Here is a 72,089-nt window from a genome sequence, read left to right as displayed (position 1 = left end):
AAGTACCCTGGAGTGTCCCCAGGAGGAATGGGGACAGCTTCTTCGAGTAACCCTTTTCTAGTTTTGATCTGTCTTAATTTCGAAAAGAGCGGCATTTTGAGAACTGATCTGATCTGATACCTAATTTTGAACACGTTTAATACAACGAAAACACAATAATGAACAGTCATTCACACCACAATATGCAGAACATATTTAAAACATTTAACATTTAATGAACAACAATGATGGCCGTTCACTAAGCATAATACTCGATACTAACTAGATAATTCTGACTTCATATACTAGACATACTTGATATACTGCTAAACAGTACAGATACACTGCTAAAACAGTGCAGACCGGATTTGTGTACCCAAACCCGTCTTGACCGGCACAACCTATGTGCACGTCAGAACGCCTCCCCGACAATGGTACTCACCGGGTAGCTCGGAACGGAAGGCCTTGGAACTGAACTGAACTGGACTCGGACCGGACTAGACTCGACTCGATACTTCGGAACTTCGGAATTTCGGAACTGGTGGGCCTCTGTATACCTCGGATCTTGCTCTCTCAGCTAGGCTCTAGTCGGGATACTTCGCACTTCTCACCGCCTCGTCTGGGTGTTGATTGCAGCCTCAGTTACCCCCGCTCGGCAGGAGGGAGATACAGGAAATCCTGTGGGTACGCGTTGTTGTCCGTCCAGCTGTGACAGGAGACCGGGCCTGCAACGCACCTCCGGCGCGTGAGATGAGAAAGTGTCCCTATTCGGGCGCCATTCATGTGGTAAATAATTTAATTACCGGGACTTAATTTGATGCGGAAAATCTATAACAATAGCTCAGTAAAATAAGAGGCAGAATCCGTGGTATTAGAGGTTCGGAACGGGCTTTATTCCATAATCAATTTAAATCGATGAGCTCCATATTCCATCACCACGAAGGTTCAGGAAGTGAAGACCCAACTTTATTGACAGGTAATCATTTTTATACAATAGGCATTACAGTGAAACAGATGGAGGAGGCGTAACAATTGATAGCAAAGATAAGAACATACATGCGTCACTAAAGTAGGTGTAACTGGGTGTAACTAAAGAACGTCATTGGATATGACGTCATAAATGGGTGGTTCCATGAAAGAATTTCGCAATGTCAGCAGAAATACTTGGCAGAGATGCGCACGCAGCAGCATGACGTGTGACTGACGTGTAACTAGGGGGTGAAGGGAACTTGACATTTAGCTCTACATGTGGAGACAGAAGTCTGGGGTTATGTCAACCTAATCCCAAATCATATCTAATATCCTATGTTTAAAGAACTGTGTTATCCAGAAAGAAAGGTCTTCTTAGGATAGAATCTTATTCTATACTGACTATACTGACTGTTAATGCGTGTACAAGCGTCTAAGTGTCTACACTAGATGCGAGGGCCGAAATCTTTCATAGTAACAGGACTATGAATTACTTGCATGAAGACAGAGAAGCCGGGCCTTTTGCTCGGTAGCTGAAAGAATGTTTACTTAAACTACTAGACAGGAATGCATTGGATAGGGAGCGGAGCAAAGCAGATAATCTTGAAGGTGAAATACAGTTTTTGGCAGGCAACAGGCTGGAGTCAGGCACCGTTAGCCGCGCAGGGAGTAGGACAAAGTTCATGGGTACAGATGCGAGCTCGGACTGGAGCTTTCAGAGGCAGAAGGCAGAAAAGACTTGATGGCAGAATCAGGGCCTACTCGTCTGAACTGTAAAATGGGATAAGTGAACCATGTAAAGCCGGTGGCCTTTCATACTTAGGGATAGAATATCCAGCCCATTCATGGCGGATCTGAAAGAGGACATGTTGGCGGTGGACGCACATGTGTTTGCGTCTTCATAACTGGAACTGGAGGAAACATACATGTACTTGTGATTTATACATGAAACCGTTGGGGTCCAAGATAGGGGACATAACTGACCAGAAAAATCCATATTTCCACACAGGGGAAGGCTTGCCTCCCTGGGCCCTGCCCAGCCCCTGGATGCCCTGGACGCTGGAGGACCTCTGGGACCATTCTTATTTCCCTTGCCCCTGGACCTTTGCTGTCTTCTAGCGCCTGGGAGCGCTTTATCTTGATTGGCCCGCCCCCCCTTTTGATTCAGGAGGGAGCCGTGCCATGACTTTGCAGCGCTGGGCTGCGATCTCCTGAGGGAATCCCGACGTAGGGATTCCCCCGCATCATGGTGCCTTGCGGGTGCCCACCCCGCTGGTCGTTTGCCTCTGGTATGCAGGTGCCCACCCTGCGTCTTCGTTCTTATTTTCTAAAGTACTGCGGGTGCCCACCCCGCTTATTGAAGTCCCATACGGGTGCCTACCCCGTTTATTTACTTGGTTGTATGCGCGGGTGCCCACCCCGCGACTTTGCCGGCCACCGTGATTGCCGCTCTGGGTCCCGCCACGGCCGCCCCGGAAGTCAGGCAAGTCCGCCTGCGACGGGGGTGGGGCTGCGGCGGGACCGGAAGTAGTGCGACGGCGATGCGGGGCTCCCGGAAGCCGAGGGGAGCCCCGATGTGGAGAGCGCGAGATGGAGAACGGGAGCCCACCCCGCCTCCCAAAGCTGAAAGATAAAGTCCCGGGTCCCAGGAGGGGGCCCGGGTGCAGATGGCAGCACGGGGCTCCCAGGAGTGAGGGAAGCCCCGTGCCGCGTAAGAAGTGCTGCCGCCGCTGATACAGGAGTCCTCCCACGCCCCCACCCCAGCCGGTGAGTTCCACGAAGGGAGTCCGGGTGGGGAGAGGCAGGCTCTGAGTGGTCCCGCCATGGAGAGGGCCGCGGGTCGCAGTTGTCTCGAGCCACAGATGGCTCCAACGGTTGGGGCAGTGTTCCTTCTTAGAGCGATAGTACGCTCCAGCTTTGGGGGCAATTCCTTGGTGTTCTGAGCCCAGAGAGGCTCCAACGAAGAGGGCATAATTTGTCTAGAGTCCAGAGGGACTCCAAAGGGGACAGATATATCTTTAGAGCCTCCATGGCTCCCCCAATTGCGTAGTTCATTCCTTCAAGACGCCAGTGCGCACCCCAGTGAAGCCCCTTTTCGATATTGGCGCACCAGTATTTTAGGAGCCCGTGCGCTCCATGGGGTCATGTCATTTTCGAGCCTAGGTGGCTCCAACGTCCTGGATATTGTTTCAGGGGCTAGTGAGAGCCCCTACCTCCTATTTGCCTTCCCCAGCTGCGCAGCACTTAGTGCCAGCTGCAGCGTTTAGGCCCTGTGCTTGTCCCCAGCTGCCCAGCAAGTAGTGGGCAGCTGCTACGTTTAGGTTTTGGCGCAACCTGGACTATAATGTGATTTTGGTGCTAGGAAATGTACAGTGTAGTATGTTTTGCGCACCCTGTGTTTATGCTTATGGGGGTTAGGAAATGTACTGTGTATAGTATGTTTTGCGCACCCTGTATTTCATACCTCTAAATGTGGTTATTTCTGCCTAGAAGGTTGTCTTACCTGCTTAGGTTGATGGTAGGGAGAAGGTACTTCCCTGTGCGCTGTGCGCCCCTAGTATAGTTATACTTAGGTGGTTAGGTCTAATGCGTTAGACTAATGAGAATTGCATAATGTGTTTATGCCCCTGTGATAGATGCAGGATAGGTTTTATACCTGATGCTAGTGTGATGACGCTGAGGTCATTATTGCGCCAGTAGAGACTGGTTGTGCTCTACAGTTACTTTGTGTTATGTTCTACGTTTACTATTGGCGATTTGTGCTATGTTCTAAGTGCTAATTCCTGACAGTGGTCCATGTGGCCCTGTCCCCTGTATATATAATCCCTTGTAAATTCTGCCCGTGCCTGTTGGCACATTGTAAAGTGTGTGTTTTATCTAATGTGTTCTGGTATAATACAAAGGCTATTTTTATAGAATACCTTGTGTGGAGTTTCCTTTGTGGTGGGCCTTGGGTGTTGTTGCTGGGTGCGCGCGCAAACGCTTTACACATCGCCTCAGAGATAAGCCTGACTGCTCGTGCCAAGCTACCAAGGGGGTGAGCAGGGGTTATCTTTGGCGTGTAACTCCCCAGCCCTGACTAGAGTGGTGGTTTCTGTCTGGCTTTGGCGCAAGCCTTAGCCAACCAGAAATCCCATTTCTAACAATTCCAAATGAATTCAAGGCAGTCCTGATGGAACCCAGTAAAGAAGCTCCTTGCTTTAGGTGAGAAATTTGCTGATGACTCTGAGGAAATATGAATTTTTATGGTCAATTGTGTCCCCTATCTAGACCCCAACGGCTCCATGTACATGCTATAAGTACATGTATGTTCCCTCCACTTCAAGCTATGAAGACGCAAATACAATTGTGTCCAACGTTAATATGTCCTTTTTCAGATCTGCCATGAATGGGTCAGATATTCCGCTCCTAAGTATGCCTTGCCACCGTCTTTATATGGTATACTTTTCACGTTTTCCAGCTCTGGCAAGGTAGGCCCTGAATTCTGCCATCGAGCTTTTCCTGCTTCTGCCTCTGAATGCTCCAGCCTGGACCTGCATCTGTATCCATGAACTTTGTCTTACTCCCTGCGGGGCTAACGGTGCCTAGCCCGGCCTGTTGCCTGCCAAAACTGTATTCAGCCTTCAAGTTATCTGCTCCGCTCCTCAAAGAAATGCATTCCTGTCTAGTAGCTTAGGTAAACAACCCTTCAGCTGCAGAGCAAAGGGCCCGGCCTTACTGTCTCCATGCAAGTAATTCATGACTTTCGTTACCATGATAGGCCCATGCCCCCTCGCATCTCATGTAGACACTTAGACGCTTGTACACGCACTAGCAGTCAGTATAGAATAGGCTTTGTCCGAGAAGACCTTTCCTTCCAGATAATATAGTTCCTTAAACACAAGATATTAGATATGATTTAGGATTAGGTTGTCCTGACATCCCAGACTTCTGTCTCCTCATGTAGGGCTAAATGTCAAGTTCCCTTCACCCTCTAGTTACACGTCAATCACACGTCATGCGGCTGCGCGCGCATCTCTGCCATGTATTTCTGCTGACTTTGCAGGATTCTCTTATGGATCCACCCACTTGTGTCATCATCCTAATGACGTTTCTAGTATACGCCTCTATGCCCGCCTATTGTAACGCTTTTTTTTCATTACGTATGTGTATTCTTATCAACTGTAACGCCTCCTGCATCTGTCTTTACTGTAATGCATTGACTATATATATTATAACCTGTCAATAATGTATTGCGGATCCCTTCCTGAACCTTCGTGGTGACGGAACTCGATTGCCTGGTTCGAACCATCATCATCATTCCTTTGTAAGGAATAAATTCCCTATTATACCCTCGAATACCACGGATTCTGCCTCTTATTTTTACTGAGTTATTCGTATTGTATTTTACCGCATAAATTAAGTCTAGGTAATTTAAATTTACCACATAATTGGCGCCCGAACAGGGACACCTCTCACACCCCACGCGCCGGAGGTGCGTTGCAGACCCGGTCTCCTGCCACAGCCGGACGGACAATTACGCGTACCCGCAGGATTTCCTGTATCTCCCTCAGGCCAACGGGGGCGACTGAGGCTGCGATCAACACCCAGACGAGGCGGTGAGGAGTGCGGAGAATCCCGACCAGAGCCTAGCTGAGAGAGCAAGATCCGAGGTATACAGAGGCCCACCAGATTCCGAAGTTCCGAAGTATCTAAGTCACGAGTCCAGTCCAGTCCAGTTTGGTCTAGTCCAGTCCAGACTTCCGAGGCCTTCCGTTCCGTGCTTCCCGGTGAGTACCGTTGCTGGGGACGCATCTAGACGTGCACATTAGTTTGTGCCGGTCAAGACGGGTTTGGGTACACAGACCTGGTTTGCACTGTTTTAGCAGTGTATCTGTGCTGTTTAGCAGTACATACAGTATATTTAGTATTATGCAGTTAACTAGTTTTATTCTAATTATTATTGTTCGTTCTAAATGTTTTGATATGTTTTAAATGTCGTGGTATGAGTGATTGTTTGATCTCCATTATTGTGTTTATTGTAATTATTGTGTTCAAAACCGAGTAAGAATTAAGTAGCAAGGTTCAAGATGCTGTTATTTTCAAAATTAAGACAGATAAAAACTAGAAAAGGAATACTCGAGGAAGCTGTTCCCATCCCACCTAGGGACACCCCAGGGTACTTTATGTACCATAAACATGGCCTAGATGCCGTATTATATCTTGATCTATGGGTGGACTACACCAAGGATTTAGCAGAGAGTCAGAGATGGCCCGCTGCTGGAACATGGGATGCAGATTGCATCATGAGAGTAGAAGAAGCATTATGGAAAAAGAAAGCCAGACAGTCACAGAAAGATGCCATTGAACTATGGCGTAAAGAATCGCATAGGCGCACAGAGAAAGCGCTCAGAAAGGAAGAGAAAAGTAGGGAAGATTCAGAAAGAGCCCGAAAAAACATATTAATTAACGAAGGTATCCGAGTAAAAACAGAACAAGTAGACAGACAACGAAACACTCTTATGAATGGTATGTATCCTCTTCTGGCCGAGGGTTTGCCTAAGGCCACCTTGGAGGTACCAAAGGATCTGCCACCTCCATTACTCCCGATTAAAGTACCTCCCAAGACCGCAAAGGATATTTTCCTTTCTTCCTATTTAGATGATGCAGCCCCCGAATATGCTAATGGTGCGCAGCCACGCACACCACCTGTTAACGACGCTCAATCCCAGAATCAGCTGCACCCACCTCCGCAGCAACAAACTCCTACCCACGTTTTAAACATTCCATCTGTTTCTACAATCCTTCCTGCACCCACACTCTCTACCCTACACCCAACAAATCCTTTTGGACTTGGCACCTCAGGAGGTGCGACAGGAGGTTTTTCCACGCCACCGCCAACAACTAGATAGACTTATAGGGATTTAGCATACCAACGTACACCCCAAAGAGCTAATGACAATATATTAAATGAGCCTCTTACAGATTGTAGATATGATCCAGTGCCAGGAAAACACTACAGAATGTTGCTATCTTCAGTACGTTTACGACGAGCTGCAAACTATTTAATGACGTTACCAGGAATGGTTGAACATCTAGGCAAAATATATCGCTTTGTCCAAACAGGGCAAGGTCCTGAAAGTATTGCCGAGGCCATGGAATACCAGAAAGTAGACATGCAAAAATTATTGTTACGCTTTTTCATAAACTGCTTGATCAGAAACAGAGATAGGCCTGAGGTAGATTCGGAGGAAATGCAAGTACTTACCAAATGGGGTCAGAATATAACAGACGGGAGACATGATAAACAGAAGTGTATAGAAGTCATGTGCCGAAGGATCAGAAAAGAAGTAGAACGAATACATGAAAGAAGAGTAGAAGCAGATAAAACTGAATCAGAGGAAGAGGAGGAGGAACAGTCAGAAATGAACACAGGACAATTTGAATTACCAGCTAAACAAATGATAGCTTATGTAGGAAAAGGAAGATCCTTTAATAAAACAATACGTCCGATACGTCCAGAATGTAACAGAATTTTTCAAACAGTTATCTCAAATCCAAGGACCCCTGAACACTTATTCCAGGCTACTGATAAATTACTTCGAGAACGAAGGGGGTACCATGTGCTCGATTCTATGGATGAACAAGAATTAGCCAGGTCAGCAGTACAATGGGCTGACAGCTCTGAAAAATACAGTGATGAAGCGCTAGCACACACGTTTCTGAATCTCGCCCCAGATGAACAGCGTTTAGCTAGTATATACATGATACAGCATCTCCTTATATTATATAAAGGCCAACACTCCGATCCTGGTCCCCTACCTGATATATTGATAGAACTACTCATGAATAAATGGAGAGGTCTAGGTACCGATCTAATTAAAGTAATTCTAGAATACCGACATAGATATAGTGCCTTTTTGTGTCCGGAACATGATCCAGCTCCTTCCATGGAGAGAAAAACGTATTACATAGACAGACAGAATCCCTTACGCGAAGTACACCCAGTTAGAAATGATGACAATACGTTTAGACGCGTGTTTGTGTACACGCCCATAACTAAAATAGAACTATTGGAAATGAAAAAATTAGTGCCCAGCCATGACAAAGATCCAGCAGGTTTTCACCGTGAACTAAAGGACATGTTACTCATGGGTGACTATACCTATCCCGACATTATGAAAATATTGAAAGTATTATTGCCTGCCGGTATTTACGAGAAACTCAAAGAAAAAGAATGGGAAGTGGGAGACCAAAAGATTGATTGGACCGCATTAGAAACAGAAGAAAATAACCGAACTGCAGGCGTAGGGCTTGGGGACAAAACTAAAGCATTACCAGGATTATTAGTACAAGTATTGCCACGTTTATTAACTACGAAAAAGGAAGATTGGGGAGCAATCTCAGCTTGTAAACAGAAACCCGATGAAGACACTAGTGATTTTTATTCCCGATTTGAAAAATGTTTTGGTATTAATAGCGGCCTGAAAGCAAGTAGCGAGTCATATCCACATCTCTTTGTAACAAAACTAGTCGAGAATTCCCTGCCACAGGTTAAAAACAGAGTATTGAAAGTTGAGAGCACTTGGCAAGCTAACACTCCTTCGCAAATGTTACAAATGTTACAGTATCACCAAAATAGAATTAGAGAAGAACAAGAACACGAACAAAGACGTATGAAAGACACGAAAATGAAAATGCTCGTCGCTCAGTCAGTTCCAGCTGACGGTCATAAAAAGGGTGCGACACAGTCCAGTAATTCAGCGGTTCCCGTTAAAGGGACATGCAACTATTGTAAACAGCCAGGTCATTATATAAATGACTGTGCAGTCCTGAAACATAATATCTCCACGGGTAAAACCAAGGAGAGACCACGTCCGCCTAGACAGGATCAGATCCAACAACAAGCACCTCAACATGTACAGCCTATGCCGGTTGCACAACAGACCGTAGTGGTGCCACAGCCACAGCCACAGCCTATTGCTGCAACACAAAACACGACACAACAGATGTACCAGTATGCACAAAATGACTATCCAGAGTATCAGCGATACACATGAAATAGCCTAGAGAGGGAAGTTGGCTTACCCCTTATTGAGGTTCCTGTAGATCAAGAGGGTCCCTATGTACAGAGTCAAGTATTAGGGAAAGACAGAAAGTTTCTACTTGATACAGGGGCAAGCAGAACAACTATAAGTCACGACGAAGTCCCAGGGGCACCCCTCTCAGGCTCACAAAATATTTCCCTTGGTTTCTCAGGAAAGCCTACTATTAACGAAGTATCGCAACCGCTTGCATTCACAGTCGGTCCATTAACACGGACTACAGATCTATTGCTTACAAAATCTTGCCCAGAAAACTTGTTAGGTATAAAAACATTGAAAGCTCTAGGAGCTATAATATGTTGTTCTCCGGACGGAGTACGACTATTTTTGCGTGACTTTAAAGGTCACTACGTGTCAAGAGACATGGATCACCGGTTACAGAATCTACCTGCACATTTATGGGCACAAGGCCCCACTGATGTAGGTTGTATGCACGTTACACCATATCGAGTCACACTCAAAACAGGAGTGGTATTACCACGAATGCGACAATACAAGTTACCGCCAGATGCTGTAGTGGCTTTACTGCAAATCATTGACGAGCTCATTGCACAAGGAGTGGTTGTAGAAACCGACTCCAATGTATGTAATTCTCCGATCATTCCGATTCTTAAACGAACTGATCCAAAAGCACCCCCAGTATATCGATTAATTATTGATCTGCGCGAATTGAACAAATGCATTGTACCACAATATCCCGTGGTCCCAGATATCTCTTCATTACTGACAGCTATTGATTCAGAGGCAACGTTCTTTACTGTAATTGACCTCAAGAACGCCTTCTTCAGCGTCCCAATTGATCCGGAAAGCCAATATTTGTTCGGATTCAGTTTAAATGGACGAAGTTTTAAATTCGCACGCGCACCTCAAGGATTTACAGAAAGTCCTAGCATCTACAGCCAAGCACTGAAAAGACAACTTGACAGTATCCACATGCCCGATAACACTGCACTGCTTCAGTATGTCGATGATCTGCTGATCACCGCCCGAAGCGAACCCGAATGTGAAAAAGCATCACTGACGGTTTTACATTTTCTGGCCGACAAGGGGCACACGGTGTCCCCTTCAAAGCTGCAATTCTGTGCCCAGCAAGTTGTGTACCTAGGGCACTTGCTGTCCAAATGGGGGAGACAGCTCACACCTGACCGCATCCAGTTAATTGTAAACATGCCACCACCCAAGACACAAAAGGAGGTACGGGCCTTCATAGGCCTCACTTCGTACTGTAGGCAGTGGATTCCCTAATATGCATTTTTAGCAAAACCACTCATTCAGTTGACAACCCAGGAGGCAGCGACATCGACTGTCCTCCCTTGGACTTCAGAACATACACAAGCATTTGAAGACTTAAAGAAAGCTTTATGCCAAGCACCTGTTTTAGCGACACCATGTTACAGTAAGCCTTTTACACTCTTTGTTACAGAACGTGAAGGTACTGCTTTGTCAGTACTCACTCAGGAACAAGCAGGATCACACAAGCCATGTGCTTACTTTTCTAGCACATTAGATCCCGTAGCTCAAGCTCTTCCTGCGTGTCTGAAATCAGTTGCAGCGACAGCTCTAGCGATCAGACAAAGCGATTCCATAGTATTAGGACATCAATTGACAGTACAAGTACCACACGCAGTAGAGGTTCTCTTGAACCGGACACAGACACAACACTTGACTATAGCACGACTGACAGGTTACGAACTCACATTGTTTCAGCCACACATAGAAATCAGACGTTGTAGTACATTAAATCCTGCCACACTTTTGCCATTAAGTTGAACAGACCCACTGGCACATGATTGTATTGAAGTCATCACTATTACGACGAAACCCAGACAAGACTTGACAGACGTCCCATTACCAGACCCAGACCTGACACTTTATGTAGATGGTTCATGTATGAGAACAAGTACAGGAGAGTTAGTGGCTGCCTATGCAGTCACGACAGACACCGAAATCATTGAAACAAATTGTATTGACACATTATCAGCTCAAGCAGCAGAGCTTATTGCTCTGACACAAGCCTGTATTCAAGCCAAGAATAGAAAAGTTAACATATACACAGATTCACGTTATGCATTCGGAGTTGTACACGACTTCGGAGTCCTTTGGCGAGAGAGAGGTTATTTGACTTCTCACGGTGCCAACATTCAACACGGTCCCCTCATTCAAGCTCTATTAAATGCAATACATCTACCTACTTCAATATCTATCATGAAGTGTAAAGCCCATACAAAAGTCACTGATATTATTTCCCAGGGTAACGACCTAGCAGACCGAACAGCTAAGCAAACAGCACAGAATAGGACTCATGTAACTGACTTGACAAAGACAATAGTTCCGACGCCGACACACTGCATGACAGTTAAGGATCCCGCCATTGATGTAATTGACATACAGACACATGCTACACCAGAGGAAATAAAGAAATGGACTGAATTAGGAGGGATCCAAACAGATCAGGGATGGATGACGAAGGGAAAATCTATATGGTTTCTCCCCGACTCAATGGTTCAAGTTATCATTAACACAATACATAGTCCAGCACATCTAGGAGAAAAAGCTATGTTAGACAGTATTCAACACATTTGGTTCAACAAACACTTACGAGCTGCAGCCAAACAGAAAGTCCGAACTTGTATGATTTGTTGTCAGTTCAATCCAGGTAAAGGCGTACCTGTAGAGCAGGGTGGATTTCAACCTCCCGATCATCCTTTTGAAGTCCTCCAGATGGATTATATCCAGATGGAACGATGTCGAGGATTCAAATATGTCCGCGTAGTTGTATGCGCTCTTTCCCGTTGGACAGAGGCGTATCCCGTCTCAGATTACACTGCCCCGACTACTGCCAAACAATTAGTTCGTGAATTCTTCCCACGGTATGGTTTGCCCCGTATCGTGTACTCAGATAATGGCCAGCCGTTCTCATCCGAGCTAATGAAACACATTTCACTCTTGTTAGGCTATCAATGGAAATTCCACTGTGTCCGACATCCCGAGGCAGCAGGTCTCGTGGAACGTCATAATCAGACACTGAAAATACGACTTTCTAAAATCTGTAGAGAGAAAGGTGTCGACTGGATAGTAGCCTTGCCAGTTGCACTATTTTACATGAGAATGGTAGCACATTCTCGCACAGGGCTATCCCCGTACGAGGTGGTCTTCGGTAGGCCACCAAATATGTGGGGGACGCCTATACCTCGTAAAATAACTGATGTTGATTGTAATATGCTGACAGATTACCTTGCTTCCTTGATGTCTGCACTCCAATCTTGCCGTTCACAGGTAGCTGCAGCCTTTCCCGACAACACCGAGGTAAAGCCCCATGAAGTGGTTCCTGGAGACTTAGTTTTCATCAGAAACTTCGACAGGAGGAACCCGTTGGAGCCTCGCTGGCAACAACCAAAGCTGGTTCTTCTAACGACGAGGACAGCAGTGAAGGTCGAGGGTCGCAAGGGTTGGTTACACTCGAGTCATATCAAGAAATTTCATGGACTACCATCCGATCTGAACTCTCAGCCCTGCCCCCTTCTAGAGACTGATTCAAAACTCCCCCTGGTTGAAAAGACCGAATCTCAAAACTATAAACTGAAACTAAGATCTAGCAAGTCAGACAATTCGATTGTTTAAGTCCTCTCCAAGGTGAATCGGTTGAATTAAGTCTTTGACATGTATCCTCTAGACCGAATTAGAGAGAGAAATAGACAGAAACAGCTCAAGAAACATGCATACTGTAAATCACTTCATAGTCACTGTATAGTGACATTGTTGATTATGTTTTTTCTAAGTCTTTTTATTATTGCTGCAAGTATACTGTTGCACATGTACTATCCTATTTTCAAGCGTGCTTACAATGTTACAGCCGAACATTCTTTTAGTGAATTACCTCCACATGAGTTGTCCTATAGATTTGCGCTGCGCAACAATACATTCATTAGTATGTTACATCATTCCCATCAGACCAGCAACGCTACAAATTGTTGGATATGTGGCCGACTCCCTCCCTATCAGAAGTACAAAGGAGTTCTGCCTCTCTTTCCGTACCCGTTTACACACAATGGTTCCTGTGGAGCATGGTTTAGTTTGATTAACTCTTTAGATTCAAACACTGTAGTTTACCAGAGCAACTGGGTATGGGGAAACCTAAACTTAGTTTTGCTTAAAGCCTGTTATCCTAACAAGGAGGGACTTCCCAAAAGAACAGGAACTGACCTAGAAAATGAAGTATATGGATTAGGTAATTTTACACTTAACCTCATGATTCTGAGTGTTGAATCTGAAGCTACACTAGTCTTGCCTGCTATGTCCGTATTACCAGTCAAAGGTGAATTCTGTGTAAGAAAGAATGGTTCAGTACACCTGGGTCATAGTAAATGTACTACTGTGATCGAATTCAGTGATAAAGGCAAGTCTACATTTAGAGCTTCCCGTCATTCCTACTTCATATGTGGTCATACCGCATATATACGCCTACCTCTAGATTGGGATGGTACCTGTTACATTGCATTCCTTCTGCCACCTGTTTTCCTAGCCCCTCCTGATTATCATAGAAATACCAATCTAGTACACCATAGACCCCAGAGAGATATCCCGATTGTTGACTACACCGAAACAGCATGGGAACAATATACAGACTTCAATAAAGGTCTCTTTCCTTACATAGGTGTTGTCTCAAACAGTAAACTGATACGTAGATTAACCAGAACCCTTGAAGCAGTAGTGAATGAAACTACCTCTGCCCTAGGCAACTTAACAGAGGAGCAGTCTGCGATGCGGATTGTTGTTCTCCAAAATCGTCTTGTCCTTGACGTCATCCTAGCAGATAGGGGCGGAGCTTGTAGGGTCATCAGATCAAGTTGCTGTGTTTTCATCCCAGAAAACGCGCCATCCGTATATAAAGCCATAACTCGTCTTCACAAGATTGCAAACCAAATACATCAGAATCCAGGGACCTGGACATGGTCCGGTTGGTTCTGGAGCGTGTTGTCAGCCTGGGGATGGAAAGTCCTATCCTTCCTAGGTATTGGCCTTCTCGTAGTATTCAGTTGCTGCCTGTGCCTACAATGTGGACCAGCGATTTGCGGCCTGTGTGCCACATCGTGTATTCCACGTTCAAGTTTCCATTCAAGATCCCGGAAGAAGAAAGAAGAGCAAATGATGTTACATGAACAGATTGATGGATTCCTGAAGATCGATATTTCATGAAGGGTCCGTAGGGGACAAGGAGGGAATGAGGAAATATGAATTTTTATGGTCAATTGTGTCCCCTATCTAGACCCCAACGGCTCCATGTACATGCTATAAGTACATGTATGTTCCCTCCACTTCAAGCTATGAAGACGCAAATACAATTGTGTCCAACGTTAATATGTCCTTTTTCAGATCTGCCATGAATGGGTCAGATATTCCGCTCCTAAGTATGCCTTGCCACCGTCTTTATATGGTATACTTTTCACGTTTTCCAGCTCTGGCAAGGTAGGCCCTGAATTCTGCCATCGAGCTTTTCCTGCTTCTGCCTCTGAATGCTCCAGCCTGGACCTGCATCTGTATCCATGAACTTTGTCTTACTCCCTGCGCGGCTAACGGTGCCTAGCCCAGCCTGTTGCCTGCCAAAACTGTATTCAGCCTTCAAGTTATCTGCTCCGCTCCTCAAAGAAATGCATTCCTGTCTAGTAGCTTAGGTAAACAACCCTTCAGCTGCAGAGCAAAGGGCCCGGCCTTACTGTCTCCATGCAAGTAATTCATGACTTTCGTTACCATGATAGCCCCATGCCCCCTCGCATCTCATGTAGACACTTAGACGCTTGTACACGCACTAGCAGTCAGTATAGAATAGGCTTTGTCCGAGAAGACCTTTCCTTCCAGATAATATAGTTCCTTAAACACAAGATATTAGATATGATTTAGGATTAGGTTGTCCTGACATCCCAGACTTCTGTCTCCTCATGTAGGGCTAAATGTCAAGTTCCCTTCACCCTCTAGTTACACGTCAATCACACGTCATGCGGCTGCGCGCGCATCTCTGCCATGTATTTCTGCTGACTTTGCAGGATTCTCTTATGGATCCACCCACTTGTGTCATCATCCTAATGACGTTTCTAGTATACGCCTCTATGCCCGCCTATTGTAACGCTTTTTTTTCATTACGTATGTGTATTCTTATCAACTGTAACGCCTCCTGCATCTGTCTTTACTGTAATGCATTGACTATATATATTATAACCTGTCAATGATGTATTGCGGATCCCTTCCTGAACATTCGTGGTGACGGAAATCGATTGCCTGGTTCGAACCATCATCATCATTCCTTTGTAAGGAATAAATTCCCTATTATACCCTCGAATACCACGGATTCTGCCTCTTATTTTTACTGAGTTATTCGTATTGTATTTTACAGCATAAATTAAGTCTAGGTAATTTAAATTTACCACAACTCCTCATAACACCATGGTGCCGATTACGATCCTGGAAAAACCGGGTACGAACCGTCGGTCGGAGCGTTTTCTCCGTCCGACTCGTACCCGGTTGTAAAACTTTACAAACATGGAAGTACGATTCGCACGGAAACACCATTTCCGTACGAATCGTAAAAAACACCGTCCGACGAAATTATACATACCAATGTGATCCGGGAATGCGCCGACGTGACGTCGGGATGCTGTCAGGCAGCGTTTCACGACCCAGGAAGTACGATTCGAACCGACAGCAGTCCAAACGGCAATATTTTCACGGCACCCAAAAAGTGCCGGAAAAGCGAATTACGCCGCGAAACGCCCAGAATAGGGGGCCCGGTACGCGCCGTACCCCCCCCCAGCCCCCGTGAGTACGCGCCGTACCCCCCCCAGCCCCCGTGAGTACGCGCCGTACCCCCCCAGCCCCCGTGAGTATGTGTCGAACCCCCCCGTGTATGTACACCCGTGTACGTGTCGAAACCCCCCGTGTATGTACATCCGTGTACGTGTCGAACCCCCGTGTATGTATACCCGTGTACGTGTCATACCCCCCGTGTATGTACACCCGTGTACGCGTCGAACCCCCGTGTATGTACACCCGTGTACGTTCGAGTCGTACCCCCACCCGTGTATGTATACCCGTGTACGTGTCGTACCCCCCGTGTATGTACACCCGTGTACGTGTCGAACCCCCATGTATGTACACCCGTGTACGTTCGAGTCATACCCCCACCCGTGTATGTACACCCGTGTACGTGTCGTACACCCGTGTATGTACACCCGTGTACATGTCGAACCCCCCGTGTATGTACACCCGTGTATGTGTCGAACCCCCCCGTGTATGTCCACCCGTGTACGTGTCGTACCCCCGTGTATGTACACCTGTGTACGTGTCGAACCCCCCCGTGTATGTACACCCGTGTACGTGTCAAACCCCCCGTGTATGTACACCCATGTACGTGTCGTACCCCCGTGTATGTACACCCGTGTACGTGTCGAACCCCCCGTGTATGTACACCCGTGTACGTTCGAGTCGTACCCCCACCCGTGTATGTGTCGTACCCCCCGTGTATGTACACCCGTGTACGTGTCGAACCCCCCGTGTATATACACTACGCGCTGGGGGTATGCACCGTACATACACGGGTGGGGGTACGACTCGAACGTACATGGGTGTACATACACGGGGGGGTTCAACACGTACACGGGTGTACATACACAGGGTGTTCGACACGTACACGGGTGTACATACACGGGGGGTACGACTCGAACGTACACGGGTGTACATACACGGGGGTACGACACGTACACGGGTGTACATACACGGGGGTACGACTCGAACGTACACGGGTGTACATACACGGGGGTTCGACACGTACTCACGGGGGCTGGGGTGGTACAGCGTGTACTCACGGGGGCTGGGGGGGTACGGTGCGTATGTGGGCACATGTCTCCAGGGTTGCAATGGGAGTTCGGTGCGGACGGTGTTTTTTCCATACGGTTGTGACATCGGACACACGGGATGGATCGTACTCGCGCGGTGGGACTTCACTTTTCACGTTTGTACGATAAATCGTCCGGGGAAGTGTCGGACACATTTTCCGACCCGAGGACGTGTGGGGAATTATTCCCAATGCGACTCGTACGAAGTTTTTCCCATGCAAATCGTACTTGGCAGTTTGTACGGCACTTGTACGATTCGTACGGTAAAAAGACCGGATACGAGTCGTACAGGGAATTTTTTTCCAGGATCGTAATCGGCACCTATGTGTTGTTCTTGAAGGCCAACAAGCTTGTAAGTAAGGGCCAGTTAATTGCCATCACACAATCTCTAGAAATGCTTTCTTCGTTACACTTTAGAATGTCTTTACCCTTTTTAGTGCTGACTCTCAAGTGTCCCGGGTAGAGTAACTTAAGATTGTATTTGATAAACCTTACCTAGAAGACCTCCAAAGCTCGATTATTAAATACATGACACAAAGGTTGGAACACATCTTAATCCAATAACACAGAAGGACCATCTCCAATCTATCAGTATTAGTGAAATGGCCTGATTCGATGTCAAAACTGGAACCCCTTGAGTTTTTTCAGGACCTTATTTTCTTCTGGTTAGGTTGGATATTCATTGAGTCAATAATTTGACACAACTCTGTTATATACTTGATATTTCCAGTATGTCTGGCACATAATCCTTTTATGATGAATGTTACCACATAACGAGGGAAGTATTTACATCACCCATAAAGTTGGCGGTAGGTGAACTTTGTCCTCTGTGAAGCCAATGCAAAGTTTCCACTCACAGGTAGCAGCAATGTTGATTTCCTACTGTAGACTCATTAGTGGTGCCTCACTTTTAGGAATTATTCCTACCTCATCCTCCAATAGTACATCTTAGGTCTTATCAGACAGACTTGGAGGAATAAACAAGCATTGGCATAACCAATAGGTCTTGCCTTTGGGACCTTATAAGTGTTTAGTTAACCAGCACAATATCCTTGGTGCAACAACATCAAGTGTTGCATGGCTAAACACTTATAAGGTCCCAAAGGCGAGACCTTTTGGCTATGCCAATGCTTGTTTTTAAAGTAGTCAAAATTCAAATTTGTAAGAAAAACATTTGTGCTTTAACACTCATATATACAAGTCCAAAGATAATGTTTATGGGACAATGTGAGTAAGCATACGTGTGAGCAAAAAGGGTCCTCTGATAATAACAAGTCTGCTGAAATCTTGGGTTTGCGTCATGCATGTACCACTTTGCGTGGTGCAAACGCAACGCAAACACCTTCATACTATTCCACCCAATATCCTCAAATAAGATGCATTTTACAATGCATAAAAATCTTAGAAAACTTGGACAAAACTGTGACAGACTTCAATATCATTGAACAAAACAAGAAAATTAAGAAAATACAAAAATAACTTTACCTCTACATGACACATGAGATTTATACATAAACCTCCTGTACCGAGCAGCAATGCACATGGCAGCAATTGGCACGGAGCGCGAAAACTGTGTTTTATGGGTAGAACGAGGGCACCTCACCCCTCTCTCTCCAAATCCAAACACATTTTTATAAAAAACTCAAAGATTTTTTCTGAATTCTCTAAATTAGAAGAGTCTTTGGCCTCTTCTCCTCACAGTCACGATACAATAATGGATCCCTTGTCTGCAGCTTCAGGGAAATCCAACACCAAACGCTTAAAAAAGGATCCTCCATCGCCGCCTAAATCGGCTTCACCAGTGTCAATGGAGTTACTATTGGAGGAAATCAGAGCTCTTCGGCCATTCATGGAGGAAACTATTACTAAACTACAAGTCTTAACGGACAATTGGTCTCAATTGGAAGCTAGAGTCTCGTCAGTTGATCACAGTGTATCCTCCTTTAAAGAAACCTGTGTTACTGTCTCTCATCTACACTCTCAAGTTTCTATGCTTCAAAAACAAGTTGAAGACTTGGAAAATCGCAGTAGACGCAACAACCTACGCATTTATGGCCTGGGAGAAGGCCTTGAGGGGACAGACTCTCTTGCATTTTTCAAGTCATTCCTCCCTAAGTTGCTCCATATGCCGGAAGGAACGATCCTTAACATTCAGCGTGCGCATCGGCTGGGTCTTCTTCCAGCACACTCTATGTCCGCACCAAGACCTAGAGGAGTCATCTTATACTTTCTTGAGTATACGGATCTGTTAAAGGTTCTCTCAGCAGTCAGAGCTTCTCCTAGGATCACATGGTCTGGCTCATCCCTGTATTTTGCGCAAGACTATGCTAAAGCTACCGCCAACAGACGCAAAGCGGTTTTGAATATGCAAGCTGACTTGCGCTCAATAGGAGACAGATATGGACTTTTTCATCCATGCCTCTTTAAAGTCACCTATAATAACAAAACCACCACATATGAAGACCCTGTGCATTTACAAAGCTTTATCAATTCGTGCAAACCAAGTGTCATGGACTCTTCTGGTCCTGCATCTACTCTTTGAATGCTTGGTATGGTTTTTTCCATTGACATGCTGACCGAATTCTCGTTTTCTCTTTTTTGATGTTTGGCAGTTTGATTGTTGTTTTTTTTTTCTTCTTTTTTTTCTATTAATAGTGTACTTGAAGATGTTCTTGCTGTGTTTTTCTTTTTGAGATTTCGTCTGTTAATGTTCCTCAATTTTCCTGCTATTGTTCCTTCGTACGGAATATTCTAATACTGATTCTGTTTTGTCGCCACAGATTCCCTACCTTTACTTTATGATGTCTTCCCGGTCTTCTGCTTTGCTGATCCCTGGGTGTGTCGTCCATTCCATATGGTTCCACCCCCTTCCCCGTCTTTGCCTGGCTTCTCCTTATGTAGGTATGTTTCTCTCCTGTACACCCATCCTTTTTGTTTTCTTGTTCTCCTTGTGTATTTCTCTCTTATTTGTTTTCTTTTTTCCCTTTTGGTTGTTGTCGAGTTCCTTTCTTTTTACATGCTCTGTCCTATTCTTTTTTCTGATCCGTCTGATCTTCCACTTGAGGTGGTTACTTCTCAGCTCTTATTGTTATTTACTCTTCCTGTCCTATATTTATTTTCTTATTCTTTTCCTTTGAAACAAAGCTCCGGATATATTTCCTCCTGCTTCTTGACTTTTTCTTATAGATTTGTTTATCTTCCTTCTCTACCATTTCTTTGTCTTCTCTCTTACACTTTGTCCCTGGCAACCACTTTTTTTGATTATATTGTATTTCCTCTCGGATTATTTCATTGAATCGATTTGCTGTTGTTCCTTCTCCTTGTTTTATTTTACTCCTGAACTGTTATGCCGATGAGATTAGTATCTTGGAAAATTAGAGGACTGAATTCCCCTATCAAGCGACAAAGAGTTATGTCCCACTTAGTCAAGATGAATGCTGATATTGTATTCTTACAGGAGACCCACCTAACGGAGAATGAGTCGGCAAAATTAAAACGGAGTTGGGTGGGGGAAATATTTTATTCTAATGGTGATGGCAAACGCAATGGGGTTATGATGCTCTGTCATAAGTCACTTGGTTGTAAATTTATATCAAAGGAATCTGATACAGAGGGCCGTTGGCTCCATGTTAAATTAATGCTGAAGTATGTTCCAGTCTCCTTTTTCAATGTATATGGTCCTACTGGGGGCGATTCCTCCTTTTGGTCCTCGGTTGCCCAGCAGATGGCCCTTTGTATGGAAGATAATTTTATTCTAGCTGGGGATTGCAATCAGATTTTTGATCCCTTTGTTTTTTTTTTTTTTAAAAACCTTTATTGACATTTCAACCAATAACAAGTATGGGCCTACAACCCCCGGGGCCGGCCGCTAAGCAGTCAGAGTAACAAAAAACAATATTTATCACAGGCGGCACCTCGGGGAGCAGAATTTCCATGCTGGTATACTCTCGGCCACTAAACAGCCCAAGTAGGAGGCCATGATACAATAGGTTTTCATTTTATAATAAGGGAGAATGGAAGGATCAGGTGCCAAACAGTTTCCCAGCAGCAAGAAATGGCAGGCAGAATAATAAACGTCCACGATAAACAGCAATTTATCTAGTCAATGGCGATGAAACAAGAGGTTGAGGATGTGGAGGAATATCACGGCCATTTGCACCTGCAGTCCCCTGCCCTAAAACCCAGAAAACACCACGGAAATTGTGGCACACATGAAAACGCAGCGATTAACGACAAAGGAGTTCTACCATGCTGATCCCGGAAAAGAAAGACAAAGAAGAATAAGAGAAGAAAAAGCAGGCCATGGAAAAAAGGAGGTTAAAGACTAAAGGATCCCCTCCCCCAACCCCCCACCCTGCACCTCTGCAGATGAGTACGGCCCCCCCCCCAGCAGCGTGCCTGTCGCCCCAGAACCAGACCCGAAATATAGAAGAAACAGAGAAAGAGGAGTAGGAAAAAAAAAAAAAAAAAACCCCACCAGACGGGGGGGTAGAGAGAATATTAATAAACTGGAGGAGGGCCTTCAAAACATGCCCCCGGCTTCTCCCTCCCGCACAATTTGTTTTCCCCTAAAGCAAACATTAAGCAACACAGAATCGACCAAATCAAAGAAGAATGGGGAGCATTATGCGCCTAGTACACTGACAGTTATACCGTGAGAGCACGCAACCCCTGAGCCCGCCCGCCTATTAGATGACTACCTCTGAAGGATCAGCCTTATCCTTGGCCACTCTTTGCGAATCTACCCGTGCATACCCATCGACCCAGTGCCATGTCCAATGCTACAGAGAAGAGGAGCGTCCCAAAGAGAACAGGAAGCGACACACACAGGTAGGGTGGAAGTCTCTGGTCACCGACACAGTCAGCAGTATGGAGAGTCATCTTTCCCAGTGCTGCCCCAGGATCTGCACCGCACACAAGGTCCAAGAAAGCGAAAGCAGCCAGAGCAGGCGACCGCCACTTGAATGTTGCCTGGGTTGCCGGAGGCCGCGCACGGGACAAGGCCACCACCCCCCTCTCAGATCCAATACCTCCGGAACAGACCAGACCCACAGCCAGCCGATCACACGTTAAGATACTGTCCGGAGCCTCCAGCTGGTCACCATCCACAGGGGCGGCCACGACACTGTCCTCTTGTGTGCGGTGTAGGAAGTCCCCGTGTACCTGGGGACAGGCAGGGAGCAACTGTTCCAACGCTGATGTCACCCCATCAAGCTTACTCCCCAATACCCAGGCGCCATGAACCAAGGTGGAATGGAGGGCACCGAGAGCCTCAAGAAGATCACCATACCCCAGCACAGCTCTCGGCGCTCGCACCGCGATGCTCCTCATAGGCGCACACTTCCAATCGTGCTGCGACCCAGTGTACGGGATAGTAGACTGCGTCCTATCAAGATGGCCGCCGGGTAGGTCCAACCCAGATTGGGACCAGGACTCAGGGACAAGCGCCTCAGGTTCCATGTCACTGGAACAGGGTTTCGGGGGCAGGCAAAAAATATATCCGGCGTGCGGTCGCGGGCAACAGTCACCCCCTCCACGGACCTGCGCCCGCGAAAATCCGAGAGCAGTCCGCTAAAATCCGGGCTAGTTACGGGCGGCGGCCGGGCGGCTCGCCGGCGAAGGCAGAGACAATCACCGGGGGATCGTGGAGTAGTCACCTCGGGCATGCACTCGTTCCGCTACGCTTAGTGGTAGGAACGGCCACGGCGAAATGTAGGCCGATATTCACACCGCTCCGGCTAGGCCGACTCCACCCAGTCATCAAAGGCCGCTGTTGTTGAACTGCCGCCCGGCCATGTTGTCCACTCGAGGTCCCGGTTCCAGGGTTGCACAGGCCGCAAACTTCAACTGGACATTTCTCCGGCGATACCGCCGCCAGAAACTTCGGAGTCACACGATCGGTTGCCGCTATCATTCACCAACACGGGCATATAGCGCAGGCTAAGGATCTCATGCAGGATATATGTACGGGATGCGGAGGTTCACAGAGCCGGGAGCCTACGCTGCCGTCCCGGTCGCCATCTTGGCTCCTCCCCTTTGATCCCTTTGTTGATCGAAATTCCAAAGTACCATTCATTCCTAACAAACCACATAAGTCCTTCACAGTCAGCACAAACTTTTGGACGCCTGGAGGTTGTGTAACCCCACCACCAGAGAGTATACTTTTTATTCTCCTGTGCATCACTCTCAAACACGTATTGATTATTTTTTTGTTTCCCACAACATTTCACAAGCGCTTTTGCATGCTGAAATAGGACCTATATTGTTATCTGATCATGCCCCCGTCTCAATTGATTTAAATATTTTACCAAAAGTTAACACGCCCAGAAGATGGAGATTCAACAACTCCCTTCTTTTGGATCCCGCATTCTCTTCCTCATTCTCCACCTTCTTTGATGACTATTTTTCCTTCAATGATTCCACCTCCTTATCTTTTTCAACTATATGGGACGCCTTTAAGGCCTCAGCGAGAGATTTTATTATTAGCTTTGTGGCCAAGAAGCGTAACATTGCCCGCAAACGCTCGAGTGCCCTGCTTCAAGATATTAAGAGACTGGAGCATTCTTTTTACACATCCAACTCAAAAGATGTTCTTGATGCCCTTATAAAAGCGAAACTGCAATTTAATAAAGAGTCTACTGACAGTGCCTCTTTTTACCTCCTGAAGTCCAGCGCAAAATAATATGGTGGGAAAAATAAAGCAGGTAAAATCTTGGCCAACTATTTGAAAACCAAACACAATAAACTAAACATCGATTCTATTTTTGATGGGAATTCTATCTTAAAATTTAATGACACGGAAATTTTGAATGAATTCGCACTTTTTTACAAATCATTGTATGCTCCCGAAACGAACCCCACAAGCCATATGCTTTCACAATTCTTTTCAACTATACATAGAACTCAGCAAACTATTCCTGATTTATCATCCTTAGAAGTAGACACAACACAACAAGAACTCTTAGAGGCACTTCAACACTTAAAAAAAGATAAGGCACCTGGGCCTGACGGATTCACTGTCGAATTTTACCTCCACTTCTCTAAATTATTATTACCTAAATTACTCCTTCTGATTAATTCTTTTAACTCTATAGGAGAATCAACAGGATCTTTCTCAGAGGCTCATATATGTCTAATTCCTAAAGAGGGCAAAGATCTGCAACATTGTAAGAATTACAGACCCATTTCATTGGTCAATATTGATTATAAGATCTTTTCAAAGGCACTGGCCTTACGCTTGGACCCTATTCTACCAAATATTTTAGGCAGGGAGCAATCCGGCTTCGTGAAAGGGCGAGTCATTAATGATAATACTAGGTTGTTTTTTAATATTTTATCTAAAGCTCCGCATGTACAACACTCTCTCGCTGCTATAGCGCTTGACGCAGAGAAAGCTTTTGATAGAGTTGAATGGCAATATTTATTTTATGTCCTCCGATGGTTTGGCTTTGGTCCTAAGTTTATAGCCCTGATCTCGCTTTTGTATTCTAGTCCACGCGCTGCGGCTTGTGCTAATGGTCTCATCTCACCCTTTTTTGACCTGGGTAGGGGGGTGCGACAAGGCTGCCCCCTCTCTCCTTTTCTTTTTAATTGAGCCCTAGAACCCTTCTTATCAAAGATTCGTCAGAACACACAAATACATGGTTTTCAGACCCCGACCACTAATGTCAAGCTAGCAGCCTACGCTGATGATATTTTGCTTTATATCTGTAACACAAGTGAATCAGTTCCTGCCTTTCTCAAGGAAGTTCAATCCTTTTCACTGGTTTCTGGGTACAAACTGAATAGTGATCAGTGTGAAATCCTACTTCTGACTAAATTTACTTTTAAAGTTGACTTTGCCTCAACGAACTTTACTTGGAAATCTTCTCATATCAAATACTTGGGATTGAGTTTTACGCCCACGATCAAAGACACAGTTACTTTGTGTTTGAATAATTGTATTAAAAAACTTGCCGATCTTACTACTAAATGGCATCCCCTATACCTCTCCTGGTGGGGCCGTTTAGACACTATAAAAATGATGCTTTCCCCTATGGTTTTATATACCATTTCCAACATTCCAGTCCCCATCTCTCCCAAATTATTCAAATCGATTAACTCAGTATTATCTTCCTTCTTATGGAACAATAAAAAAGCTTGTATGTCTCTTTCTAAATTAATACGCCCTAAAACTGAGGGAGGGGTTAATTTTCACAACTTTCCTGTTTATCAGAAGGCTTTTTTACTAAGGCAAGCCTCATATTGGCTGCTTGATACCACAGGGGATTGCCCCTTATGGGCATCAGTTGAAAGTTCGTCTCTGTCCCCCTTTTCATTTCAAGAATATCTCTTTTTTTCCCGTAAACCCCAAACGCTATCTTCTCCCATATTTAAATTTACTTCCAAACTTCTCACTCCTTTACTTCCTTTAACTCCAGATACTCTTGAGTCCTTTTTGGCGTTCACCATTTGGCACAATACGACCCTATTAATAAACAATAAACCCTTCTACTGGAAGTCTTGGAGGCAACATCGTTTGATCTGGGTCCATCAATTATTTTTGAACAATGAATTTATTTCCTTCCCTCTGCTTTGACAGACTTATAACTTGCATGCTGCCATGATTTCTAAATACCATATTCTTCGGAGTTCGGTACTTGACGTATACACTAGGCTTACCAGTGATTCTTGAATCTCTCCCACCGCTGAGGTACCTACTGACTCATCCACTCTTTTACGTACCAAACCTAAAGCTTCTATTCTATATACTCTTCTCCAATCTAAAGGTTTGCCTAGACAAAAATCCGCGACTGAAATCGCTTGGGAGAGAGATTTTAATCTAGTATGGTCCCCGTCAACGTGGAATAAGATTTGGACTAAGATAAGTAAAACCTCTAGAACAGCTAGTTTAACACAAACTCTGTTTTATACATACAATAGGCTTTTACTTTCTCCTCACACCTTAAATAAAAGATTCTCCAATGTACAAGATACTCGTTGGTCGTGCGCATCTCCTGATGCTGATTTGTTTCATATGCTTTTTTCATGTTCATTTGTAAATAAGTTTTGGAAACAGGTTTGGTCTCAAATTAATGTAATTTTTGGTGCCAATGCCCCATTCTTTGTAAAGGACATTTTCCTGGGTAGCCTTTCCCCAATTTGGGATACCTATGAAATTAATATCAGAATTGTTGATTTACTAATAGCAGTTGCTTTTCAGCAGATAACGAGAAATTGGAAAGATTTCACGAAGATTGGCTCAATGGTTAGAGCGGCAGACCCTGATGCAGAGGTCTGGCCCGGACCAGGGTTCAATTCCCGCCTCGACGGGTCTTGGGCTCAATTTCACTGGACCCGATAATTCTCGCCTCGGTGCCTATTCTAATCATGGGTCCCACTCTGCAACTCGGGGCAATAGCTTGCTTAATCTCCACAACGGCCCCAACAGCGCTAGGATGCCTGGCTTCACCTTGGGGGTGCCTAGGAGTATGCACTTCACAGGGAAAGGCCAGGAAGGGTTCCACAGCGGTATGTGCACAGCGCCTGAGAGACCCTTTCGGGGGTGAGCGGAGCGCTATATTAATGCACTACATTTACATTTACATTTACATTTACAAAGCTTGGTGGTATGATGTATGCCATAATCATAGATTGGATACATTTCTCCTGTTTCCACTACAAATGGCCATGAAGCGAATTCAGTTATGGTTGCCTGTCACAACCTTTTTTGATAAACGTGCATTAAAACACTCCCTACCAACCCCATCCCAGCAGGAAGTACTTAAGCCCCCTTGATTTTTATTGCTGTTTTTTCTAGTTTTCATTTATATATGCATTGTGCTCTCCCTGATTATCCTTTTGCTGTGTTTTAAAATTTTTATCCTACTCTTATATCTTCGCCGGAATTTGTACACGATGTATTGTTTCTCTATTGATTAGTAATATGTATTGTATGTTTCCACCTCATTACCTTTAATAAACTTTTATTCTGAACTAAAAAATCCTACAAATTTAAACTTTTACTGAGTCATCTGCTAGTTCCACTGATAATCAATACCTTTGGAAGAAGGATCTAGTGCAGGCAATTTTACCAGGGGCCAGTAAAAAAACTCATTATTTAGATTCATAACTGTACTGAGGAAATGCAGGGGTCAATAAAATTACAGAGGTGACCAAAACTACCACTACCCAGGCAAAAGACAGACTTGACAAAAAATTATTCTACCCAAGCAAAAGACAGACTTGACAAAAATACTGCATATCTGTGTGCTTTGACTCCATTCAACCAATCTACACCCCACAACATTAGTCTGAATTCCAACAATGGGATACCTGTGAATAGTGACATTCCCTATTTTAAACTTATTCAAATATATCCTTTCTTCAGAAGTCATCAATTTATTTAGTGAAAGTTTGTCATTCATCATGTAGGAAATTGTGTTGGTGGTTCACTGGGGTGTGAGCCCTAGTCAAGCAGCAACCACCATCCTTGTCAGGGTGAGGCACAAGCCATTAACTTGAGCTCAAGCCTCTGGTAACTTGGCACAGAGCAGTCAGGCTTAACTTAGAGGTAATGTGTGAAGTTCCTGTGCAGCACTTCAAACAGTAACACAGTAAAAACATACCACAAAAGGATGCCACACCAGTTTAGAACAATAGAGCAGAATTTGATGAATAAATCAAGACTAACACAACAAAAATCAAATCAGTAGAACTGGAGTTATGTATGTTTAAAGATTTAAGTGTAAAATAGTGCCAAAAAGCACAATGTGCCAACCGCAGCTATCTGGCCGCGCTGGACCAAAGTCACACTTTCAGGCCGACCGCAATGGAGCGCAGGTCAGCTACAATCACCGGGTTAAGCCCGCTGAAGTTTACCTTCTCAAATCCGTGTATAGAGACCTGTTCTCAATGGAGGGGGCCACAAGGAACAGGGAGAGCATCGCAGGAGGCTGCCGGAGTAGCACGAAGAGTTTTGTTGGAGATTCACATTAAATTGCGATGTGCCCGTTTATGGTTGCGAAGAACTAAAAAGCTTGAATACACCTCCATGAGTCACACCACGGGTCCAGGACCTGAGGGGCATCACTGAGGGGTCAGAAGCTCACTTCAGATGGATAGAGGGACTGGTGCAGGTTGTTGGGGAGCCTTTTATTTCATGGAGGCTCAGATCAGTAGGCTGGCAGACTAGCCATAGGAGTCATTCTGAAGTCCTGGGTTCAAGGGCCTCTTCCCAAGGCCTTTCAACCACTGTTGGCATCTTTTCTGGAAGAGGTGCTGTTACTCACTCAAGGGAACATGGGCCTCTACGAGTGTGGGACGCATGCACTATTAGGAAGACCACCACACTTCCCAGCAGTCATAGTGACCAAGATCACCTGATACGGACATCGCCAACAAGGCTCAAGACAGTTCTTCCTCACATGTTTCTTCACCATGACCCAGTCACCAGGACTAAGGTCATGGCACTGCTCCTGATGTGGCTGTACTGTTGCCTCTTCAACCTGGTGAGATACAGAACGAACCACGTCAGCCAATCCTTTACAGTAATTGAGCACCAAATCGTCTGTGATGTTTGCAAGTACATTTGCACATTGGCACAGCAGGCAGTCGCATAGCCCTCCCCATGGTTGTCTCATGGGGCACCAGTCCTGTTCTTTGATCTGGGACACAGCAAAGATTCATCAGCACAAGAGGCAAAGCATCAGGCCATTTCAGAGATGTTGAAGCACACACTTTAGCCAACCTGGACTTCAAACTGCCGTTGACTTGTTCCATGATACCTGAAGCTTCTGGCCGGTAACTGCACTGTAATCTCTGCTCCACTTGTAGTACTGCATATAGCATTCTCAGAACCTCATTATTAAAATGAGTTCCTCGGTCTGACTCTAAAGAGGTTGGAAATCCAAATCTTGGAATGAGTTCTCTCAATAACCGCGTAGCTACAATGAAGCTATTGCATCTCCTAGTCAGGTAGGATTCCACCCAACGTGAAGAGATGCACCCTATACTAAAATGTACCTCAATACATTGCATGCTGGCATCTCAACAAAATCCAGCTGTATTCTGTTGAAAGGACCTCCTGATCTTCCTATGTGATTCAGTGTAACAGCATTTCGCTTTCCCACATAAATTTGCTGGCAAATCACACATCGATAACACAATGCCTCAGCCATCGCTTGAAACTTTGGGTCAAACTAAGTCTGCCTAAACAACCTCACCATGGCAGTCCTTCCTATATGCATTGACCTATGATAGTACCTGATCATCAGTGGTAACACACTGTTAGGCAGTACTGGTCTTCCATCTCCTGAAACTTAAAGGTCATCATCTAGTTTCACACATCATGCTCTAATCTAACCTTGCTGTTCCTCCTCAGTACCTTCCTCTTGCAAATTCTTCCCTTCCTTCCATATGTCAGCAATTGTCATCAAAAGGCTGAAATTAGTGTATCTGTTCCCTCATTTGTGTATTCACCATTGAAGGTGCAAACATTTTGTGCACAAAAATGTGCATCTTCAACGGTGTAGCGATTTCCAATTGTCACAAAATAGTTTCCTTTACATTTGGTAGAGCATTTAACAACAGCAACTTGTGCTGGCATCTGCAGGGTCTCTAAAGAAATTCACGTTTTCTCTACTGTGGATCAGATACCCTGATGAGGTCATGAATACCCTCTGAGACCATATCTGTCCACAGTCCAAACACCGAACCCATACTGACTAATGGTGAATATTGTCACCTTTAGCTGGTCTGAAATGCAGCGTGCTCTGGTAAGAGAGATCAGTTCTGCCACCTGCATGGAGAATACTCCTTGAAGCCAGGCAGCTTCACCACTCCCATAACAGTACAGACAGCAAAAACAGCTTCAGGTTTTCCTCATTGTCCCTGAGACAAGAGCCATCCACCAACAGTGTGATCAGATTCAGGTGTTGGCTCATCATAAATGTCGGGACGGAGCTTGGTGCATAGTTCAGTGACATCGTGACAGTCATGCTCTACTTCAATCTCATCCGTATCACAATCAGGTAAATGAAGTAAAGCAGCAAGGTTCAGAACTGACCATCTTTTCAAGGAAACATTCTCAGCGACCAAAATAGTCTGCTCATAACTTGTGAGCCTACTATTGGTTAGGTGCTGAGTACTGGTTCGAGTCAACAATATTTCAACTGAATGGGGTACATAGACAGTCAAAGGGTGACCCATTACAATGTTCTCTCATCTTTCTATGCTGAGACCTGCTGCAGCAATGGATTTGAGACATCTGGGCAAGGCTGATGCTATTGGACCTAGATTAGTTGAAAATAGACAACTTGTCTACAGGCACTTCCATGATTCTGAGTCAATACTGAGAGAGCACAACCTTCTCGTTCACTACAACACAGCAAAAATGTTTTGCTGTAATTTGGCATTCCTAATGAAGGAGTGCAACAAAGGCTTTACCTCAGCTCCAGGAATGCATTCAAGCAATCATTGTCCCAGGTCACTGGATCAGGCACATCTTTGTGTGTCAACCTCTGTTGAGATTCTTTCTTGTGACACCTTTCTCGCACCCTTCACAATGTGCTGCCCTAAGTAGAGGACTTCCATCATGCAGTACATGTTAAAACACAAGTCTCCAGCCAGAAATCGAATGAGAATTGGCTTCACTCATAGAGTGGAACAGAAAAGAAGGCCTGGCACAGATCAATGACAGTGAACCATTCAGCCTCACATTAAATCTGAAACAATATCGCAGATGGATTTAGTACCACGGGACAACAAGGAACTACTATGGTCTTCATTTTCCAAAGATCCTGCACTATGTGGTACTTACCGCTCTGCTACTGCAAGCCCATAATGGGTAAGTTACATGGACTCTCCATGACCTCTTTCAAAATGTCTTGCTCAATCATAGTCTTAATTACAGGTGTAATTCCAGCAACTGTCTTGGGCATCAGGTTATACTGTGGTGTCCTCAGGTATTCAGCATTTGACTTAACTTGGATATCGACCGGCTCAACCCCTCGGATGAGTCCGATGTCCTTTCCAGAAAAATTCCAGACCAGGTCTCTCACTGTATCCCTGAGATCTAACGGTAAGTCTTCTACTGTCAATATGGGGAACGATGAAGCGCACAATTTGTAGTTTGCCAATTTGAAGGCAATGTCCTCATTGTTTGGCTGAAGCTCAATACCCTTCGGTGTGCATTAGATGGTGCAACTTAACTTGCACAGCAAATCACGTCCTACCTGGCAAACAGGACTAGAATCAAACACCACAAATTGATGATTATCTTCAAATGTCCCTATCTTCATAGGCACTACTTCAGTAGAGGGGTTTTCAATATTTTATTTGCAACTCCTAGAACTTGGATTGTTTTTCCCGAGAGGGGTAGGTTTGGAACCTCTGCTGTTCTCACAGTAGAGTTGCTGTCCTATGCAGACGATACAGTTTTGATGACCTTAACGGCCAATAGCCTCCAAAAATGTTTGAATGCGTTTACTGAATTTATGATGGCATTGGACCTTAAGGTACAGTTTTGCAAATCATTGATTATGGTATGCGGTCCCAGTCAAACAAAAACAAGAACATTTATAGTAATGGAAAAAATTATTGATAAGGTGCCAAATTTTACCTATTTGGAGAATGTTTTTAATAATAAATTAAATTGGGAACATCTAATTGTGGCTAGGATACAACATACCACCAGAATAATAGAGGGGCTTTTTCGCTTCGCTTGCAAGCTTGGACATAAGCTGGTAGCAGAAATGATAACTTTATATAAAACAAAATGTCTGTCAGTATCTACCTTTGGGGCAGGAGTATGGGGAAATCATAAAAGCTCCCAGATTCAGATTTTAGAGAGTACATTTTTAAAAAGATTACTGATGATTCCTAGCAGTTCTTCAACACTTTTTTGTCACTCTGAAGTGGGTCTGGATTATGTAAAAGAGAATAAATATTGCCCCATTGATTTTATGGGGGAAAATGTAGATTTTCATCAGCTTCAATGGACAGAAAAACTGGATTTTATTAAAGACACGGAGGCTAATATTATGCAATCCTCTTTATTTGCCGCCACCCACAGCAGCATTGTAAGAACATAGAACCAAACCAATCAATCAATCAATCAGTGACACTTGTAAAGCGCGCTACATACCCGTAGGGTCTCAAGGCGCTGGGGGTGGGGGGAGGGGGGGGTGCCGCTACTGCTCGAACAGCCAGGTCTTCAGCTTCTTCCTGAAGGAGAGGTGGTCTTGGGTCAGGCGCAGGTCGGTCGGGAGGGAGTTCCAGGTCTTGGCGGCCAGGTAGGAGAAGGACCTTCCTCCTGTAGTCGCTCTTCGGATGCGGGGGACGGCGGCGAGGGCGTGGTTGGCTGATCGGAGGTGGCGTTTGGGAGCGTGGAAGTTGACTCGGCTGTTGAGGTAGCTCGGGCCTTGGTCGTGTAGGGCTTTGTGTGCGTGGGTGAGGAGGCGGAAGGTGATTCTTTTGTTGACGGGGAGCCAGTGAAGGTCTCTCAGATGTCCGGAGATGTGGCTGGTTCGTGGGATGTCGAGGATGAGTCTGGCTGAGGCGTTCTGGATCCGCTGGAGTCTCTTCTGGAGCTTGGCGGTGGTACCGGCGTAGAGGGCGTTGCCGTAGTCCAGCCGGCTGGTGACGAGGGCCTGGGTGACGGTCTTCCTGGTCTCGGTGGGGATCCACCAGAAGATCTTCCGTAGCATGCGTAGGATGTTGAAGCACGCCGAGGAGACGTTGTTGACTTGCCTGGTCATGGAGAGGGAGGAGTCCAGGAGGAAGCCCAGGTTGCGTGCATGGTCTGTCGGTTTGGGTGCGGTGCCCAGGGCGGGAGGCCACCAGGAGTCGTCCCAGGCGGAGGGTGAGGAGCCCAGGATGAGGACCTCCGTCTTGTCCGAGTTCAGTTTCAGGCGGCTGGTCGTCATCCACTCGGCTACCTCTTTCATCCCTTCGTGCAGGTTGGATCTGGCGGCGGCGGGGTCGTTGGTCAGGGAGAGGATCAGTTGGGTGTCGTCGGCGTAGGAGATTATGCTGAGGTTGTGTTTGCGTACGATGGCCGCGAGGGGGCTCATGTAGACGTTGAAGAGGGTGGGGCTCAGAGATGATCCTTGAGGGACGCCGCAGGTGACTCCGGAGGCCTCTGACTTGTACGGTGGTAGGCGGACTCTCTGTGTTCTTCCGTCGAGGAAGGAGATGATCCAGTCCAGCGCCTTGTCCTGGTTTCCGATGTTGCTGAGGCGCCGTACTAGGGTGCGGTGGCAGACCGTGTCGAATGCCGCAGAGAGGTCTAGGAGGATGAGGGCCGCTGTTTCTCCATTGTCCATCAGGGCTCGGATGTCATCGGTGGCAGCGATGAGGGCGGTCTCGGTGCTGTGATTGGCTCGGAAGCCGGACTGTGAGGGGTCGAGGGATCCGTTTGTCTCGAGGAAGGCGGCCATCTGCTTGTTGACGGTCTTCTCGATGACTTTGGCTGGAAACGGGAGGAGCGAGATGGGGCGGTAATTCTTGAGGTCGGTGGGGTCCGCTGTAGGTTTCTTTAGTAGGGCGCTGAGTTCGGCGTGCTTCCAGCTCTCAGGGAAGATGGTGGTGTCGAAGGAAGTGTTGATGATGTCTCGCAGGTGGGGTGCGATGACAGCGTCGGCCTTGTTGAAGACGTGGTGAGGGCAGGGGTCGGTCGGTGATCCGGAGTGGATGGAGTTCATCGTGCGGATGGTGTCTTCGGTGCTGATCGGGGTCCAGGCGTGGAGGGTGGTGGTGGGGGGTGGTTGTTCGGTCATGGTGTGCGTTGGTTGGTTGTTGAAGCTGTTATGTATGTCTGCGATCTTGTTGTGGAAGTATGAAGCGAGGGAGTTGCAGAGGTCTTGCGATGGGGTGATGTCGTTCATTCATTTAACATATTAAAGATCCGGAACCTCCAAGACTCTTCCTTCTTTTTTATGCTGCATTAATTGAAAACATAAGTCCTTAATAACTCCACATTAACATCCATGAATCAACAAACTCCAGATGTAAACACGATCCATCTTCTTCTTCATTGTTGACCCCGAGCTGAAAAATAACAAAATCATTACCAACAAGGGAAGGGAGAGGAGGGATAATATTAGCCTCCGTGTCTTTAATAAAATCCAGATATTCTGTCCATCGAAGCTGATGAAAATCTACATTTTATGGCAAGATCGGAGGCTAAGATTATGCAAGTTCAAAGCCTGTCAACTAAAAAAGAACTTGCATGCATCACAGGTTTAAAATAACATTTCCTAAACACAGAGTCATTAGACCAATCTGCACTTCTAAGAATATCTTGTAATGCCCCCCCTAACATAAAGGCTTTAGAAGCAGATGCACTCCTTACTGAATGTGCACCAAATATATTCACATCAACACCAGCATTCTTCATTACCTCTTTCACCCATCTCGCCAAAGTTGGATTTGAAACAGCCTTGTATGGTTTTCTATATGAAATCAACAGCTGTTTTTCATTTTCCGGTCGTACAAAAGATGTCCTTCTCTTTTACTCTTTCAAACAACGAACAACACACAAACGTTCATGACCATCAAAATATGGATAGAAAATGTTGTCAGAATTAGTCTTTGTTCTTCTACACAGATAAAAACAAACACCCTCTGGATTAAAAATCCTTGTCCCTACATCCAAAGCCCTGACATCTGAAACCCTTCTAAAAGAGATAAGACACAATAGCATTGTCAATTTACCACTTAACACTCTTACATCTAGGCTGCTATTGCATCCTAAATTCTCCAAATACTCCAAAACCTTTGAAACGTCCCAAGTAGAGGAATACCTATCCACTGGGGGCTTAGAAACTCTTATACTCCTCATTAATTATCCAGCCGCGATAGCTGATCTGTGTACATTAATAGTTCTGTATGCTAAACCTGAGGTAAACAAAGACGCTAAATAATTTACCACAGACACTACATCCACTGAAACGGGATCGTAATCCCTCTCCAAACACCAGCGTAACCATTTCTGCCAGGCCAGTCTATACATCTTTCTTGTTCCTGGAGCCCAGGATTCTTTAATAATTTGACTAGCTTCAAACGAAAGTCCTGGCACTTCCCAGATTCTCCGGAAATTCTCCAAGCCATTAGTCTCAATTGTCCTGAAAGGACCAACTCGTGAACTCCCCCTGAGCTCCTTTCAAAATTTCTGGGAATGCCGGAAGGAGGATTGGACAATCTACTGACATCTCTAAAAGAATTGGATACCATACTTGAGATTTCCAAAGGGGAGTTATCAACACCAACGTCTCCATCCATTCGCGCACCAACACAGTCACTCTGGTTATCAACACAAAAGGAGGAAAAGCATAAGGTTGAAGGCCCCTTCAATCCTGCCTGAAAGCATCTATCCCAGCAGATTCTGGATCCGGACGCCAACTGAAAAACTTTTCCAGTTGACTGTTCCACCTGTTCGCAAACAGATCCACGTAACAAGGGCCCCACAACTCCATTATCCTCCTGAAAACTGACCTGTGTAGAATCCAATCGCTGGAATCTGTTTGATTCCTCGAATACCAATCTGCCTGTACATTCTTCTGACCTGGTATATATTCCGCTTGTACCAAAATATTCTGATCCAGACAATATTCCCAAAACACTCTCGCAACATCCGCTAGATCCTTTGATTTCGGACCCCCTAACTTGTTCACGTATCTTACCGCCGAAACATTGTCCATTCTCAGCAATACTGAACATTTTGCCTTCCCTTTCATGAAACTCTTGATTGCAAAAGACCCTGCTAATAGTTCCAGGCAATTTATGTGCAACTTCTTTTCCTCTACAGTCCATATACCTCCTGTCGAAGTTGCACCACAACGAGCTCCCCAACCAGACAAACTCGCATCTGACTCTATAATTAACTCCGGATTCGATCCGAAAATTGCTTTCCCATTCCATGCCTCCATATTCTTTAGCCACCAGACAAGTTCTGAACTTGCCTCTCCAGAAAGGGAAATCTCCTGTGAATATTTCATTCCACGCCTTAAATGACTGCTCTTCAACCTCTGAAGAGCACGATATTTCAAAGGTCCTGGAAAAATAGCTTGAATAGTTGAAGACAACAGACCTATAATCCTTGCCAACATTCTCAAAGAGATAACATCTAACGACAAAACCCTTCGAATTTCTTTCCTTATCTTCTTTATCTTGTCCATTGGCAATCTCAACTGTCCCTGAACAGTGTCTATCAAGAGACCTAGAAACTGTGTTTCCTGACTCGGAGAGAGACAAGACTTGTCCCTGTTCACAACTAAACCCAAACTCTCCAAAAGATTTATAGCTAAATTTGTATGATTCTCCACTGTTCGCTTCTCTTGGTCCATAATCAAAAAATAATTACCCTTATCCCTCTCTCTCGAAGGAAGGTAACAACTGGTCGCAACATTTTTGTGAAACACCATGGGGCCGAAGATAGTCCAAACGGAAGACAAACAAACTTCCATAACCTTCCTCCCCATCTGAACCTGAGAAATCTCTGGTGCTCTATCCATATTGGGATCGTAAGATACGCATCTTTTAGATCTAAACGTGTCATCCAATCCCCTGTCTGCAGGACATCCCTCAACATATGCATACCTTCCATCTTGAAATGATGATATTCCACCCAATCGTTCAGGTTCTTTAAGTTTATCACTGGCCTCATACCTTTCCCTTTCTTTTTCACTAGGAAAATATTGCGTACAAAACCTGTACACTCTTCCAATTCTTCTACAATTGCTCCTTTCTTTAACAACTCTTTTACTTCTTCCTCTATCATTTCTGACATTTTTTAATCGAATATTATCATTTCTGGTAAATGATCTTGTCTCGGCTCTTCTAAAAAATCTATTCAATATCCTAAAACCGTCTGTAGAACCCAAGGGTCCCTTGTTAACAAACTGAGGAAATTCGATTTTCGATCACGATCGCATTGAGCCGCCATTTTGTGCTCTGCCGCCATTTTGTGTTGCCCTCACTCAGGCAGCACGACGAACGAAGTCTTTTCTGCTTTTCCTGCAATATTGTGTCAAAATAGCCTTGTGCCTCTGTTTACGAAGCTGGTGTTAGAGACGGGCCGAATACACTAATCCCTGTCTGATTCCTCTAATCCCTGTCTTAACTATCTGTTGGTTCACACTATTCTCTCCTGACTTTATCTTATCTTCTGGCCTTCGCTGTCCTCCGCTCGTATTCTCTCGTTTCACAACTGTCCTCCAAAACACACGAACGTATCTCGCCACCTGCAAACCAGTTACAAACATGTTAATACTTTAACCTGTGGGAGGGATAGCAAACACCGTTGGAGGAGAGGCTTCTTCGAGTTACTCGATATCTTTGTTTTTCAACCTTTCCTATTGGACACGTTCCGTCTTTAACTTTACCTTATTGGTCCTCTATGTATGTTTTAGGTGTGTTCTTTGTTTATGTATATGTTATCTATGTACTATAAAAGATTGTGCGCCACGGAGTGACGTGGCAGTCTCCTGAGAACATACCGTGTGTACTTCTAGGACAACTGTACTAGCTGCAGCTAATAAAATCTGATCTTTTACGCCGACAGAGTGTCCCCGTGTCTCTGTTAGCTGAAGCAGGAGAACCCAGGAGATTAAGGCGTACCCTGCGCCGCCAGGTCCAAAAAGGTTCTGGTTCTTCAACTGGCGCCGAACGTGGGGCGGCTTCAGAGGTAGTGGTTCTGCCTGAAGGTCGTGAGGAACCCCGCAAGAAAATTCTGGTGAATCGCGAGCCACGTCAAGCGACCCCTGTATGTCGAAAGTGGTCCGAAGGTCTTTTGCAGCACGGTTGCTCCTTCCTGACGGCTACTGACGACTGCTGCCCTGACTGCCGCCCTGCCTTGGCCCTCTTTCGATGATGTATGGTAAAGCGAGATGATAGACGGGGCCTCTGTTGGTGTAAGAAGACATCTTAGTTAAGTTTGGTGGGTCGCTCCCACATTTGGTTCTTTGGTTCTTTGGTCCTTAGGTTCTTTGGTTCTTTGGTTCTTTGGTTCTCTGGTTCTTTGGTTCTTAGGTTCTTAGGTTCTTTGATTCGGGTATTGCAATAACCGAAGCCGAGGGGTAAGTACATTTGTGCTGTGTTAAGTATTTAACACCCTTGATGTTTGTGAACAGTCCAGTGAAATCACGAGATGCCTGGTCTGACTAAGTTTGAGAAACTTTGTTGTTTTGGTTGTAATAGGGATTCCCGGCTGGAGGACTCTTGTCCGATTCCTTCGGTTGGAACTCCTACTTATGAGCTCTATTCTAAACATGGTGTTGGCCCCATTGCCTTTAACGAGGCATGGATCCGATACACGAAGAATGATGGTGTTTTAAAATGGCCAGAAAATGGTAGCTTTGAGCCTGACATACTAGATAATTTGGAAGCTATTTTATTCAAACGAAAAGCCCGGCCGGCAATGTTTGACTCTTTCCGCCTTTGGCGTAAGGAAGCCAAACAGAGAAAAATTAAGCAAGAAAAACGAGATAAGAAAGCACAGGGTATGACAATCATACAAGCTGCTCAGCAATTTAAAGATGATGAAGTTGATAATACGAAGGAAATTTCAGAGAGACAGCATCGTATGGCAATAGATAAATGCTATCCGATGTTGCCAGCTTCCCCCTCTGATAAAAGAAAGGATTTAGAGGAGTATTCCTTAATGTCTCACCTATTGAGATTGCCTCCGCCCTATGTACAAGGTGCTAATGCACCCCCGTTGTTATGGACTTGGGTTCGGTTCCTCAGGGTCTGTTAGATATTCAGGCTGATTTTGATAAGGGACTCATTGTGGGTTCTAAGGTTGAGGACGCTGTAAAGACCCAATGAGAGAGGTTCCTCCGGTATGGAGAGCAGAGGTCCCAGCAGCCGGTGCTAATCCAGTTGTTCCTGCTCACTTTCAGCGAATATGGGTACATGTCCCCTGGAAAAGATCTGAAATTTTGGCCCTTAAACAGTCTCTACCGGATCCTCGTAAAAACCCTGCAGGTTATTATAAAGAATTGTCACAAACTGTTGAAGCCTGCAACATGAATTTAGCAGATATCGATATGTTGATGGGGAATGTAGTCCCACAAGCATTATGGGCTAGGATTCGTAAAGAGAATCATGCCCAAGAATTAGGTGGAAACTGGGATGCTATAATTGCCGCAGATAGAGACCAAGTGGGTGGTGCGAAGCCTGATGCTTTGATTTCAGAGCTCCCTGGTAGGATTATTACATTAATGAAAACGATGATGCCTGCCTTGAGAGTTAACTGGGATAAACTAGCCGCGTGTAAGCAGAAGAAAGATGAGAGTGTTTCCGATTTCTTCACTCGTTTCGAGGAGACATTCATTGATCCCAGTGGTCAGGACATGACTACGGAGGGTGGACAGCGGTTATTTGTAGATAAGTTCGTATTTAATTTGCTTCCCGAACTGTCGCATAAGTTGAAAGTCTCCGAAAGTTCATGGGCTGTTTCTTCTTCAGCTCAGATATTGGCTACTGCTCAATATTATGAAAATAGAGATAAAGAAGAAAAAGATAAGCAAGAGAAAAAGACTAAAGAATTGAAAACTAAGGTTCATTTGCAACAGGCTTATCCACCTCGTTATGCTCAGCCCCAGTTTCAACAGCCTCCGCAGTTTCAGAGGGTGTATCAAAAGCCTTAGCCATATATTCCGCGACCTTTGCTAGGTCCTAATCAATGTGCCTATTGTAGAGAGGAAGGTCATTTCAAGAATAGTTGTCCGGTTTTATTGCAGCGAAATGGGACACTATCTGCTCCACGAGGTCGTGCTGGCCTCCAATCAGCAAACAGAGGTAGAGTTCGAGGTAGATTGACCCAAGAACAGCGTTCCGTTCCTCCCTCTAGTTCTGTGAACTACTTTGATTGGCAAAACGCTCGGTCTACACAGTATTACAATAAGGATTATTACATTGAAGACGGGAATGAAAGTCTTCATGCTAACTAGGACAGCCATGGACAAAGTAAGGGAGTTGTGTCGATTCCAGTAGATCAGAATGGACCTTATGTTAATGTGACTGCAATGGGTGTTTCAGAGCCATTTCTTTTAGATACTGGTGCGATGAGAAGTTTTATAATTCATTCAAAACTCCCTGGGGCACCTTTGTCTGGCTTAACGAATGTATCTGTAGGTTTTTCTAGCACCCCAGTTCATAATCCGGTTTCTTGCCCATTGCCTATTTCAATTGGCCCTTATGATTTAGAAGTTCCGCTTCTCTTAACGAATGGTTGCAGTGAGAATCTATTGAGCTTGGATCTATTGAAAAGATTGCATGCAACAATATATTGTTCTCCTTCTGGTGTATATCTCACTTTGGGACAGAAACTGACTTCTCCAATGTACTTGTCTAAAGATCAATTTCCTCCTGAATTGCTCTCTCTTCCTACAACACTTTGGGCTACGGGTCCAAATGATGTTGGTTGTCTCGAAATTCCACCTTATGTTGTCACTCTTAAACCCAATGCTGAATTACCACGTGTTCCCCAATATAGAATTTCCACTGAAGGTGAAAAAGCGCTTTTGGAAATCATTCATGACTTAATTCTGAAAGATGTGGTTGAGGAAACAAGAGGTAACATATCTAATAGCCCTATTCTCCCCGTTCTTAAACGCACTGATCCTTCTCAACCTCCTGTTTATCGTTTTGTAATTGATCTTCGGGAGGTAAACAAAATTGTTGTACCACAGTTTCCTGTTGTCCTAGATATCAGTACGCTGTTGACGATGATACCTTCTACAGCGGTTTGGTTTTCTGTTATCGATCTGAAAAATGCTTTCTTTAGTATTCCCATTGCCGAAGAAAGTAGGGATATTTTTGGCTTCTCTCTTGGAGGCCGAAGCTTCCGGTTTAAGCGCGCACCTCTAGGCTATTGTGAAAGTCCCTCTATTTACAGTCAAGCTTTGAAATGTCATCTTGATGCTTTTTCTTTGCCGTCTGGTGCTGCTCTCATTCAGTACATGGACGATTTGCTAATCACTGCTGATTCAGAAGATATATGTAAGAATGTGACGGTTGCATTGTTGCGACACTTATCCAATCTTAATCATAAGGTTTCACCTTCTAAGCTACAGTATGTTCGCCAAGAGGTTACCTACTTGGGTCATCTCTTGTCAAAGGAGGGAAGACGATTAACCCCAGAACGTATCCAAGCTATTGCGCAAATGTCTGTGCCAGCCACACAAAGAAAGGTACGTGCCTTTCTGGGCATTACTGCCTATTGTAGGCAGTGGATACCTAACTTCTCTCTGTTGGCCAAGCCTTTGTTGGCACTAACCTTGAAATATACGCCTCAGCCCCTTCCATGGACTGACGAGTGTCAGAGGAGTTTTACTGATTTACGTGCTGCTTTGTGTTCTGCTCCTGTACTAGGTACTCCTGATTACAGTAAGCCTTTTACGCTCTACGTTCATGAAAGAGAAGGTTGTGCGTTGTCAGTCTTAACACAGCGAATTGGAGACAAAAAGCGGCCATGTGCCTATTTCTCGGCTACGTTAGATCCAGTAGCTAAAGCATTGCCTAGTTGTCTTAAAGCAACAGCAGCAGCAATTTCTATTCGACAGTCTGCTGGAGTGGTGCTAGATAATACTCTCATTGTTATGGTGCCACATGCAGTGGATACTTTGCTAAACAGAACAAAAACGCAGCATCTTACGAGTGCTCGTTTGACTGGATACGAGCTGACGCTTTTGGCTAGTCACGTGCATATTAAACGATGTAATACTTTAAATCCAGCTACTCTGTTGCCTCTTCCAGAAGAGAAAGGTGTTCAGGAGCAACATGATTGTTTCTTTCGTACTGAGGAAGAGAAAAAGGGTAGAATTGACTTAACAGATACGCCATTAGTGAATCCGGATGGAACGCTATGGGTAGATGGTTCTAGCTTTAAGCTTCCTAATGGAGAAGCAACTTCAGCTTATGCTGTTACTACCTTGCATACAGTCATGAAAACCGCATGCATCAGACATAACTCAGCTCAGGCAGCTGAACTGATAGCCCTGACCAGAGCGTGTGTGTTATCCAAAGAAAAAAGAGTGAACGTGTACACCGACAGTCAGTATGCTTTTGGTGTAGCGTTCAATTTTGGGCGTTTGTGGAAAGAAAGGGGATTCCTTACTTCCCACGGGACTAAGATACAACATGGTCTGTTGGTAACTGATCTTCTTGAGTCACTTGCTTTGCCTACCCAAATAGCAATTGTGAAGTGTAGTGTGCACAAGAAAATTACTGACGATGTTGGTCGCGGGAATGCATTTGCAGATGAGGTAGCGAAAAAGACAGCTAGAGATGCTACAAGTCACATGTATGTTGCAGGCCCTGCAAATTGGATCAGAGAAAGAGGAATGTATGAGGATACAGTAGAAAGTGTGAAATCAATTCAAGAAGAGGCTACAGAGAAAGAATTGAGTAGGTGGAAAGAAAGTACAGGAATGTTAGATGAGATGGGATGTTGGGTGGAATTGTCCGAGCACCAACGTTGGCTGTTACCAGACGCATATGTACTACCTGTAGTTACTATGGCGCATGGTCCAGCCCACCTAAGTGCGAAAGGAATATGCAAGCTTCTGGCTCCAGTATGGCAAAACGAGGGAATACCGAAGTGTGCAGATAATGTAGTGAAACATTGCATTGTTTGCTTAATGTACAATCCGGGAAAGGGAACCCCAACTCCAGCAGGTCACTTTGCTCCTCCGACCTATCCATTTGAGGTGTTGCAAATCGATTACATTCACATGGAACGATGCAACAATCTCAAATATGTTCTAGTGGTGGTATGTGCCTTTTCCCGATGGATAGAGGCTTACCCCCTGAAAGACAATACTGCTCTATCTACAGCCAAAGTACTTTTAAAAGAGTTTTTTCCTAGATTCAGTTTGCCGCGCATTGTCTGGAGTGACAATGGGAGCGAATTTGTGGGCCAAGTCATGCAAAAGGTTTGTGCAGGTCTTGGTATAAGACAGAAATTCCATGCGGCAAACCAACCACAATCAGCGGGTCTAGTGGAGTGCTATAATGGCACCCTCAAACTCAAGCTTGCTAAAGTACAGGCCTTAGTTGGCCCGATGCACTACCTTTGGCTCTTCTATCTACCAGAACGGCTGTGCATTCTCGTTTGGGACTTAGCCCTTATGAGGTAGTTTTTGGACGCCCAGCTAATATATGGGGAGTCCCTCGCCCTAAAAAGTATTCAGACTTGCCATACCCAATGTTGATTGATTACTTGCATGACCTCACAACTAAATTGCGTGTTCTTCATCAACAGGTTCAGAGCGCTTTGCCTGAGGCCTCCACAGACTCGGGTCATTCCATCTCACCAGGTGAATGGGTTTGTGTGAAGAATTTTCAAAGGACGAAGAATTTGGAGCCTCGCTGGAGGAAGCCCCGTCGGGTCCTCCTAACAACCCGTACAGCAGTGAAGGTCGAAGGAAAGAAAAACTGGATTCATGGCGTGCACTGCAAAAAGGTTCCTTTGGCTTTACCCTTTGATCAGTGGGTCCGCAAGGGTATAAGTGACTCTGAAAGCGAGAAGGTTCCACGATTTGTACCCTTTAGTGATGCACGTTTGACTGGAACATTGTCGGAAAAAGAAAATGACGACATTCTCCAAGAAGCTGTACCATCACATTTTCGTTTGAACACCACAAATCCACGAACATTGTTTCAGGATCAGACTGTACCTGATAAGACCCATTACGATTTGAGACCCAGACTGAAGAAGAAAATTTGAGAATCTCTCTTCTATGTAGTTTCTATCCCGGTTGCAGGGTCACGGTAGGAGTCTTGGTTGTGACCTGAGTAGTGGCATTAGGCCTGCAGGACTTGCAGTGTCATAGGACGGCAGACAATCGTAATCAAGTGATTAAGGAAGATTGCCGTGAGCATCCATTTAGAAGATGGAAACTACATTAGGCGAAAGAGAGAAAAAGAACAAAATGAAGAACAATCATTGTAGAATAGTGTACAGTCGTTGTAGTATAACTTTATGTGTTTTCATATTATTGTGTATTCTATTGGCGTGTATAGGTTGGATTATTTATGCTATGCAGCAAAAAGTTGTCCCTTCTTCTGTTACTGTGCCTTCTTATTCTACTATCTCTCTGCATCTCTTTCATACACTTCCTCAACATGAACTCGTAAGAAGAATCGAATACTACAATAATTTGTTTATTCAATTATTACACCAACACCAATTAGTAATTAATACAACCGATTGTTGGGTGTGTGGATTAATGCCTCATACCACAGAAAAAGGGATGCCATATTTAGTCCTACCATTCTCTTATGAAGGTTCTGCTTGGGCTTATTTTGAAATTTTCTCTAACGCCTATCAAAGCCGATTCAAACGACCTGTCAGTTCTTATATTGGAGGACCAGATTTCAGTCATAGTTCATTGATAAAAGGAATGGTAGCTATGGCTAAAATCATGGAAAATAGCAAAATTGCTATCGATGAGAGGAAAGCATATACAAATTGGAATGTCACTCATTACATCACAAGCCTTAGTGATAAGGTTAAACAAGGAAAATCTCCACCGATTTGGACTATACCTCATCAAGGCAATTTCTGTTTGCAAATCAATGGTCAAACTACTGAACCCGAACAAAGAAAAAGCTTTTGTTCCCATACTTACATTCACTCCTCTCAGAATTCGCCACCGTTAGTGCCATCTCAGGGCACATATTTCATCTGTCATGATAGAGCCTATACGTGGTTGCCGACTAGTTTTTCTGGAACTTGCTATATAGCTTTTCTTCTTCCCCCTACATACACTGCTTCTTCAAATTTTCATAAAAACAGATATGGCAGAGGAATTATTGATTCCAAAGACACAGCAGGTCAAGAGGGAGGAGACTTCCTAAAGGGACTTCTTCCTTTTTTGGGGTCCGATGGCAAACAGCAGGAATATGAGGCAACTGGTTCGTGTCGTAGAGACTACCATAGACATCACTGTAGGAGCTTTAAGTAATATTACAGCAGAACTACAGGCGGATCGTCTTATGACCTTACAGAACCGAGTTGCCCTAGATGTTATTCTTGCAGATCGTGGTGGAGTCTGCAAATTAATCAAATCGAGTTGCTGTATTTATATACCTAATTCAACTGAAATAGCTGTGTTGGCATTTCCCAATAAACACACAGCCCTTTTGATCCACTCCCTTAGCTCTTCTACATCCAATGTCTTTTTTCCAACGTAGGCCTCCTCTGCCATGTCAAAAATCTTTTTGATTGGACCCGTTAGATCCAAAAGCCTGTCTTGGCACATTCTTAAACTTTTATCCAGACCCTTCTTCGGGTCTCTTCCACCTTTCCCTATAAACGCGATTATCTTCGCATCTAATTCGGGCGTCATAACAATTTTATTTTGCACACTTGGCCTTGGACATTCTGAACGGAGCCTTAACCTCACGCCCTTCGGTATTTGTTTCCTCAGCCATAACTGAACGTATTCTGCAACATGTGGAGCCGGGCTCCATTCAGGTGATAACGGGTGCTTCAAAAACATTGGGTCGAACATCGACTCACCTAAAGGGTCTTAAACTTCAACATTTCCATCTTTTTTATCATTTGTTTCATTCTCTACATTCTTCCTTGTCTCTACTACCTCTACTTCTGAGTCAAAATCTGAAGAGCAACTTATTTCAATCTCCGCACTACCCGAAGACTCCTCACATAAAATGGTAGAATGCCTTCTACCACTCTGACCTCTTTCTAGGTCCCCTTGTGTGTCCTCGACACCTCCATGTTTCGCACTCTTGCGATTATCCGAGTCTGGATATGCGCTTTTTGCTCTTTTGCTTTTACAAACTTCCATTTCCACATTTTTCCTTTTTCTACTCACTTTCCCTGATCTCTTTCCTTCTCCTGCGGACCAAAATTGTTCCTCCTGTGAGGAATGACCACCTCCTCTTCTAAATTCATCTAGTTTCTTTTCTATTTTCGAATCTAAGTCATTCGCAAACTTACTCAACATTAATGATAACCTTTCCTCCATATTCAAACTCCCCTGTGTACTCTCGTTTCCCTCAGACATATTTAAATTATGCTTTACCAAACTTCCTTCTCAAAATCTCCAATCTCAAATCCACTAAACTTATCCTCTATCTTAAAACTCCAAATTCCTTAAGAAATACTTCATATTTAAAATTACTTTCTTTCCCCCCTTTTAAAAAAAAAAAAAGAAATTCTTCTAATAATTCAACCAAAAATATTCTCTCCTCAACAATTTAAATACATTTTCTACACTGTTGTCCTACCGCATCTCCGTTTTAAACTATTGTTACCAAAGTGAGCTTCACTTCACTGTCTCGCGCCCCACGCATGCGTGCGAACAACTTCAAAACGCTTCCTTTAGCTTTGCGCATGCGTTTTATTAAACGAACTTTCCGTCAAAGCGTGCTTCACCTCGCTGTCTCTAGCCCCGCGCATGCATGTGAGCTCCACAACGTTTGCTTTAACATTGCGCATGCGTCTTATTTATACATTACGCATTCCCCTCTGCCCGACCCAAGATGGCCGCACATAATTGTGACGCTTCCCTCGCGCTTAACAACGGTAAGCTCCGATAATTTAAAAATACATTTTCTTCCTTCGCTGCCTCCAAATATTAAAACTACACTACAATTACTATATCACTCTACAGGCTTCTCTATCAACCTCATGAAATCATTGGTACATGCCACAAGGTCACCGCGAATATAGCACGTTACACCATGTTCTATTATCAGGCAGTAGGTTACAACATGGTCATTACAACGACCACATTGTTACCACGCGTGGCTTTACATCGCAAGTCGTTTCTACGTCTTGCCCTAGGTGGCACGCTGGACTTAGGAATAGTATAAATTACTATTCCTACTCCAGTTAGCGCAACAGCAGGAAAGGTGTTGGATTTAAAATCCAACACATTCCCTGGTGTTGCACGCCACCTAGCGCAAGTCATAGAAACAGCTTGCAATGTAAAGCCACGCGTGGTAACAACGCGGTCGTTGTAACGACCGCGTTGTTACCTACCTGCGTGGTAATAGCAGTGTTGTAAACGCTGTTTCCCGGTCACCACTGCTTAGAGGCACATACACACCTCCACATGATACTTCCTGTAAGGATAAAGCCTTGACATCCATTCTGTTTACCCCAAAGGAGGAGGCTCTCCTGTTGTTCTTTTAGAGCCCTTTCTTTTTGCCCATCTTTCTTGCCATTTGTCCAATGTACTCCAAATCTGAATGTTTAGAATAAATGGTTACATTTGGGTCTTCAATCCTGGTAATCTCAGATTCTCTATGTCCTGATCTCTAAATGCAAGTCTATGATTTTTCTGTAAAGCCTTTGTTCGTTCTATATCTACATCATATCTCTGAGCTAAATCAGATCAATTTCTCAAGAGCCTTTCTTGCTCTCCTAGTGACGTCTCTACTCATGACTAACAATTCATTCTGTTAGTAGGTATCTATTCAATAAAGCACCAAGCTCCCCCTTTTGATTTCATCCAATTCAGTTTTTAATGTTACCATATCTATCAATTCTACCTTACCAGCTGAATTTATATTTCTGTGGCTCACCTCTGCAGTCTGATTTTTATTCATTCAAATTATTATTATTATGCTTCTTCAACCATTGCTCTAAATCTAGGGCATCGAATAGATGTTGACTCTCAGAAGTTCTTTTTCGTGTAGTGCTATCTTGGGGCGTACTATTTCGTACTATTGGGAGAGTTTTCCATACAGGTGAATCCATACCTGCCAAGCCTGGAAAATACCTTATAGGTCTGAATCCATTTTGTACTACAGAAGGGTCTGCACTCGCTGTGGACGGTGAGCTCGCATTCATTGGAACCAACAGTACAAATTGCATTTTCTGGTTATCTCCTCCTCTTTCGGGTACCTTCGCTTCTGTAGAAACAGGCACTCTCTGACCTTTATTCCCCGCAAGGCTAGGATCGTACATAGGGACTATAGGTCCAAATGTAACTGGTACTATAGGAGCATACAGAAGTTTCAAAGCCAAATTAGTGATACAATTTCCGAAGATCTTGAGACACACACTCCCATATTTCCTCCTGCTATATTCTGTGTCATGCCGGTTGATATAACCCAAACAACACCAGGACTAGAGGCAACCGGTGATTAAGTACTTCCAGGACTACCAGTAACACTTGTATTTCCCCCACTTCCTATGCGCTCAGGGCTCTCATCAAAGTGAAACACACATGCGAACACATTCAGTGATCAAACTTATGTATCTTAAAATCAAGAACAGGGCCCATTTATATATAATATAATCTATTGATGGTCCATTGTGGTAGTCAATGACATTTTGATCCCTCAAGAAGATGTGTGACCGTTATTAGGACACATAAGATAAAGAGGAGCCTAAAACAAGAAGAACTCGGAAGAGTTAAGATTGCAAAGTAGTATACCGTGAATCGGCGTGCTACTACTTTGGGAGATGGGAATCGCTCACCGAGGGACGCACTACGGAATACTACGAACTCATATCTCAGGATTTTCAAACTGCCTTACAATCGACACATATGGGATCTTTTTCTTACAAAATTTAGACCCGATATCAGTTGCAGCTTTCCGGAAGAATCGGACTCTCCAAGCAATACTTAAAGATATAATTTGTAAAGTCTTTGAAAAAAGAATACAACATTTCAATGCTACTATCAGATGGAATTAAGAATTGAGACCTATGGCATCATGACCTAAAGCCTATTATAGGTAATTCCTCTACCACCTTTGTTCCATCAGTCTCTCACTGAAACCATAAAGTGAACTTGACTTAATGCAACATGTCAAGAGCTTTCTAGAGCATCATGGCTACCTGATGAAGGCGTCGAATTGAAACACGCATAGACATGAACTATGTTAGCCATGACCATGTCTTTCAACAACACATGTGATGAATAATTTTCCCCTTTATTGTTATCAACAACATCATGTCTGATATGTATTTGATCATTTAAACTAGGCCATGTAAAAATGGACAGAAATGCATGATTAGTTCTCATAACGAATTTATACATCATGCATAGGCCGTATCTGAAATTGTGTATGTACCTTTACTGTGAATAAGATTGTATGTTATATTGTTTCTGTACTGATTTAATCCTTATGAAAATATGCATTTTCTATCGTAATCTAATTTATAAATTCAAAAATAATAAAAATATATTTTCTGGAAAATACTCCTTTTCTGGTCCCATACTGTCTCTGTATCTTTCTAGGTCCACTTTTTATCCATTTTCTAAATAGTTTATTCACACATAGCTATGTAACCCTGATTTAGGAAATTTATTCAGGGGTACTCCTATTGTTACACATAACCTGGATGGTCTGTAGTCATCAGAGGAGATGAGCTGGGATTTCTGCGCAGAGAGAGTTGCTGTAGTCCATTTGAATGGAGATAAGGGCCTGGGTGATGGTGCATCTTGAGCTTTGGGATAGCCATTTGAATATTTTATGATGCACGTAAAGGATGAAGAAGCGGGAGGAGGAGACTGAGTTGACCTGAGTCGTGATGGTTAGCACGTTGACCAGAATGATGCCTAGGTTCCTAGCATGGTCAGCGGGGGTAGGAGTAGGTCCGAATTCAGAGGACTAGCCAGGATGCATCCCATAGGGAGCTTTTGTTTCTGAAAATCTGCACTTCTGTCTTGTCCAAGATGAGCTTCAGGGAGTTTGTTCGTCATGCAGATGGCAACGTCTGTCATGCAGTTGTGGAGATGGGAAACCTATCCAACAGGAGGGAGCTCATGGGGATACGGAAAACACTGCATCTTTTCCTGGGACATTCAGGGTTCAACAATGTTACTGAACACAGACACTGCTATAGCAATGTCTTACGTTCATTAACACTTTGGGACCAATTCTGTATCTCTCATCAGTGTAATTGAGTCAATAATGGAGTGGGTAGAGAACATTCTCTGCCCAATCAGTATACATACAAGTGAAGCACAATATGGTGGCAGATTCCCTGAGGCAATTATTGTTGTGGCCCACAGAGGTCACAGAAGAGCACTGTCAGTCAGAGCGCTACAAACCCGCGGTAGGCGGAGGTAAAGGGAACTACAATTCCCATGGCGCACTGCGTGCTGACGCTCGTGACGTCAGCGCGCCGTGCGCAAAGACGAAGAAAAGGAACATCCGGCATCAGTCGGGTGCCGGTTATTTTGAGTTCCAGGTCAGAGTGCGGAAGGAGTGCGGCGTTCTGGTAGGAGTGCTCTGCACCGACTCTGTATTCCTCGCTGACTTCTTACGCACTGTTTTCATCGACTCTCCGGTCTTGACAAAGCTTGGTTAAGCCTTGCCTGTTAGTTTCAGTGATTCCGTGGCCCCGTTGGAAGCCGCCTGAGGCGTTGCAGGGTCGCAAGTCCAGTGGGACTGTTTGCCTGACGTAGCACACGTCAGCTCGAGCCCGCCTTTTGACTCTCACAGGGCGGATTGTTGTACTCTAAATTACTATTGAAGTATTCACGCTGCCTTGTTGTTGGCTATCCATACTGTGGGGTATGGACGCATCACAGTGACCTTGAGATATCATCCCTGTTTCTAGTTAGCACTGCCCAAGGTGTATTGGGATAGTGCACCAGGGTTTGTTCTGAACCCGTGTAGGGCGTTAGGAGGAATTATCGTCATCCAGTTCCCTGCTGCATTTCATGTGTTCATTTGTACTTGCTACAGGGGCGGAAAGGTGACTGCTGGCATATGTCCTTCCCCCCTGTTCAGAGAGGAAACCAGGACTCATGGTATGTAGGTTAGCCGAAGGAGCTACGACGAGGGGGTGTTAGGAAGGGGGTCACAACAAATGCTGATCCGTGTCTTTTCTATAGGGTCCACGCTTGCCCTGATTCCAGGTCCTCCAGATCTCCCGTTTCAGGAGTACTTTATTTCTTTTACAGGTATAGCATGGGAGTTAAGGGAACAATCTGGTAGGGAAGTTAGGGGTTGGTCTAACCACTGCATATTGTTCTTTCTCTTTCAGATCTCCCTCCCAGCTGTCCCCTTCCTTCCTTTCCTTCCCTCACCTGATCACCCTTCTGTGTGTGTTCTATATATATATCAGACCAAGGGGTTATCGGGAGGTGGACCCCTTACAGGATCGTGCGACTCCGAGGACAATTGGACGGCGACAATTATTTCCAGCATCTCAGAATCTCGGACTGTCAGCACAGGTGTTTCATGAGGGTGTGCAAAAGGTTTGGCCACTTGGAATTTGATTTTTTATCACAGCTTTACAAAAACCTACTTCCTCGGTTCTCTTTTAGGTTTTAAGACTTTTACTGATGGAAATAGATGCACTGATGAGTCAGTGGTACAATTCTCTGGTGTATTTCTTTCCTCTCATTCCGCTATTCTCTCACTTGTCTCCAAAGATCCGTGGAGAGGAGGCAAAGATGGTTCTGGTATGCCCATATTGGCTAAGGAGGCAGTGGTTGCCAGTTCTGCTGAAAATTATGATATTGAAAGTATAGTTTCTGCCTCTGGAGCCATGCTCTCTAATTCCCCATGACATTCCTCTAATCTCCCTACAGCATCCGAGAAAGATGGTCTGGAGATTGAGAGGGAAGAGCTTAGGTGGGTAGGACTATCTATTTCACTATCCACTTCTTTTCAGGCTTTGACAATGGAGTCTAGAAGGAAAGCGTTTAATCATCCCTGGGATTCCTTTAATGAGTGGTGTCGGAAACAACAGTTTTCCTCAACTCATTGAACCCCAGAGAAACCTTTTCAGTTTCTTTAGATTGTTTTTAAAAGAGCTTCTCTATACAAACTTTAAAGTTCAGAGGGGCTGCTATTGAAGTGTGGAGATCCCCATTGAAATGTGTCTCTTCTATTTAAGGATTATAGATGGATTTCTAGATTATTGAAAGTGTTGAGACCAATGTTCCCTACTTGGGATTTCCAAGTAGTGTTTCAGGATCTACTGCTCGAAGCTTTGCAAGAAGTCTCTGAGAAACATTCCAAATTGAAGTTTGTGTTTTTGGGTTCCATATCTACTACAAGACTCTTGTTTGAGTTTAGTGTGTTATTATGTGTTCCTCCCTATTTGAGAGCATTTGAAAGTGGACCCAGCTTGCCACAAAAAAAGAAATGTGTTACCTGTGCTATGCTCTAATCCAGTTTTAGAGGAAGACCTTACTATATACAAGTTAGTTAGATGTTGTCAAAGCAGTAAAGATCTATATACATAGAACTTCAGATTTCAGATACTGTGATTCTTTATTTGTGAATTTTGACCCAGCAAAGAGAGGATATAAGTCATCTTTATCCGCATTGGCTAGGTATTAGCCTACAACAAAGGTAACCATCCTCTTCTATATTCTATGGAAGCGTTCTCTACAAGAGGAATGACTGCAACATGGGCAAAATGGGCAGGAACATCTATCACGGATAATTTTGCTGTGGAATCTTGGCCAAATCCTTTAACTTTTAAAAATCACTACAGGTTGAATTTGGCTCAAGGATCAGTTGGAGTTTGGTACAAAAGTGTTGGCATGTAATAATGATATCTTAAGTGTGGATGCTGGAGAAGGAAACAAATGCATTTGTTTGAGTGTATTTAGCATAGCTCCTGGTGATTGTCGTATTTGTTCATGGCTGCATTTAGTAAGTAAAGGTGGGAGATAAGCAGGAAAGGAGGAAACGTCTAAATAACTTACTGGTAAACTTCATTACTCAGACTGACATCCTCATCTCATGCACTTGTGTTCCCACTCTCCCTGCCCTTAATCTTTTTCACAAGATTGAGAGCTTGAGTACAATAGGAAATGTTAGAGTGAAGTACCCTTTCACTAAGCCTGGATGAAATTTTAATTCAATTACAGGAATTTCACATTACACTTGTTACATGAACTTCTTGAGATTCCATCATTGTGTCACTTTGTGTAAATACATGCCATCCGCAGTAAACGTTTACTGCAAATGCGCACGTTGCTGTAAAAATGTACAGTAAACGCACAGGGACAACAGAACATGTGCACCTGTGGTTCACGTACATTTGTTCTCTTGCACTGTTATTTTAGTGTGAAATGCGTCCCCATGTGAACAATTGATGCAAGGATACACTAAAATATAGCATAAAATTATGCATTTGCATTTCGCATATTTACATGTAACTTTGCAGAATTAAGCTGACATTTTACAAAATCACTCAAAAGCAAATTATGCAAATTTCGCACATCCCTATCTTTTATATAGTAATGGGGTGGACCTTAGAGCCATCAGAGAAAGAGAAGAGAGAAGATTGATTAGGGTGATTACTGCAGGCGCAGCACATCTATAATGGTGTTAGTAATTAATGGGACGAGGGATGTGGAGTCGGAGTAATGATAATTACTAGTAAGTAATCTAGGCATTAAATCAGCTAGGCCCTCATTTGGCCCTCATTACGAGTGGGGGCTATACATTCCAATATGTGAACTAAATAGTATTACTGCACATATCAGAATTGAGTTTTGTGATGAAAATGGCAGGTCAGACATGTGGGGGGGGGGAATGGGTGGTATTTAGCAGAACAGTACCAATATATGCATAGTATTCTCCAAAAACTTGTGGCTGATGATAATTATTGCACCGATAAATACCAAACACCTCAGAGTTGATTTATATCGGATTTAATAATTATTGCCCCGATAAATACCAAACACCTCAGAGTTGATTTATATCGGATTTAATAATTATTGCCCCGATAAATACCAAACACCTCAGAGTTGATTTATATCAGATGTAATAATTATTGCCCCGATAAATACCAAACACCTCAGAGTTGATTTATATCAGATGTAATAATTATTGCCCCGATAAAAACCAAACACCTCAGAGTTGATTTATATCAGATGTAATAATTATTACCCCGATAAATACCAAACACCTCAGAGTTGATTTACATCAGATGTAATAATTATTGCCCCGATAAATACCAAACACTTCAGAGTTGATTTATATCAGATGTAATAATTATTGCCCCGATAAATACCAAACACCTCAGAGTTGATTTATATCAGATGTAATAATTATTGCCCCGATAAAAACCAAACACCTCAGAGTTGATTTATATCAGATGTAATAATTATTGCCCCGATAAATACCAAACACCTCAGAGTTGATTTATATCAGATGTAATAATTATTGCCCCGATAAATACCAAACACCTCAGAGTTGATTTATATCAGATGTAATAATTATTTCACCAGATATTGACCAACTTGTAATGAGGGCCTGTGGCCCTCGATATGAGTTTAGGGGTACATTCTTATCCGCGTACAAACAGGAGTTTGCACATAGTTGGGAATTATGACTTGTGTGATAATTAATGCGCCTTCACCTTTTTCCCCTGATAGATTCCAGAACTTCAAATTTGTCAAAAGTTAAAACATGCAGAATCCAGTGAGTTAAAAACAGATAGTTTATGTTTTGCTTCAGTTTCCTGTTAAAAACGCTGTGCAGGATATATTTATGACATGTGATAAATACCCCAGTGTATATCGCCCATCACTGCATATGGGACTCAAGGACGTAAACACAATGCATAGTTCTAATTTGAATTAATGCCCTGATTGGAAGTAGGCTGGATAATTGGAATCCCTACAAAACCCCCGATTTTTGTGCAGGAATGTGAATTATAAATTGTGTATAAGATAATGGCATCCGCCTAATTACAGGTTGCAATACATTTTGCACTTCCCCAATTTTGTCCAGGTACATATTGGCAGGTAATTTCATCTTCTTTATAGAGGGGGGGGATGTCAGGTAAATACCGGGACGTGCAGATATTGGTGCGGAAAGCTCACAAAAGATAATAATTATTGCAATGAAAATGACTGAATGCTGCGGTATCTGATTTTATGGGGTGCAATAATCATCTCAGACCCCTCCATGGCACTCGTAACCACGGCCTGAGTGCTAGTTATTTAGAACCGCAATACACATTTTGCAAGTGGGCCATTTAGCACAACCTCTTTTTGACAGGGTCAGTACTATTTTAAAGAAGTGTTCATTAATTTTATTAATATCATCTGTGTATTAAAAATAGACCTTGAGCCCTATGTACAAGAAAGTGACTCAGCGTGCACCACAAGTTATTTCAAAGCACAGGGAAGTCACATATTTACAATAATATGTCGCATCCCTGTGCTTTCCCACACGTTGACGCACAATTGGCTGCCATGCGCCAACGCAGGCACCCTTGCACCATGGTGAAAGAGTGTCTGCATTTTAGGGTAGGTTGTTTTTGTGCAGGAAAGGACACCTTCCTGGACAAAAACAATCACAAGAGGTGATTTCCTCTTTATATGTGTTCTGCAGAATGCAGCACGCATTGAAAGAGGAAAAAAACGAGGAGAAATGAAAAAATTTCTCCTTGTTGCACCTCCCTTACCCTCCTGTGGGATGGCGTAGCATTCTGGCGCATTTCCAGGTTTACCAAATGTTGTAAATCTGATAATACGGCAGAAGCCACGGGTGTTGCGTGAGAACACCCACAGCAACACCCATGCCACGCCAGTTTCATGCAAAGTGCTGCATGATAAGGGGCCCTATTTACAAGAACACGTGAACCCACGCAAGGTGGCTATACATGTCCTTGTAAAAATGGGGCAGCAAAATGAGCCACCGGTGCATCACAGAAAGTTACGCATCTGCGGCGCAAGGGGCTTGTAAATATGCCCCATTGATTTTTGCTGCCACAGAATAACATTGACCGCCACTAAAGTAAAAAAAAAAGGCAAAAACACAAACCTTTCTTTATAAAACCAACTCTTTGGTGAAAATTAGCAGAACTCGTACAGTCTTTGTAATCCGTCCCCTAAAACATAGTGTCATTGAGAACAAACCTTTAAGGGATTAGAGATTAAACCGGTATCTACAAGATGAGCCAACTTTTACGTAAAGCCAAATGTACGTAGAAAGACTTATCACAGCTGCAGATGTGTCACTAATATTCCATGGGCACACAGCTCTTTCAAAATACTTCACATTCCGACCTGATAGATAACTTCAAAGTTGATCCATATAATGGTTAATAATTAAACAATTTTGTAACCTGATTTGCCAGTCAGTGCAGGTGACATTGACCCGCAGAGTGAGAATGACACCTTACTGTGAACCAGAGGGAGTGGTTGGTTCCTCTGCAAACTGTGCTTTGATTTTCTTACTTAAGCATAGGTGGTCCAATTCACAAAAATAAAGGTAGAAAATGGGCAGACATTTACTACTCTGTCTGAATATAGTTTTCCATACGCCTGGAAAGCTATGCCAGGAGTTGGTTTCAAGGCGTACCACTGAGAATGTTAGGAGTCATGTCCTGCAGATCAGGGTCGGACTGGGAACTGAAACCGACCCTGGCAAAGATTTTGGCCGGCAAGGAGGGGGGATCCCAGGGGGGATAGTGGAAAGCCTGATGCTTTTGCTGCTGGGGACTGAAATTGCCCAACCCCAGGTAGCAAACCCCCCCCCCCCCCCCCCCAGGAGTCTAAAACTGGTACCCATCCTTGCGGCCCAACGGGGAAACTCCCGGTGCCTGCTACGGCCAGTCCAGCCCTGCCACAGATTCTTACTGATGCTGTGCGGGATCTCCATGGATAGAGACCCTTCGCAAATACACATATTCTCGCTCTAGGAAATATTTTCTCTGTGGAGAAAACCCTTCCATTACACTTCCCTCCCAATCTGGGTTGATCCCTTCCTCTTCACACTTGACTGGAGTAAATCTCCCATGATTTCCAGGGAAGAAAGAAGTTAGATTAAAGTTTGTGAGTGCCCACAAATAAATGTCGATGGCTGTTCACAAACTTCCAAGGCAAACCACATCTTGGCACGGACTTTCCCCATCCCTTTTAGTGGGATTTTCTACTGCAGATTTCTTCACACTTTTGGCGCTGAAATCCACAGCTGTAAAACCATTTAACCCTGCCAGGAATCCCTTTGTAAATTCCTGGCAGGTGTAAAAAAAGGTAAATGTAGTCATAAACTTACTTTCGCAACCAAATGTACCTTTTGAATAGGTTCAGAGTTTGCAGCTGGAGCTCGGAGCGGATTGCCACACAGATTTCCTGGTTCATGTTGGGCGAGCCATTGTGTGTGTGCCATGGGTGAAAAAATGAATTTGCAAAAAAAAAATAATGAAACCACAATGTAAGAGAGAAAAAAAACTCTGACTTCAGGCCTCAAAAGTGTGCACCCCAAATCACTAAAAACACTGCTTTTTGCTAAAAGTATATATATATATTTTTTTTAAACTTTTTATAGCATTTTAACACAAAACCAGACCGGCACATACAAAGTCAGAGCACTGTGAGAAATGTCACTTCTAATACATACATACAGTATCATGATGCCATTCAACTCGTGGTGGGATAGGGATCCACGTAGAACAGTATACTCATACATTCCCCCGCAACAACAAAAACCCAGGATACCTCTACAGTATAAGTGGATGGCAATGTGAAGCAGAGACTGAGGAGTACAAAGGTGCCGCACCTAAGGGGATGAGGCCAGCACTTCATCCGTCAACTGGGCCATCTGTGTTCGTCGTTCTCTATGTAGCTCCACCGTCGGGGAAATGCAGATGTCCCCTCTGTACTTGTTCCACCTCCCCCACTTCTGATCCCATTTCTTGGGGCAACCACGTCCCTTGAACACAGATTTTTCAGCGACCATGGCGGTGTCCATGTCCTTTGCCCAGTCGACCTGGCGCGGGACCGTCGCTACCCCCCAGTGTTGAGCAATATTCCTTTTCACGATGATGAAGCCCATCGAGACCCATGCCTGCTCAGCGTGCGTGAAGTCAGATGCCCCCCAGACATTGAGTAAACATAGTTGGGGTGATAACTCCAGGGATTTGCCTCCCGCCCTCTCAAGTTGACGAGCAATTGCCACCCAGTAGTTCTGGATATATGGGCAGTCCCATAAGATATGAAGAAAAGTGCCCTCCTGACTACAGTGTCGGAGACAGAGCGGATCGGGGCGTCTACCTATCTTGAACAGCAATTTGGCATCAAAATATGTTCGGTGGAGGATCTTGAATTGGAGAAGCCTCATGCGCATGGGAATGGCGATTTCCCGGGGTGAAGCCAACGCGTCTCGCCAACTGTCGTCCTCCATCGTTCCCAGATCCACCTCCCACCGCTCCCTCAGTTTCGTCATCGGGTCAGCACGGTTGTTGATCAGCTTCTTGTAGGTAAGCGAGATGGCCTTACGGTCCATGGTATCCAACAACAGACGGTCTTCCAGAGGGGACGATTCGGGGAGGGACCCCGCGCTCGGCAGAGCGGAGGTCACCGCATGTTTAATCTGCAGGTATCTGAAAGTCTCGGAAGGAGCCAATTGGAATTTATCTTGGAGTTCCTGAAACAATGCTAGCCTTCCACCAACCCAGATGTCCCTAACCCTGGAGATTCCAATTAAATCCCATTTGTCAAACCCTGGACAAGTACTGAGATGACCCAAGATATCAGGTTCCCACAGGGGGGTTGCTTTCGTCAGGCGCTTGTGCCAACCCAACTGTTTGGTAACGTCATGCCAAATCTCAACTGTACGAGCCGTGGGGCCTGTTAAGTTGAGTTTGCGGGGTTGGGTGTAGAGTGCTCTGTTATAACCGCCCCGTCCCAGGAGCCAATGATCCGTGCGGAAATTAGGCTTATCATGGGATTCAAACACCCAGCGGTTGACTACACTCAGATGGGACGCCTGATAATATAGTTTGAGATCGGGTAAACCGATGCCCCCGTCATACCAGCCCATGGTAAGCTTGTTCATAGCAACATGCGGTGTACGACCTCCCACAGCAATCCCCGCAGTACTCCTTCAATTTGGGAAAAGTAAGAGTTTGGGATCGGGATTGGGGTATTCTGTAGGGCATAAAGAAAACGCGGGAGTGCTAACATTTTGAACAGGGACGCGCGGCCAAGGAGGGTGAGAGGGAGAGAGCGCCAGTGTACCACATCGGATTTGAAACGTTGGAGGGGTCCGAGTAGATTGTGTTTGAAAAAGAGATCGGGGTCAGGAGTGACAAAAAGGCCCAGGTATTGAAAACCTTGAGGGGCAACAGGAATATCAAAACCTCGAGGGCTCGCCGGGGGAGGGCCCCGCAACGCATACATCCGGGACTTAGACCAATTTATTTGGTACCCAGAGTGGGCGCCAAAGATGTGGAAAATGGGGAGTACCCGTCTCAGCGACCGCGCCGGAGAGGCCAAGTATAGGAGGATATCATCGGCATATAGCGAGATGCGGTCCTCGTGGTGTGGCGTCCATTTTAGTCCGCGAATCTCCGGGTCGCCTCAAACCCATATCGCTAGCGGCTCCAAGACGAGGGCGAAGAGTAGCGGAGATAGTGGGCAACCCTGTCTCGTGCCCCGATGGAGCGTGAAAGTGGCGGAGCGGTGGTTATTAACAACCACATGAGCCATAGGGTGAGTGTACAATAGTCTGATCCAATGGATTAGTTTAGGCCCGAACCCCAGACGGGCCAGAACGGCGAAAAGAAAGTCCCACTCAATGGTGTCAAAAGCCATAGTGGCATCTAATGACAGGAGAATCGCGTCTTCCTCAATGGTGCGAAGCCTGCCAAGAACCCCGTGCACACGCCGCAAATTTCGGGCCGTATTTCTTCCCGGCATGAACCCGGATTGATCCGGGTGGACCAGGTCAGTGATGTACTGGAGGAGGCCATTTGCAAGGCAGTTTGGCCAGGATTTTAGCCTCAACCGTCAGAAGGGATATGGGGCAGTACGATTTGCAGTCCTCTACCGGTTTGTTTGGTTTGTGGATGACAACCACCGCTGCAGTGCGGACCTCAGCGGGGAGAACTCCGGATTCGAAGCATTCAGTGTATAAATTTAACAGGTGAGGTGCCAACAGAGTTGATAAGGGCTTGAAGAGCTCAATTGGAAGCCCATTAGGGCCCATAGCCTTTCCGGAGCGAACGTCATGGATGGCCTTTTGAACTTCCGTTACAGTGATATCCGCCTCCAGGGTCTCCCTGTCTTGTAGGGAAATGGTGGGGACATCCAACGTGACCAAAAGGTCAGCGGACAGTGAGGCCTGAGACCCGGGGGAGCTGCTGTATACCTCCTCATAGTAGCTAGCAAATATGTTAGCTATTTGTTGAGGGTCAGTAATAAGAGTACCCTCCGAGCTTGCTATCGCGCGGACCCATCTGGCAGCCTGTTCTTTCCGTTCAAGCCACGCCAAGAGTTTGCCTGTCCGTTCACCCTGCTCATAGATCCTGTGTCGGGAGGCTAGCGAGCGTGCCACGCCATCTGTGAAGAGGAGCTGCCGATAGTCCTGTCTCTTGAGTGAAAGGCTATGGCATTTGTCGGGGTCGGGATCCCGGGTCACTGACTCCTCTAATCGAGAGACCTCGGCCTCCAATTCCAATACTCTCTTCGTTCTTTCCGCCCTATGGCCCACCATGAGTGATAAGGCCCTGCCCTTTATGACCGCCCCAAAGGCCCCCCACAATGTCACAGCAGAGTCGACTGAGCCGGCGTTTTCAGCGAAATAATGTTTTGAGTCCTTGCGAAGAGCGTCTCTAATGTGTGGGATTTTCAGTGCCCACGGGTGCACGGGAATGGGGTGCGGGCGCCCCCCGCAGTGGGAGCCCAATGTCGCCAGTATGGGAGAGTGGTCAGAGATCCCATGGGCCAAGCAGCTGGACCTCGCAAAAATCTGAATGTCTTGGGCGTGGGTAAATACGAAGTCTATCCGTGACTGGCTACCGTGCACCACCGATTGGAACGTGTAGCGGGTATTCGACGGGTTGAACCACCGCCACACATATACAATCTCCAGAGCATTTGCAAACTCTAGCAGTGGCGACCCTCTCGGTGGGTCCTCCCGGGGGGTAGGCGGTCAAGCGAGCCCTCCATCGTAAGATTGAAGTCCCCCCCCAGCACCAACACCCCAGGCGGCAGGTCCAGCAGCAGGGTCCCTAAGTCACGGAGCGTCGGGCGTTGCAGACCGGGGGGTGCATAGACAGAGACGACATTAACTACCCGTCCTTCCCAGGAGCCCGTAACCGCTGCGTATCTGCCCTAGGGGTCAGTCCAGGTGTTGTGAATAACATAAGGACAACCCCTCCGAAGCAACACCCCCACCCCCCTGGAGCCCGAGGTGAAGACGGAGTGGACCACCATATTGAATCCCTTCCTATTCAGGGCACCGCAGGAGTTACCTATCAGGTGTGTCTCCTGTAGGAGAACCAGGTCAAGCTCATTACGCTTGACATATTGCAACACGATGCCCCGCTTAATTTTGTCACCCAATCCGTTAACATTCCAAGTGGACAAATTGAGTGTCAGTACACGTGTCATCATTTCAGTCTATTGAGAATCGAAGGGCATCGGATACCAAGCCTGGCTGGGAGTGGTCGAGGTGGACGTCCCACATCACAGGAGCAGATGAATGGTACATAAGAGTGGAGAAGCGAGCAATAGCATGCCCCGGTACAAAACAGAACAAGAAAAAAACCAGTGGATCTGACATGTCTAACTTAAAAACAGTATCAAAATCAACACTCCCATACAGTCCCCCCCCCAAGGCCCCAGCCCACCTACCCCCAACCCCCCCTCCCTGTCTCCCTGCTCGGCGGTAACAAAACCTCCCGCCCCCCAAACTAGCAGAGTGCCTATCGCCCACCAATCCAAAAACTTTTGGGGTCGTAAGCCAGATCGAGCATACCAGTTTGAAATATGATACTTGTGTCAGCAGTAACCGTGAACAGCCAGAATGTTTATATTAGAGCCATGGCCAGAGCCCAGTGATATCCCACAATGCCCAAGTGACGAAGCGGAGGTCAAGCAACCCCCGGGAGAACAGTTCAGTCATATCATATATGATAGGGCAGCTCAGGAGAACATGGTTAAGTGCCACTGGCGGAGAAAAAGTTTACACTTGCACCCCCATGGCCATCCGAGTCGTCCTAACCCCCCCCAAGGGATAAACATACAGACCAGTCATTTGGCACCTCCCGCTGCGTCCCGTGAGTCCTGCGGCGGCGAGCCTCCGCCAAGAGTTCGGGCGTCGCCATCCCTCCTCGCACCACGGCGATGATTATTGTGGCGGCTCGCCGTATGCCAACCCTCGAGCCAGTCCCAGATCTCCTCTGGGGAGGAGAAGAACCAGGATTTTCCATCCGCTTCCACTCGCAGCTTGGCTGGAAACAGCATTGCATATTTCAACTCCTTGTCGCGGAGCGCCTTTTTAACTTCTAGGAAGCTACGTCGTTGTTTCTGCACTTTGAGGGTGAAATCCGGGAAGAAGGAGAGGCGACTGTTTTGGAAGTCTACAGGTGGGGCAGAGCGGGCACTTTGCAAGATGTTAGAGTGAAGTACCCTTTCACTAAGCCTGGATGAAATTTTAATTCAATTACAGGAATTTCACATTACACTTGTTACATGAACTTCTTGAGATTCCATCATTGTGTCACTTTGTGTAAATACATGCCATCCGCAGTAAACGTTTACTGCAAATGCACACGTTGCTGTAAAAATGTACAGTAAACGCACAGGGACAACAGAACATGTGCACCTGTGGTTCACGTACATTTGTTCTCTTGCACTGTTATTTTAGTGTGAAATGCGTCCCCATGTGAACAATTGATGCAAGGATACACTAAAATATAGCATAAAATTATGCATTTGCATTTCGCATATTTACATGTAACTTTGCAGAATTAAGCTGACATTTTACATAATCACTCAAAAGCAAATTATGCAAATTTCGCACATCCCTATCTTTTATATAGTAATGGGGTGGACCTTAGAGCCATCAGAGAAAGAGAAGAGAGAAGATTGATTAGGGTGATTACTGCAGGCGCAGCACATCTATAATGGTGTTAGTAATTAATGGGACGAGGGATGTGGAGTCGGAGTAATGATAATTACTAGTAAGTAATCTAGGCATTAAATCAGCTAGGCCCTCATTTGGCCCTCATTACGAGTGGGGGCTATACATTCCAATATGTGAACTAAATAGTATTACTGCACATATCAGAATTGAGTTTTGTGATGAAAATGGCAGGTCAGACATGTGGGGGGGGGGGGAAATGGGTGGTATTTAGCAGAACAGTACCAATATATGCATAGTATTCTCCAAAAACTTGTGGCTGATGATAATTATTGCACCGATAAATACCAAACACCTCAGAGTTGATTTATATCGGATTTAATAATTATTGCCCCGATAAATACCAAACACCTCAGAGTTGATTTATATCGGATTTAATAATTATTGCCCCGATAAATACCAAACACCTCAGAGTTGATTTATATCAGATGTAATAATTATTGCCCCGATAAATACCAAACACCTCAGAGTTGATTTATATCAGATGTAATAATTATTGCCCCGATAAAAACCAAACACCTCAGAGTTGATTTATATCAGATGTAATAATTATTGCCCCGATAAATACCAAACACCTCAGAGTTGATTTATATCAGATGTAATAATTATTGCCCCGATAAATACCAAACACTTCAGAGTTGATTTATATCAGATGTAATAATTATTGCCCCGATAAATACCAAACACCTCAGAGTTGATTTATATCAGATGTAATAATTATTGCCCCGATAAAAACCAAACACCTCAGAGTTGATTTATATCAGATGTAATAATTATTGCCCCGATAAATACCAAACACCTCAGAGTTGATTTATATCAGATGTAATAATTATTGCCCCGATAAATACCAAACACCTCAGAGTTGATTTATATCAGATGTAATAATTATTTCACCAGATATTGACCAACTTGTAATGAGGGCCTGTGGCCCTCGATATGAGTTTAGGGGTACATTCTTATCCGCGTACAAACAGGAGTTTGCACATAGTTGGGAATTATGACTTGTGTGATAATTAATGCGCCTTCACCTTTTTCCCCTGATAGATTCCAGAACTTCAAATTTGTCAAAAGTTAAAACATGCAGAATCCAGTGAGTTAAAAACAGATAGTTTATGTTTTGCTTCAGTTTCCTGTTAAAAACGCTGTGCAGGATATATTTATGACATGTGATAAATACCCCAGTGTATATCGCCCATCACTGCATATGGGACTCAAGGACGTAAACACAATGCACAGTTCTAATTTGAATTAATGCCCTGATTGGAAGTAGGCTGGATAATTGGAATCCCTACAAAACCCCCGATTTTTGTGCAGGAATGTGAATTATAAATTGTGTATAAGATAATGGCATCCGCCTAATTACAGGTTGCAATAAATTTTGCACTTCCCCAATTTTGTCCAGGTACATATTGGCAGGTAATTTCATCTTCTTTATAGAGGGGGGGGATGTCAGGTAAATACCGGGACGTGCAGATATTGGTGCGGAAAGCTCACAAAAGATAATAATTATTGCAATGAAAATGACTGAATGCTGCGGTATCTGATTTTATGGGGTGCAATAATCATCTCAGACCCCTCCATGGCACTCGTAACCACGGCCTGAGTGCTAGTTATTTAGAACCGCAATACACATTTTGCAAGTGGGCCATTTAGCACAACCTCTTTTTGACAGGGTCAGTACTATTTTAAAGAAGTGTTCATTAATTTTATTAATATCATCTGTGTATTAAAAATAGACCTTGAGCCCTATGTACAAGAAAGTGACTCAGCGTGCACCACAAGTTATTTCAAAGCACAGGGAAGTCACATATTTACAATAATATGTCGCATCCCTGTGCTTTCCCACACGTTGACGCACAATTGGCTGCCATGCGCCAACGCAGGCACCCTTGCACCATGGTGAAAGAGTGTCTGCATTTTAGGGTAGGTTGTTTTTGTGCAGGAAAGGACACCTTCCTGGACAAAAACAATCACAAGAGGTGATTTCCTCTTTATATGTGTTCTGCAGAATGCAGCACGCATTGAAAGAGGAAAAAAACGAGGAGAAATGAAAACATTTCTCCTTGTTGCACCTCCCTTACCCTCCTGTGGGATGGCGTAGCATTCTGGCGCATTTCCAGGTTTAACAAATGTTGTAAATTTGATAATACGGCAGAAGCCACGGGTGTTGCGTGAGAACACCCACAGCAACACCCATGCCACGCCAGTTTCATGCAAAGTGCTGCATGATAAGGGGCCCTATTTACAAGAACACGTGAACCCACGCAAGGTGGCTATACATGTCCTTGTAAAAATGGGGCAGCAAAATGAGCCACCAGTGCATCACAGAAAGTTACGCATCTGCGGCGCAAGGGGCTTGTAAATATGCCCCATTGAACTTTGCTGCCACAGAATAACATTGACCGCCACTAAAGTAAAAAAAAAAAAGGGCAAAAACACAAACCTTTCTTTATAAAACCAACTCTTTGGTGAAAATTAGCAGAACTCGTACAGTCTTTGTAATCCGTCCCCTAAAATATAGTGTCATTGGCAACAGGAATATCAAAACCTCGAGGGCTCGCCGGGGGAGGGCCCCGCAACGCATACATCCGGGACTTAGACCAATTTATTTGGTATCCAGAGTGGGCGCCAAAGATGTGGAAAATGGGGAGTACCCGTCTCAGCGACCGCGCCGGAGAGGCCAAGTATAGGAGGATATCATCGGCATATAGCGAGATGCGGTCCTCGTGGTGTGGCGTCCATTTTAGTCCCCGAATCTCCGGGTCGCCTCAAACCCATATCGCTAGCGGCTCCAAGACGAGGGCGAAGAGTAGCGGAGATAGTGGGCAACCCTGTCTCGTGCCCCGATGGAGCGTGAAAGTGGCGGAGCGGTGGTTATTAACAACCACATGAGCCATAGGGTGAGTGTACAATAGTCTGATCCAATGGATTAGTTTAGGCCCGAACCCCAGACGGGCCAGAACGGCGAAAAGAAAGTCCCACTCAATGGTGTCAAAAGCCATAGTGACATCTAATGACAGGAGAATCGCGTCTTCCTCAATTGTGCGAAGCCTGCCAAGAACCCCGTGCACACGCCGCAAATTTCGGGCCGTATTGCTTCCCGGCATGAACCCGGATTGATCCGGGTGGACCAGGTCAGTGATGTAGTGGAGGAGGCGATTTGCAAGCAGTTTGGCCAGGATTTTAGCCTCAACCGTCAGAAGGGATATGGGGCAGTACGATTTGCAGTCCTCTACCGTTTTCTTTGGTTTGTGGATGACAACCACCGCTGCAGTGCGGACCTCAGCGGGGAGAACTCCGGATTCGAAGCATTCAGTGTATAAATTTAACAGGTGAGGTGCAAACAGAGTTGATAAGGGCTTGAAGAGCTCAATTGGAAGCCCATTAGGGCCCATAGCCTTTCCGGAGCGAACGTCATGGATGGCCTTTTGAACTTCCGTTACAGTGATATCCGCCTCCAGGGTCTCCCTGTCTTGTAGGGAAATGGTGGGGACATCCAACGTGACCAAAAGGTCAGCGGACAGTGACGCCTGAGACCCGGGGGAGCTGCTGTATACCTCCTCATAGTAGCTAGCAAATATGTTAGCTATTTGTTGAGGGTCAGTAATAAGAGTACCCTCCGAGCTTGCTATCGCGCGGACCCATCTGGCAGCCTGTTCTTTCCGTTCAAGCCACGCCAAGAGTTTGCCTGTCCGTTCACCCTGCTCATAGATCCTGTGTCGGGAGGCTAGCGAGCGTGCCACGCCATCTGTGAAGAGGAGCTGCCGATAGTCCTGTCTCTTGAGTGAAAGGCTATGGCATTTGTCGGGGTCGGGATCCCGGGTCACTGACTCCTCTAATCGAGAGACCTCGGCCTCCAATTCCAATACTCTCTTCGTTCTTTCCGCCCTATGGCCCACCATGAGTGATAAGGCCCTGCCCTTTATGACCGCCCCAAAGGCCCCCCACAATGTCACAGCAGAGTCGACTGAGCCGGCGTTTTCAGCGAAATAATGTTTTGAGTCCTTGCGAAGAGCGTCTCTAATGTGTGGGATTTTCAGTGCCCACGGGTGCACGGGAATGGGGTGCGGGCGCCCCCCGCAGCGGGAGCCCAATGTCGCCAGTATGGGAGAGTGGTCAGAGATCCCATGGGCCAAGCAGCTGGACCTCGCAAAAAGCTGAATGTCTTGGGCGTGGGTAAATACGAAGTCTATCCGTGACTGGCTACCGTGCACCACCGATTGGAACGTGTAGCGGGTATTCGACGGGTTGAACCACCGCCACACATATACAATCCCCAGAGCATTTGCAAACTCTAGCAGTGGCGACCCTCTCGGTGGGTCCTCCCGGGGGGTAGGCGGTCAAGCGAGCCCTCCATCGTAAGATTGAAGTCCCCCCCAGCACCAACACCCCAGGCGGCAGGTCCAGCAGCAGGGTCCCTAAGTCACGGAGCGTCGGGCGTTGCAGACCGGGGGGTGCATAGGCAGAGACGACATTAACTACCCGTCCTTCCCAGGAGCCCGTAACCGCTGCGTATCTGCCCTAGGGGTCAGTTCAGGTGTTGTGAATAACATAAGGACAACCCCTCCGAAGCAACACCCCCACCCCCCTGGAGCCCGAGGTGAAGACGGAGTGGACCACCATTTTGAATCCCTTCCTATTCAGGGCACCGCAGGAGTTACCTATCAGGTGTGTCTCCTGTAGGAGAACCAGGTCAAGCTCATTACGCTTGACATATTGCAACACGATGCCCCGCTTAATTTTGTCACCCAATCCGTTAACATTCCAAGTGGACAAATTGAGTGTCAGTCCACGTGTCATCATTTCAGTCTATTGAGAATCGAAGGGCATCGGATACCAAGCCTGGCTGGGAGTGGTCGAGGTGGACGTCCCACATCACAGGAGCAGATGAATGGTACATAAGAGTGGAGAAGCGAGCAATAGCATGCCCCGGTACAAAACAGAACAAGAAAAAAACCAGTGGATCTGACATGTCTAACTTAAAAACAGTATCAAAATCAACACTCCCATACAGTCCCCCCCCCAAGGCCCCAGCCCACCTACCCCCAACCCCCCCTCCCTGTCTCCCTGCTCGGCGGTAACAAAACCTCCCGCCCCCCAAACTAGCAGAGTGCCTATCGCCCACCAATCCAAAAACTTTTGGGGTCGTAAGCCAGATCGAGCATACCAGTTTGAAATATGATACTTGTGTCAGCAGTAACCGTGAACAGCCAGAATGTTTATATTAGAGCCATGGCCAGAGCCCAGTGATATCCCACAATGCCCAAGTGACGAAGCGGAGGTCAAGCAACCCCCGGGAGAACAGTTCAGTCATATCGTATATGATAGGGCAGCTCAGGAGAACATGGTTAAGTGCCACTGGCGGAGAAAAAGTTTACACTTGCACCCCTATGGCCATCCGAGTCGTCCTAACCCCCCCCAAGGGATAAACATACAGACCAGTCATTTGGCACCTCCCGCTGCGTCCCGGTGAGTCCTGCGGCGGCGAGCCTCCGCCAAGAGTTCGGGCGTCGCCATCCCTCCTCGCACCACGGCGATGATTATTGTGGCGGCTCGCCGTATGCCAACCCTCGAGCCAGTCCCAGATCTCCTCTGGGGAGGAGAAGAACCAGGATTTTCCATCCGCTTCCACTCGCAGCTTGGCTGGAAACAGCATTGCATATTTCAACTCCTTGTCGCGGAGCGCCTTTTTAACTTCTAGGAAGCTACGTCGTTGTTTCTGCACTTTGAGGGTGAAATCCGGGAAGAAGGAGAGGCGACTGTTTTGGAAGTCTACAGGTGGGGCAGAGCGCGCACTTTGCAAGATGACGTCCCTGTCGCGGAAGTTGAAAATCCTGGCCAGGAGTGGTCGCGGGGGGCCCCCAGGCCTCGGCCGGCCTCCAGGCACCCGGTGCGCCCGCTCCACCGAGGAGAAGTTGGAGAGACCCCGCGGCTTGAGGTGAGTAGTGATCAGCTCCTCCACGAAGAGATCCGCTGAAGGCCCCTCTGCGTGCTCCGGAACTCCAATGATGCGGACGTTGTTGCGCCTGGAGCGTCCATCATAGTCGTCCAACTGGGCTTCGAGCTTCGTGGTATGTTGTTGCAGGTCATCCACCCTCCTCTGCAGCTCTGATGAGTCTTGAACCAGGGAGGTCGCCTTGAGTTCGACATCTTTTAGGCGCGAGTTCATTGTTCGCATGTCCTCCCTGATGAGGGATACCTCGGTAGACACTGAGTCAATGCGCGATTCCAGCGATGTGCGAACTGTAGTGATGGCTTCCAGAATGTCCTGAAGCGTTGGCTCTTTTCTCTTCCCGTCGGACTCAGCTTTGTCGGATGCAGGGAGTCCATCTTTAGGGCTGGCGCCCGGACCCCCCTCCCAGGCATATTTAGACAGCTTGGTCTGGAGAGCGGATTTCGAATTGCGGCCCCCTGCCATGATCGAGGCAGGTCTCACACACCCAGCCGGCACACAGTTGGGACCGCACGTTACACACGGCCACAGCGAATTCTCGACCACAGGGGCACTTGCCTCAGGTCACCAACCTTCGAACTCTGTCAGAACCTGGGAACGGCAAATGCAGGCCGGTGCACCGCAGGGAGAGCACCGCAGCCGCTCCCCAGAATTCGCAACCAGGGTGGGAGGATCTACACCACCACGGAGAACAGTTCACATCCCCAGAGCATCCACGCGGCCGACAGGAGGGGGCCGTGAGGCAGCGGCACCAAGCAACCACCGAGGACGCTGCAGCTGGGCGCGGACGAGCCCAGCGGAGAAGTATGCCGCCAATGTCAGCAATCAAGGTCTACAGGCACTCGCGCCGATCTGCGCGGGCGAATCGGCAGTGTGACGGCACCACACTTGCAGTCCCGCTCCTTCGCAAAGTCCCAAGCCGTGGGAGGATAGTGCATCACAGCAGGGGTAAGTTCAACTTCCCCGAGAAGCCAACAGAATAGGGCCGCGGTGCGGTAGCTCCAAGCCAGCAGCAGGGGTCACCGCGGCGTCAGGGCCGACGAGTCCAGTGCAGAAACTTTCCACCCGCCTTAATAATCCATTCGGGGCCCCATCCGGCCCCCGCCGCAGATCCTGTCGGTAAATGCTGAGCTGTGTGGGTGGGCCGGTAGGGCGATCGTTCCTCAACAACGGCCCCGCACCCTCCCGCCTCTCGGAGCCTGGAGACGCTCCTCCAGAGGCGCCACTAGCTGTCCAGGCCACAGGACACCCGCGGCCGGCGCGGGGCCGCAACCGCACCACACTCACCACCGGCGCCACTCTCCGCAGTCACGGCCAATGCGGGCGTCGGTGTCTGCCGCCGCGGCTCCAGGCCGCCCCGGAGCTCACTCCAATCCAGGTCCGGCACCTCCGCGGGGCATCCGAGTCGCGACACACTGCAGACACCGGCGGCAACTCCGGATCTCCTCCCTCGCAGCAATCCGATGCCACCTGCAGACTCGCCACGCTCACTGCGCCGATGTGGCCGCCACGTAGCTCATGCGACCTCCAGGGCCCGCACGATCACCAGGCCGCGCGGCAGCTCCACCGCAGCTATGACGGAGGTCCCACAGTGAGCGCTCCACACCTCCGATCACGTCGCGGGAGGCAGCGATCGGCTCCTGGGCCCTTCCTGTAGCTGTTCAAATAGTAGAGACCTCTGTGTGAGCACAATGGAATGGATAATTTGCGGATTTTGATGCTCGGTCGGCGGAGCCGACGGACTACTCGGCCATCTTGGTGCTCAGTTAGGCCACGCCCCCGCTAAAAGTATATTTTAAAACTAAAAAACTTTAACTCTGGAGATACGTTCTGTATATATGAGAGATTGGATATTTTACACTGATGATCAAGATGTAGCAGCAGAAAAAGAAAAAAAAACATAAAAATATCACTATCATTTAAGACATAAAATGGCCTACTCCTCTATGTATTAAGCTCTCTCCTGTAATGTTTTGTCACACAATAGCCCCTGGTGTCCACTTTGCGAACACCAACACCTATGACATAGAGCAAGTGTCTCCAACCAGTCAATTGCAAGCCACCAATAGTTCCCAGACACCTCCAGAATAGCTCACAGCCTTGAGTTCATATTTTAAATAAGCACAGGGTCACATTTTTCTTATAAGGGAAGGCTCATTCAGATTTATGGGCCAGGCCAGAGGTGAAGAACTGAAGCACTGAAGTATTAAATTCTTCAATAAAAGTCCTTGTTGACTCAATATTGGAGCCTGAGAACAAAATAATAGTGCCCAGTAGACACTGTGCCATATATATAACTAATAAATACAGTAATTGTTCTAAAAATGGGAGAAATTTAAAGAGAAGAAAAATAATCCTATGAAATATTAATTCAATGTATTTTTCCACTTTTAATTAAGCCAAATATGTCTTCATTTGTTCTGAAGCATTTTTCTTCACTAAAACGTCCTCTCATTTAAACAAATTGCTGTATTTTTCTGTTAGAAATATGGCACTGGGTCTACAAGCCACTAGGAGCATGAGGCCTGGTGTTTGTAAATGTGACACTTGAAAATGGGAGAACATTTCTATGATGAGTTTTATGGAGTCCATATAAACATAAAATCAACTCTTCAGTTTAATTTTCTCCCATTTCAAAGCGTTGCCTTTACACACAGCAGGCATTTTCCTTCCAGTGGCTGGTAGACACAGTGCCTTACTTTTAAGTGAAAATGCAGCCATTATTTCAAGTGGAAGGAATGTATAGTGCAAAAAAATATACCATTTTATGAACAATTTTGCAGAACATTTTTGTGGCCTTTAAATTTCTCCCATTTAAAAACATAGTTGTATTGTAGTGAGGGCTGCGATTTATATACATACATTGCTAAATTAGCATAAGCGCGTTAGATGTTAGCAAGCCATCTTGCCACTTTTGCTGCTTTTGCACACAACACTGCAGTTACATGTTATTATTTGAAAAATGCTTGCTCGCTTTTTCTTCACATGAGAACTGTCTGTTGTTCACATCCCTAAACGTGCGCTGCGACCTTGGTCTGAACACTGTGTAAAGAAACAGTCTGGGTCGCTAGACAATGCATGTTTTTGAGTTCAGGTTGATCGTACCACTATTTAGCCATAACACGCACACAGCTGCAAATACCTGCGAGTCGAGTGCTTTTAATATTGCAGGCTGCATGCTTAACACACATTCTGAAGAAGAGCTTTCCCAGGAGCAGAGCACACCTGATCCTGTGATGTGATTCAACTAAGCTGATCTTTACGGTATGGGTTTCCCCATTCAAGCCTAGAGACCTTTTATTAGTATAATAATATTAGTTTACTAGCGAAAGGAAGGTGGCTGTATTCCACTGTCATTTGTAATATGATCTCTCCTTTCATTTTTTA

This window comes from Triturus cristatus, chromosome 8, assembly GCF_964204655.1.
Source record: "Triturus cristatus chromosome 8, aTriCri1.1, whole genome shotgun sequence".
In the NCBI taxonomy this organism is placed as follows: Eukaryota; Metazoa; Chordata; class Amphibia; order Caudata; family Salamandridae; genus Triturus; species Triturus cristatus.
The sequence above is the reverse complement of the archived record's forward strand: the minus strand, read 5'-3'. Positions refer to the sequence as shown.